General features: G+C 34.0%; 1 protein-coding gene and 1 long non-coding RNA gene across 3 annotated transcripts; both read left to right on the top strand.

Moving 5' to 3' along the window:
- Positions 1-29449: 29449 nt before the first annotated feature.
- Positions 29450-45072, top strand: LOC136031853 (uncharacterized). 2 transcript variants are annotated; one of them, XM_065711718.1, is made up of 4 exons: positions 29450-29557; positions 40679-41047; positions 43395-43560; positions 44851-45072. In XM_065711718.1, coding segments are annotated over exons 1-4 (669 nt in total). In that variant the 5' UTR covers positions 29450-29555; the 3' UTR covers positions 44983-45072. The 2 variants fall into 2 exon arrangements, with proteins under 2 accessions (XP_065567790.1, XP_065567789.1); XM_065711717.1 differs by lacking the exon at positions 29450-29557 and adding an exon at positions 32517-32539.
- An 8025-nt stretch (positions 45073-53097) lies between these two features.
- Positions 53098-54438, top strand: LOC136032390 (uncharacterized). Its single transcript, XR_010618719.1, has 2 exons — positions 53098-53433; positions 54164-54438. It is a non-coding gene; the product is annotated as an uncharacterized LOC136032390 (long non-coding RNA).
- Positions 54439-72089: the final 17651 nt, after the last annotated feature.

Raw genomic sequence — 72089 nt, 5'->3', positions numbered from 1 at the left:
ACGATTTTTGAAGAAGGAGGACCCTCCCCCCTAAACAAAGTTTACGAATCTTAACAAAAATGGTAAAATCAGATTTAACGTATCAGAAAACCCTACCGTAGAGGTTTCAAGATCCCATTTATAAAAATGTGGAATTGGCATTTTTGGCCAGAAGAAAGATCACGGATGCGTGTTTATTTGTGTTTTTTTGTTCTTTGTTCTTCCCAGGAGTGCTTCTATCGAACCAAGGGTCCCAGAATATTGGGAGAGGGCTCAACCTAATAAAAATCAAAAGTTCCAGTGCTCTTTTAAAGTAACCAAAAGAATGGAAAGCAACGGGCCCCCCTCCCACTCCCCTTTTTTTTAAAATCATCCGACCAAAAACTTCGAGACATCCATTTTTTCAGCATAGTTGAGAGGTTCAATAACTATGACTTTGGGGACGACTTGACCCCCCCCCCCCCACAGCCTCTGGAGAAAAAGCTATGTGTTAAGAAATTTGGCCATTATTTACCCACTGTATTTGTTATTGGGATTAATACGGACATTTTTCGGGGGAGGGGGGATTTGACACAGGAGGAAAACATATGGAGTAGTTTTTGTGGAGGGTGGGGTGGTTTCCCAGCTTTATTTGGAAAATGGTCAGAAATAAACTATTCTAAAAACAGTTTTTCACTGAAACTAAGGACCAATGTCGATGGTTAAAACGAACAGAAATTATTCCGTATATACAGAATAATTACATCCCACATATACAGAATAGTTTCTCTGCGTTTTGAACTTTTAATGTTGCTCCTTATTTTTAGTTTAAGAATTTTTTTTTTTCGTTATTTAATTGCTATGGGGCATTACCACTTAAATGATAATCATCACCAAAAAAGGATACAAAATGACCCAGCTAAGACATGGGTAGTAATTAAGTCAGTCGGTAGAAATGAATGAGAGCAGGCCATTATACTTAAGGGAAAACAGTATAGAAAACCTCATGGCTATCTCTTCCATGATAAATATTTTAAACATGTATGGCAACACTTGACGTATAAGGGCTTTGATTTTGGTTTGTACCTATCAAATACCTAGAACTTGGCCTAGTCAATTTTTATAAAAAGGCTTTGTGAAACATAGGAAAGAAACGTACTAAAAGAAGACTTGTTTTGGTTACCGTGCAAAAGCAAAGGGAAAAACTAAAGTAATAACGCAAAAAGCTTGGAAGACCACGAATTCGAAAACATTTACTCGACGTGAATGAGACGACTCTCCAATAAGACACTATAGCGGAACCAACAAGAATGAAAGTTGTAATTGTTGGTCAAGAATGAATTGTTGGTAACGAACTGTAAGTAAGGAGCGACCCAGCTCAACAGTAACCAAAACTCTATAAAATGGAATTTTGATACCAATAAATACATCAAAAGAATCAGATTTTTATACCGATTTCAAATATATAAGTTTCATCAAGTTTAATTTTGCGTATTAAAAGTTATGAGCTTAAAAAATTTGCCTTATTTTCAAAAAAAGGGGAAACCCCCTAAAGGAGATAGAATCTGAATGAAAGTTACACCATCAGATTCAAAGTATCAGAAAACCCTACAATAGTGGTTTCAAGCTCCCATTTAAAAGAATGTGTAATTTTGTATTTTTTGTCAGAAGAAAAATCACGGATGCGTGTTTATTTGTTTTTTTTTTCCAGAGGTGATCGCATCGATCCAGTGGTAATAGAACACCACGAGAGGGCTCATTCGAACGGACATTAAAAGTTATAGTACCCTTTTTTAAGTGACAAAAAAACTGGAGGATGACTAGGCTCCCTCCAACGCTCATTTTTTCCAAAGTCACGCAATCAAAATTTTGAGATATCCATTTTGTTCAACATAGTCGAAAATCTAGTAACTTTGCCTTTGAAGGTGACTTAATCCCCCACAGTCCTCGGGGGAAGGGCTGTTAGTTATGAAGTTAGCCCATTGTTTACAACAGTACTGATTACCTTGAGGTAAAGCCTACAGACGTTTTCAGGAGGGATTTGGTACTTGACTATTATGTAAAACATACTCAAGAAGTGAAGTTTGATTAATACTAACAAAAAAAAAATATGATGAAAATAGAATACTTTACTAGCAAAATTGTGAAAACTACAACTTGTGCCCAAAACGCAGTGTTACACTTCCAAAAATGTTGCTTCTCGTAAACTAAGTCATGGTGTGTCCATTGACGCAGTGTTTTGTTTTGGGCAACAACCCCTTATCCTGGAAAAATATAATTGACTGTTTTTCGGTCCTTGGCAAATCACAAATCTTAATTTGAACATCCACGGTAAGACACTATATTCTATCACTAGTCAAAGAAAACTTGCCGGTGTCCTCAAGAATCGCGTTAATAATGAATTAAAATGAATTAAGTTAAGAATCGCGTTCATAATGAACTTTTCTTTTTCTTTGAGATGGTCAGCCGACGCCAAAGCTCCCAATTCAATAATTCACAAATGACCTTCACAATTTTGCCAACAAAGTATTATATTTCCATCAGATTGTATTTTCACCAAACTATACTTCTCGAGTGTGTTTTATATAATAAACAGGTACCAGGGATTTTTTCTGGTAGGAGGGGGGTTACGTCTAAGGACCTTGCCATGGAGAATATTTTCCTGGGGGAAAGGATCTTTCTATGAAGAGGGTGCCTGATTTCCCAGTATTATTTAAAAAACGATCGGAAATTAAAAAAAAAAATATTTCAATTGAACGTAAGGATCGACATTAAAACAAACGAAATTATTACATATATGAGGGCGTTCACCCCTTAGTCAATACTTCGCTCTTTACGCTAAAGTTTTTTAGTACTTTCAAAAGAGCTATCTATTCTAATTAAATGTCCTTTGTGATTCAGGCGTCATTCTTAAAGAATTTAAGCAAAATTCGAACTTTAACGTAAAGAGCAAGTTATTGACTAGGGGGCAAACACCTTCATATACCTAATAATTTCTGTTAGTTTTAAGTTTTAATGTTGCTCCTTACTTTCACTTGAAAAAACTTGTTTTTTTTAATTTAATTTTCTAAAGAGCCAAAAGGATGTAGTAGTCAAATTTATTTAAATATCACTTAACTCATTTTTAGCATAAACCTTTCAAAGACCATAGACTTGGATCAAACAGTTCGTGGTAACGAACTGTAATAAGGAGCGATCCGGCTCAATAGTAACCAAAACTCTAAAAAATTGAATTTTAATATCAATAGCTACATCAAAAGAATCGCATTTTCATGCTAATTTTAAATATATAAGTTTCATCAAGTTTAGTCTTACCCATCAAAAGTTACGAGCCTGAGAAAATTTGCCTTATTTAGAAAAATAGGGGGAAACACCCCCTAAAAGTCGTAGGATCTAAACGAAAATGAGACCACCAGATTCAGCGTATCAGAGAACCCTACTATAGAAGTTTCAAGCTCCTATCTACAAAAATGTGGAATTTTGTATTTTTTGCCAGAAGACAAATCACGGGTGCGTGTTTATTTGTTTTTTTTTTTTCTTTTCCCCAGGGGTCATCGTATCGACCAAGTGGTCCTAGAATTTCGCAAGAGGGCTCATTCTAACGGAAATAAAGAGTTCTAGTGCCCTTTTTAAGTGACCAAAAAAAATGGACGGCATCTAGGCCCCCTCCCACGCTCATTTTTTTCCCAAAGTCAACGGATCAAAATTTTGAGATAGCCATTTTGTTCAACATAGTCGAAAATCATAATAACTATGTCTTTGGGGATGACTTACTCCCCCACAGTCCCTGGGGGAGGGGCTGCAAGTTACAAACTTTGACCAGTGTTTACATATAATAATGGTTATTGGGAAGTGTACAGACGTTTTCAGGGGGATTTTTTTGGTTTTGGGGGTAGGGTTGAGGGGAGGGGGCTATTTGGGAGGATCTTTCCTTGGAGAAATATGTCTAGGGGGAAGAAAAATTCAATGAAAAGGGCGCAGGGCGCAGGACGAATCTGGTCACATTAGAAAAAAAACGTCAAATTCAGAGCTTAATATACAATACTGGGTGTTCGGAGCCTCTCTATTATGGAGTATAATTTGAAAATAACACAACTATACGAGCGATAAAACATATATACCACAACCATAACTCAACTAACGAAAGAACTGCTAAGAGATAACACAACTATAAAGCGAAAACAGGTGAAAACTAATGGGAAAATAAACGAACTAAGAGGTGGAAGGGGCCCAGAGAAAAAATATAATCCTTTTCCAATTTTGAACCTAACTTCTGCAAAGGAGTAATAATGTCAGAAGCCCCGAAATACCGAATTATTTTCTTTTCAAACAGTTCGTGGTAACGAACTGTAGTAAGAAGCGACCCGGCTCAATAGTAAACGGAACTCTAAAAAACGGAATTTTGATGCTAAAAGATACATCAAAAGAATCGAATTTTCACGCTGATTCTAAATATATAAGTTTCAATTAATTTAGTCTTTGTCATCAAAAGTTAAGAGCCTGAGAAAATTTGCCTTATTTTGGAAAAAAGGGGGAAACATCCCTTAAAGGTCATAGAATCTTAACGAAAATCACACCATCGCATTCGGCATATCAGAGAACCCTATAGCGAAAATTTCAAGCTCCTATCTAAAAAAATGTGGAATTTCGTATTTTTTGCCAGAAGACAAATCACGGGTGCGTGTTTATTTGTTTTTTTTTCTTTCTTTTCCCCAGGGGTCATCGTATCGACCAAGTGGTCTTAGAGTGTCGCAAGAGGGCTCATTCTTACGGAAATGAAAAGTTCTAGTGCCCTTTTTAAGTGATCAAAAAAATTAGAGGGCACCTAGGCCCCCTCCCACGCTAATTTTTTTCCAAAAGTCAACGGATTAAAATTTTGAGATAGCCATTTTGTTCCGCATAGTCGAAAACCATAATAACTATGTCTTTGGGAATGACTTACTCCCCCAAAATCCCTGGGGGAGGGGCTGCAATTTACAAACTTCGACCAGTGTTTACATATAGTAATGGTTATCTGGAAGTGTACAGACGTTTTCAGGGAGATTTTTTGGTTTGGAGGGTCGGGTTGATGGGAGGGGGCTATGTGGGAGGATCTTTCCTTGGAGGAATATGTCAAGGGGGAAGAAAAATTCAATGAAAAGGGCGCAGGATTTTCTAGCATTACTATAAAAAACAATGAAAAAATAAACATGAAAACGTTTTTTCAATTGAAAGTAAGGAATAGCATTGAAGTTTAAAACGAACAGAGATTATTACGCATATGAGGGGTTCTAAAAATACTTTAGCATAAAGAGCGAGGTATTTAGGAGGAGATAAATACCTCGCTCTTTATGCTAAAATATTTTTAGTAATTTCAATTATTTATTCTCCGGCCTTTTTGATTCAGGGGTCATTCTTAAAGAATTGGGACAAAACTTACGATTTAGTATAAAGAGCGAGGTATTAACGAGGGTACAAACCTCCTCGTACACATAATAAAAATATAAGAATATAAAAGTTTGTTACGTAAGTTAATTTTTAAGTTACGTATATTTTTTACTAATAAAAACGTTCGTTAAAAATTAAAAGTTCTAGTAGCCTTTTTAAGTAACCGAAAAATTGGAGGGCAGCTAGGCCTCCTTCCCCACCCCTTATTTCTCAAAATCGTCTGATCAAAACTAAGAGAAAGCCATTTAGCCAAAAAAAAAAAAAAAAAAAAAATACTAATTTCATTTCAATAATTTATGTGCGGAGAGCCAAAATCAAACATACATTAACTCAAAAACGTTCAGAAATTAAATTTAAAAAAACTAATTTGTTTGAGATCCTATTGCCTTTATGTAGCCTGATTTCTGTCATTGTTTGTCATGCCTTAACACTCGCAGCTCATCTTTTCCTGATTGGTGCCACATTATTTGACCCCTTTCTTTGGTTAATATTTGCCATCCCACTGATATTTCTTTTTCTTTGTTTATGATTCCATTACCTTCAAGTGTACTATGGATAGTGTGTCATTTGTGAAGGTTTTATATGTCTGAGATAAATATGGGTGATTTCTCTTTCCTTATGAATTCTTCTATTCTTAATTCAGTTATATTTGATCAACCAAGTAGTGCTGGTAAACAAGAGGCACACACTTCTGACCCTCTCCTTGAATCTATGGTTAGTTCTAGCTGTAATTATCACACCACCATTGATTATTGTGATAATATTATGCCCTCACTCTCTTCAAACAGTTGCTTTAATGTTTTTTGTTTGAATGTGCGTGGGATAAGAGATAAGTGGGACACTCTTAAATCGTATCTGTGGTCTGATAATTCTTGCCCTTTTGATGTCATAGGCTTGACGGAAACATGGTTATCTGACAGTGATAATTTTACAGCTTATGACATGCATGGTTATATTGCTATTCATGTCCCTAGAATGGTAACAAAGTGTTCTGGGGGTATTTCTTTGTTCATAAAATCTAGTATTGAATTTTGTAGAAGATCTGATCTTGAATCCTTGTTTACATCGGTGGTGTCTAATAGTAGGACAGTTTATTCTCTTGTTATTGATCTGAAAAGCCAGGTTGCATGTGATACTGTTTGTTTGTTTTATAAGCCCCCTCCTTTTCCAACACATCTGTTCTGTGATTTGCTTGATCAGCTTTCTGGTGTGGGGACTTTCTCTAAAAAACGGATTTGTGTTTTGGGAGACTTTAATTGTAATATGTTAAATGTTGGATCAAATGATGAATGTGACCATCTTTTTGATGTATTTTCTTCTTCTGGGCTACTTCCTTCAATTTTTTTTTCCTTCACGCGTTGACCCTTCAAGAAATTCTGCCACTTTAATAGATAATATTTTCACTTCTCTTTCTCCTAATTTGAAGTTCTCGTCTGGTCTTGTTTTCACTGATCTTTCTGATCACTTCCCTATTTATCTATCACTATCTGTGCCTAAAACAGAGATTACTGTGGATGAGAAAGGCAAGTCTTCTTTTAGAACTTTTACAGATAGAGAAATTTCTAATTTAATACATAGTCTTCAGAGTAATGATTGGTCTAGTGTTCTTGAAGCTAATGATGCTGATTGTGCAACTAGATTATTTTTGTGTCGTATGGGCACTCTGTTGGATAAGCATTTTCCTCTTAGAAAGAGGCCAAGGAATTTTACACCTAAATGCCCATGGATGTCTAGAGGTCTGATCAATGCAACCCATATGAAGGCGTCTTTGTTCAAGGCTGCATGTAAAAGTAAGACACAGGAAGATCTTCTGAAGTATAAACATTACAAAAATGTGCTCACTTCTTCAGTTCGCTTAGCAAAAAAGCTGTATTTTTCGCGTCGAATTAATGAGTGTAAAGGGAATTTGCGCAAGGTTTGGACTGTAATTAATGAAGCTCTCTCCCGTAAGAAACTCAAACAATCTTCCCCATCTCTTTATAGGAAAGCTGATGGATCTGTTGTGGATAAAAAATCCTTAGCAAGTGCCTTCAATTCGTATTTCACCACACTTCCCTCAGTTCTCATTCCACCCCTGAGTAGAGTAAGTTGTTTTCCTATGACAGAGAAGTCTTTTTTCCTTTCCCCATGTAGTACTACTGAGATTTCTAGTATTATTTCTCAACTTCCAAGTAGTTGTTCAGTTGATAGTTTTGGTTTGAGTAATAATGTCCTTAAAAAAATCAGTCAGTTTGTTTCTCATCCCATCTCACACATAACTAACCTCTCTCTTTCTTCTGGTTTTTTTCCTCATTTATTTAAAGTTGCTACCGTTGTACCCTTGCATAAAAAAGGTGATTCTTCTCTAATTTCAAATTACAGACCTATTTCTCTTCTTCCCGTCATCTCAAAGGTTGTTGAAAAAGTAGTGTATCGTCGACTCTCTTCATTTGTATTTAGTACTAATTCGACTGCTGGGAATCCTCTCATCACTAACCATCAGTATGGTTTTCGTCCCTCATTCTCTACCTTGCACGCACTTTCTGATGCAACTGAGTTTGTGCGTGTTAATCTGGACAAGGGCTTGTGTGTTTTGGGTCTATTTCTCGACTTTTCTAAGGCCTTTGATATGGTTGACCACAATGTTCTTCTGTCTAAACTATCTTTATTTGGAGTGCATGGAGTCCCACTAGAATGGTTTAGGTCCTACCTCTCAGAGAGATCTCAGTATGTTTTGGTTAACTGTACTTCTTCCTCTACTTTGCCTGTATTGAAAGGTGTCCCACAAGGCTCTGTGCTTGGTCCACTTTTATTTCTAATTTACATCAATGATCTTGTTGATGGTCTTCATCCCCATGTTCACCCTGTTCTTTTTGCTGATGACAGTAACTTTTTCATTGCTGCGGTGGACCTGCCATCTGCCACTTCTATGGCTCAAGGTCTTCTTGATAAAGTAAAGGATTGGTGCTGGTCAAATGGTATGGCTCTTAACAGCCGAAAGAGTGCCATTGTCAACTTCAGGACCCCTTACCGTATGCGAGACGTACAGGAGCCAATCACCCTGACTTTTGGGAATGATATTATACCACAAGCTACTGTGGTGAAATTTCTTGGTGTGTATCTTGACTGTTTTCTTTCTTTCAAACCGCATATAACTCACACCCGTTCCTTAATCCTCCGCCAGTCTTCAATGTTGCACCGGATTAACTCATTTCTTCCTCCTGATATTATGGTTTCTCTTTATTATGCTTTTATTTATCCTTACCTTTCTTATTGCTGCTCTGTCTGGGGTAATACTAATAAATCTCTTCTCTGCTCACTTCAAAGAGCCCAAAATAGGGCAGTGAAGGCTACTTTTCTTCTCCCTCGGCTTTACCCTTCCTCTGATCTTTATAATGATACTGGAATAGCTCCGCTGGATCATATTATAGGTAAAAGTACCCTTTATTTTGCGCATTCTGCTTTTCTAGGTACTCTCCCACCGCCCCTACAGCAGTTTTTCTCACGGACAGGCTCAGGTAGGTACTTTTCTTCTTTACGTAATTCTTCTCGACGATTTATTTTACCAAAACGATCTTCTACAGCAAGCCAGAGGTCTCCAGTATATCAATCAATTCTATTATGGAACTCCATCCCTTCGGATGTCCCTCTTTTTCTTTCTGCAAAGGCATTATTTCGTCGGGTATTTCCAATTCAATAAATTTTCTCTCTTTATTAATCCTTTCCTAATTTGTATGTCTCTTCTCTTCTTTTAAAATCATTTTCAGCTATATGTTAATCTCCTTCTAAATCTTCTATCTGTTAAATATCCTATCTATTCAATGTCCTTGTCTTGTTCCAGTGTTTTTTTGTTTTTTTTTGTTTTTTTTGTATATATTTTATAATAGTGTTTTATTCTTGTTCTCTGTGGTCCATTACAAGCAAAGCTTCTTGGGCCTAGTAACCACTTTACTTTTGTAATAGTTTTTTCTTTTAGTATCAATAAATTGATTGATTGATTGATTGATTGATTGATTAACTGAAAGTAAGGAGTGACATTAAAACTTAAAACGAACAGAAATTACTCCGTATATGAAATGGGTTGTCCCCTCCGCAATCCCACGCTCTTTACGCTAAAGTTTGACTCTTTGCCACAATTCTACTTTTTAAAACAATTAAAAACTTTAGCGCAAAGAGCGAGGGATTGCGGAGGGGACAACCCATTTCATATACGGAGTAATTTCTGTTCGTTTTAAGTTTTATTGTCGCTCCTTACTTTCAGTTAAAAAAAACTAGTTTTTTTTTATTTAATTTATAGTCAGAGGCGTAACTCCAGCACTTTGGTTGGTGTGGAAAGAGGAGGTCCACATTTGGATATTCAATGGGCAAGGGCTATCCTTTATACCTACACTAAGCATTAAATACTATTATCTAAATATTATAGTGAGCAACTTACTGCCAACTGTGACCTCTACTTTATTTTAATAAAGAAAAAATGTCAAAACTACAAAATGATTTTAAAAATTAGATTATTTATTTCATATTTGCGCCCCTAAAGTTATGCGTTCAGGGCAAATGTCCCCTCAACTCTCTCCTCTAAAGTCACATGTGGGGAAAAACTTGTGAAAAATACTATCCTAAACGTGTTTTAAAGATGTCTTAGAATTCTCATGATTCTGTTTAAAACTTTCTCCCGTTAATCTAAGGGAAATTAAGTCTTTTTGTTGAAAGTGCTCATCAAACAGTTCGTGGTAACGAACTGTAGTAAGGAGCGACCCGGCTCAATAGTAACCAAAACTCTAAAGAATTGAATTTTGATATCAATAGCTACATCAAAAGAATCGCATTTTAATGTTGATTTTAAATATATAAGTTTCATCAAGTTTAATCCTACCCATCAAAAGTTACGAGCCTGAGAAAATTTCCCTTTTTATGAAAATAGGGGGAAACACCCCCTAAAAGTCGTAGGATCTTAACAAAAATGACACCATCAGATTCAGCGTATCAGAGAACTCTACTGTAGAAGTTTCAAGCTCCTATCTACAAAAATGTGGAATTTTGTATTTTTTGCCAGAAGACAAATCACGGGTGCGTCTTTATTTGTTTTTTTTTTTTTTTTTTTCCCAGGGGTCATCGTATGGACCAAGTGGTCCTAGAATGTCGCAAGAGGGCTCATTCTAACGGAAATGAAAAGTTCTAGTGCCCTTTTTAAGTGACCAAAAAATTTGGAGGGCATCTAGGCCCCCTCCCACGCTCATTTTTTTCCCAAAGTCAACGGATCAAAATTTTGAGATAGCAATTTTGTTCAGCATAGTCGAAAACCATAATAACTATGTCTTTGGGGATGACTTACTCCCCCACAATCCCTGGGGGAGGGGCTGCAAGTTACAAATTTTGACCAGTGTTTAAATATAGTAATGGTTATTGGGAAGTGTACAGACGTTTTCAGGGGGATTTTATTTTATTTGGGGGTGGGGCTGAGGAGAGGGGGCTATGTTGGAGGATCTTTCCTTGGAGGAATCTGTCATGGGGGAAGAAAAATTCAATGAAAAGGGCGCAGGATTCTCTAGCATTACTATAAGAAAACAATGAAAAATAAACATGAAAACGTTTTTTCAAATGAAAGGAAGAAGTAGCATTGAAACTTAAAACGAACAGAGATTATTACGCATATGAGGGGTTCTAAAAATACTTAAGAGCGAGGTATTTAGGAGGAGATAAATACCTTGCTCTTTATGCTAAAGTATTTTTAGTAATTTCAACTATTTATTCTACGGCCTTTCTGATTCAGGGGTCATTCTTAAAGAATTGGGACAAAACTTACGATTTAGTGTAAAGAGCGAGGTATTAACGAGGGTACAAACCCCCTCGTATACATAATAAAAATATAAGGTTATGAAAGTTTGTTACGTAAGTTAATTCTTAAGTTACGCATATTTTTTACTAATAAAAACGTTCGTTAAAATTAAAAGTTCTAGTTGCCTTTTTAAGTAACCGAAAAATTACAGGGCAACTAGGCCTCCTTCCTCACCCCTTATTTCTCAAAATCATCTGATCAAAACTAAGAGAAAGCCATTTAGCCAAAAAAGGAATTAATATACAAATTTCATTTTAATAATTTATGTGCGGAGAGCCAAAACCAAACATGCATTAATTCAAAAACGTTCAGAAATTAAATAAAAAAAACTAATTTTTTTAGCTGAAAGTAAGGAGCGACATTAAAACTTAAAACGAACAGAAATTACTCCGTATATGAAATGGGTTGTCCCCTCAACAATCCCTCGCTCTTTACGATAAAGTTTGACTTTTTGCTACAATTCTACTTTTTAAAACAATTAAAAGCTTTAGCGTAAAGAGCGAGGGATTGTGGAGGGGACAACCCATTTCATATACGGAGTAATTGTGTTGCGAGAGCAACACTTTGGTTTTGTCCCGTTTTTTTTTTTTTTTTTTTTTCCTATGCCGCCGATCTCAGCTTATTCCGGGAAACTGGTAAGGGTCTAACCTGTGCGGTTTTTACGGAAAGTGTGGACCTCAGGCCGGATTGATGAATATGACATTACATTTTGGAAAGCTCCGTAGAACTCTTGCCTGGGGCCAACAAGGATGGTTTTTGCTTGTCCTCGAGCCAGAGCCTATGGTGTGCGAAGTGAAGTGGAGTTATATAGCCTATGTCAGAGAGGAGTATCTGAAGTTGTGCAGCCAAGCTTTCGTTTCATCAAACCATGTTTCTGCTTTCGAGTGGAAAGCTCCGTTCTAGCAGGCAAGCAGGCAGGCACCAGTTTCAAATTGAAGATGGACTAAAATCTATAAGTGTTAAATATATGCGGTAGTTCCCCGGCCCCACAGCCAATATATCTTCTTTGAGTGATAAATAGAAAAATTTACAGAAACAAAAAAGTGCGATTTTCCTACGGGTCCGAAAGTGCTGCCATCTATTGTTTCTAGCCATTTCTGTTCGTGATTTCAGCTGACTTTACCATTCTTTTTTTTTCTACTTGGGATTGCAATAGAGAAATGGTATCAGATATACCTCTTAAACTTTAAAAGTTCTCTCATTGCTAAAGAAATTAGAGCTTATCCTTTGCTCCTTTCTAAGTGGTGGTGTTAGAAAGTTGGCCTCCGGCAAAAAAGTCAACTTTTGAACTAAGACAGATAGATTTTTTTTTTCAATGACAATCGATAGAACTTGATGAGCTGATCAAAGTATATGCCATCCATTTTTTGTTACAAAAATTCCTTCATGACATACACCAGTTTGAAAGTTTCAAGGGGTTGACAACTTCAGTGGTAAGGTACACACTTGAACCAAAAAAAGGCCGATACCAATTGTGAGATATGTAGGGAACTTCCAAGCAACAGTCGATTATTAGCTTATAATCATCTTTGGCAATGAGGGGTTTGCAACTTTTGCTGATTGGTGTACCTATTATCTGTTTCTGGTGTAATTGATGGTAAGAACAACTTGGTTCCCGATTGTAAGACATGTAGGGGAGTTGTAAGTAATAATCGGCTGTTAGGCTACAATGACTTCAGCGACAAGGGGTTTGCAACTTTTGCTAGTTGGTGTACCCATTATTTGTTTCCGATGAACTTGGATGTATATCACGGGAGAGGGACTTGTAAGTAAGAATCGGTTGCTAGAGGAGGTTCATCAGAGGCTAAAAATTTGTGCAAATTGGTGCACATCTATGGTATTTGATCCTGAAAAGTCACGAATAGCTTTATAATACCAACTAGATTATATAAGATAATGTTCCAAGTTTCCATCGGTCACGATGTCTACGATTGAAAAGGATAAAGTTCAACTGGCTGCAAACTCAATTTAGTCCCTTCTTCCGATATTCTTTTGCTGTTGTTTTTTCAACGCTGAAGAACTTGATCATGTGATTACTGATTGTGTTCTGCTTTGAATATGCCGTTTTGAATGCTTTGATAGTTTTGACAACTTCAGAATTTAACCGATAGCGAAGAAACAAAACCAAAGTGTTGCTCTCGCAACACTTTTATCAGCGAAGCTGGACAAAGGTTGCCGCAACACTTCACGTTGCCCAGGCAACGTAGGTCTAGTTTCTGTTCGTTTTAAGTTTTAATGTCGCTCCTTACTTTCAGCTAAAAAAATTAGTTTTTTTTTATTTAATCACAAACATGAGCCCAGGCTGAAACTGGACCATTAGTTGGATCACGTTTGTTAATTTATTTGGTCAAAGTTGAGCTGCTTTCACTATTAAGATTGTCTTAACTTTTCGTTATTGTGTTACTATAAGAAGACATAGGTGGGAATCACATCTCTTTTCAATAATTTCTTGTTATTGTTCTACTTTTCGTTTTGTTTTTTAAAAGTCGGTTCTCAGCCACAGAAAGAAAGTAAGGAGTTCTGCCCTTTCTTGGTGAATCTAGCTTGTTATAGTCAAGTAAAATTGATACGATTAAAATTTTTAAGAGTGTTATAAAACACATCAAAGTTGAGAGATGGACAAAGGTGGTTTTTAAATAACTAGTTGAGGAGCGCAAAATTTGGCGATCTTACATAATTGAGCCTACGGACGTGCTTACTCTGAATTAATAATTTACATAATATATAGCACAACGAGGAAAAGCTACTATTTAGACTAGAAGTTATTCAGTTAAATTAAAAAACACTACAAAATGCATTAATAAACAATGCACACGCATAAAAAAAATCTATTAATGGACTCAGCTTTTACGAAGGCTGTCAGCAATAAGTTGCCGCAGACAACAGTAATGTATAATATTAGTCAAGTGAAGCAGTTTTTAAATGTTTATAAAACTGAGCTCGTTCATATAATAAAATAATGAAAAGGTAACTTAACATTGCCTTATACAAAAGTGAAACACAAAATTAGAATAATTAACAAAGAAAGAAGAAAATATGAAATGATTCAAGAAAGATAAGAGTTGAAAAAAAGGGTCAAAAACCGATCTCATCACCGCTTCAATCCATTGTTTGTAAAAGTAGGGAGAGTCATTTAGAAATCACAAGAGAACTTGGTGGGTTAAAGGTAAAAACAAACATAAAATATGTCTTCTCGTAAATTGTAACAAAAATGACACAATTATACTAAAAAAAGACATCTGTTGACACATACGTTGGGAGTGAAGTCCATAACCATTTCATTAATACAGTACTTCTTGCAAAAACAAAAGGGATTCGGCGGTAGCGTAAACTAAGTTCAATGGGAACTAAAAACGAATTCAGGACTAAGTAAGATAATTAAAGCTCTAAGAAGAAACTTCCAATCGTTTTAAAGCAAATCAACATAAAAAAAAGCCAACAAGTTAATCAATCTTGTATCAAAGGCCCTTTCCTAGTATAAAGGCACGTAAAAACTTCAATCACTCTTGTTCAGAACGTAAACTATTATACCAAAAAGAACGTAAACTATTCATTAATATACTGAAGAAAAGAAAAAAGTTATGAGCAACAGCTCCACATACCAGGAGTACAGATACCGCCAACAGAATTCCTTCGAGGTGATCCAACATAAGCTAATCCCAATATTCCTCCATCAAATTTAATATCCGTCAATAAGTGAGCTAAGCAGTAGTCTTTGTGTCCGCACTCCCGACTAAATACCTTAAATGAAATAAAATATGTAAGCATTCCATATTAGCTATGAAATCGAGAGTCAGGATTAGTAAAACATGAAAGTCTGGCTACTTTAAACTTGAAGAATAGGAGACTCGGGAATACATAATGCAACAAAGTGCAAACGGACTATGCTTGAACGATTTTCAATACATAATATCAGATACTACGGATAGCATTATATTTTAACCCCTGTGTCTGAGAAAAATATTTATTAATGACTTGGATCCAATCATGTTCTGAATAACACCAAATAACTCACGACCACTAAGCCTAAAATCATTTTGTGAGCTCAAGATGCGAGGTTAGATATAAATTAATGTTATGAAGACTATTTATCTAAAAGTGGGAATTAATGAGAGTGAGCAGATGATGGTTCCATCGGAATTGACCAAGCAGGGAACTTCACTTACCTAGGTAGTATTTTTAATAAGGAAATTTGATCTCTTGAAGATTTGAGAAGTGAAATAACTAAGGCGCATGATGTGTCTGATCGATTTAATTTTTTTTTTTTTTTAGAAAAATAACAAGATGAGTTACAAGTAATTCTTGGTTACTAGATTAGCTTAATTGAGCCCACGGTAAATAGATCTGTTGGAAACCATTCAAAAACATGGGTACTACGAAGAGCCGAGGAAGACATGCTAGATCTTTTACAGAGAACAATCATAGTTTATAGACAAAATCGGCCTGAGCAGAAAATATAGTCGATTCCGCTCCCTATATCTACTATGAAAAAAGGTTTTAAGACTATTGGTCATATTTAACAAATGAACGCTGATGTTTGTCGAAAGCTGTGTTTTATACTAAAAAAACAGTTAATAGGAGAAGCAGGAATATAGAAATTTTTCCGAAGAAGTAGGAGGAGGGGGTAATAATGAAAAAAACACCAGAAAGGTGTCAGATTTTTCATGAATACTGCAAGATCCTGTGCCTTCTTTATTTTTTTGTCTTCGGGGTGGGGTGGGGGGGTGGGGCTTAGCGGCTATTAAGAGTTCGTTTGAAAAGTGTCACCAAATGCATGCATGAAGTAGACCGCAGAATATCAACACAAACTTGCTCAACCACGTAATGGCTGGAACGATTTAGAATTAATATGCAAGGTAATAGCAATGGTACTTAGCAAAGAATGAATTGTACTACTAACCACTAGCAGGTAAAGTTCTTTAGCGATATTAAAAACGCAGAAATAAATTAATTATGCCTTAACTGTTAGACTACTAGTATTACTATCACAAATAACTCATTATAGCACCAGACCATCTAAAGTCAATATGAAGCGCATGCTCCTGGTCTTTCCATTTATTCCGGCCATGCTCCCTCCCCTGAACTGCCCAGTTTCTTCACATATAATTTTCTGACATGCACCAACGTTTTTATCGCTAAAACTCAGTACAGCACCAAACCACCTAAGGTCAATACCAAAGCACATGTTCCTCGTCTAAACAACTACTTTGATCTTCGCTCTCTACTCCCTCCCTTGAAGTGCCTCGCCCCCACCAACTAGGTGCTGGGGTGGCACGAAGCGCCACCCCAACAGCTACAGTCTTCCTTTTCTCCTTCTGTCTTTTTTTATGTGTTTGTGCTGTTGCACTGGTGATTTCTCTTCTCGTTATATATATATATATATATATATATATATATATATATATATATATATATATATATATATATATATATATATATATATATATATATATATATATACTAGCTGTTGGTGTGGCGCGAACCGCCACACTAAATCCTAGTTGGTGGGGAGCGCTTCACGCCTACCCCAAGCCGCCACCCCCCCCCCCCCCCGCATACATAAGTCGTTACGCGTCATATTAGTTGCGCGCCATTGTAGTTGTGTCCCTGTGTCCCACCTGTGAATATAGATAGACATATATATGTTTTTAACTACGTAAAACTTTCGAGTATACAACATTCTTTGCTGTCCCATTGTCTGTGCATATAAATAGATTGTCAGGTCTACCGACTCTTGAACATACAACATACAATTGTCCATGGGAAAAACAATCCGTATTCAGATCTATACCGCATTTTTTATTTATTTATTTATTTATTATTTCGAATAGCGGTAAACATCAATGCTTGTCGCAAAAACACAAAAACACAAAATCATAATACTAATCTAACGTAAATTGGCAACGGCAAGCTAAACAGCAAAAACTTCTAAATTACACGAAACTACACAACAAAAGCGTCTAAATAAAAAGGCGTATTTACTAATGCAATCTTAAAAATTCGAACACTCTCTGCCTCGACAACCTCCAAAGGCAAACCATTCCATGGTCCGGCAACTCTACTAACGAAAGATAATTGACCAATTTTTTTCAGTGGTTTTGGGGGATATAATTTATAATCATGCTGACGAGTAGAGTGATAATGGCTAAATTTAAAAAATAAATTTGGATCAACTTCATCCACTCCTTTAATTATACAAAACACATTTACAAGGCCATTGCGACGTCTACGAAACTTCAACGACGGGAGCTGAAGCCTAGAAAGTCTCTGCGGATAGGAAAGGCGCTGAAGGTGTGGGACCAATCTAGTGGCCCTTCTCTGAACCTTTTCTATCCTATGGTCATCCGTTAGACTTAATGGAAACCAAACAGAAGTATTATACTCAAGAAGAGGGCGGACCATTGATTTGTATAGTAGTAAGAAATTCGAAGGTTAAACCTACTAAAGCTTTCTGATGTTTAATAAAAAACGTTGAGATTCTGACGTAGTTCCAGTAAGCAAAGTCTTCAATGGCTCTGGTGGTGCAGACAGTTGAGGAAGTTTAACTTTTCCTGAGGCGCAACACATTCCCATTGTTTCACCATTAAATTTCAAGGCCTTGCAATAGGGACAAATTTTAGGATTTGAACACATCTACTCAAGCTATAATCATCGAGTGGTCTGTACCTGAATGCCAGGCGATAATTTTCACGTTGCTCTTGCGCTTTCTTTTGGCATTATCTCTTTGAGCCGCAAGCCTGTTTTCACGTTGTTCCTGTGATTCCTCGGCATGATTTTTTTCGGTACTTTCTCTTTGAGCCGCAGCCCTGTTTTCACGTTGCTTTTGTGATTCCTCGGCACGCTTTCTTTTGGTAATTTCTCTTTGAGCTACAAGCCTGTTTTCACGTTGCTCTTGTGATTCATCGCCACGATTTTTTTTGTAATCTCTCTTTGAGCCGCAAGCCTGTTTTCACGTTGTTATTATGACTCCTCGGCAGGCTTTCTTTTCTCACTTTCTCTTTTAGCCGCAAGCGTTTTGGCATTATCTCTTTGAGCCGCTTCCTCGGCTGTTTCTTCTGCCATTGTAGGATTTATACTAAAATTTCTCTTTGAATTAACTCTTTGAGCAGCTTCCTCGGCTGTTTCTTCTGCCGTTGTAGGATTTATAGTAAAATTTAATAAATTTTTAGTAAAATTTTATAGTAAAATAAAATATACATATAATGATGTCATATACAAAGCCTTATATACTTATAATGACGTCATATGCGTACAAACAACAAACATACAACTTATATATATATATATATATATATATATATATATATATATATATATATATATATATATATATATATATATATATATATATATATATATATATATATATATATATATATGTATGTATATATATATATATATTTATATATATATTTATATATATATATATATATATATATATATATATATATATATATATATATATATATATATATATATATATATATATATATATATATATATATATATATATATACCCGAATATAGGTGCGTGAATGTACACAGTTCTAAATTTCATTCTGCATATGCCTCTAAAACGGTTTTAAATCTATTTTCCTTATGTCTTCACTTTTAATCGACATAATTGCTTAACTATTTAGTCTATCCTAATTATTGTTGATAGAAGGTAGTTTTTTTTTATTGGTTTTAGCCTGGAAAATTTTCTCTCTCCAGAAGCAACGCTCACTAGAATTGTTAAGAACATTTCACAATTTAAAAATCAATCGGTCATTTTGATGGCAGCACGGGGCCCCTTCAAACACGGGTCCCGATTGGCCCCAATCACTCCAATTGCCTTTTATCTGGCCCTGAGTAGGATCATATATTTCTTGGATGTATTTTAAACTATTTTGTGTTCTTAAAAATTTAGCCGTTTCTATTCTTACAAACCATAATAGTAACGTAAAGCAAGAGACAGTAAAAAACAATATATATATTTTACCAGTTTTGGATATTTTAAACTTGTTAAGCTATTTTTATGTTTGGAGTAACAATAAGTAATGTAAGGAGCAACATTAAAACTTTCATTAAAATTCTGCCCTTTTAAGGTATTTTTCCCTTTTTGTGAAACTGTAAAATATTTTATTGCTAATAAGTCTTTAGCATGTATATCTAAGCTTAATGAGTGTCACATATTTCGAGTAAAAAAATAAACATTTCCAATACAATACCTAATATGGTAAAACTCTAACGTGTGCTTGTAAACTGCTACTTTTCAAGATTTTGCCAAAGCGTCAAAGCTAACTAATGGCGTAAATTCCCGAAAATTTAGGCCGGGGGCGAAAAGCATTTTTCAATATCTAGGGGTTTTGTCGCTTTTCAACTTTTTCCAAACAAAATATAAAAGAAAGCCATTTTCCAATGAAAATAAACAAAAAAACATTAATTTTTTGAATCGTAGGGGCAAATGCCCCCATAGACCGGTTAAATTTTAGAAGTTACCGTTTTTCTTCTTTTTTTTTTACAAGGGGTCACTTCATCCCGAGATGCATGCTGATTGGAACGCTTACCTATTCTGAACAAAAAGACAATTTGAAATTTCGGCCAAATGTATTGGGGAATAATGGGGGATGGGTAGTAAAAAAGGTCTTGAAAAGCTGTTTGCGCTTCAATAGCTTTCAACTCTTAAAAATGCGTGGCAATCTTTAATTTCTAATCGAACTAGCCCCTTCTCAAGTTTCTAAGACCAGCTCTTTCAAGCAAAGAACAGGTGGAACGCAAATTGACTAGATAAAACATGAAAGGCATATTGCTCTTTCCTATAGGTAACGCTTCAGCGTTTGCTTGATGATTGTCAGTTTTTAAGACAAAGATTTTACGTTCGCAAATTTGCTTGCGATTCGACGAGCTCATTTGATTTTGCAAAAGTTGCAAATAAGGTTCCTTTACCTTAATACGTAATCTATTTTTTTGTCTGTCACATTACATAGCAGTTTTTACCGAACCGCTACAACACCTTTAATAATAACAGATCAAACCCTATATTGCGGACTCCTATTTTTGAACATTTTCATTTCAGCGAATATTATTATATGAAAAGTTAAAATCAAATTAATATTGGGCATTCCAACACGGCGGTCCTGTGTTTGACTGTTCTTATCCTCCAAGATAATAACTAGGGCGGGCAGTTCCTGACGAGTTCCTCTTCTTACTAAATGTCTCCAAGCACTAAAATTTCATTCTATTTTCAATTCCATTTTACCATCTATTGGATGGCTATTTACATCTTAATTGCTTAAGAATAAATAATCATGTCCTTCTCTCTTTTTTTTATTCCTAAACTCGCAGTGTCAAGTATAATTAAGTATTTGAATTTGCTGCTAGTCTTTTATAGAGGTTTTAGATGACTGTTGAAACTTTTGTTGAAAGAGTCAACAGAACAAATTTTAGGAATAACTTCCCCAGGAAGATTATTCCAGATCGAAGTGCAACGTCGAATGAAACTATTCTTCAAATATTCTGTTGTCGGCTTGCCGACATCAAAATAATGGAACCGAGCTGTATGCCTTTATCTCTATCTTATCGTTTGGACGATGGGGGCTTAACACAAAAAGGCTCTAGGAAAGGAGGTGAGGTGTATGTTCCTGTAGAAAATAGCCATTGACATTACATCAAACCTCTCGCTAGCAAAATGGAGAGAGTTTTAGGGAAAGACTAGACCTGTTCTATAAGCCCCCTTCTGGATCTTTGGATTTATGCCAGCAACATTTTGGAGCTTCAGTATACAGCGGGCATCCATGCTCGGCAATGGGTCTGATGCAAGACTTGTAAAGTGGGATGATCGAGCTGAGCGGTAGAAAGTTTTTGCATCGAAGGGCGATGCCCAGCTTTCTCGCGCAAGAGGTTCTCACATAATTGAGCTGGGTTTTCAAGAGTAGTGGATTCCGAGGAACAAAACTCGTCCACTCGGAATCCATTTTTCCAGAGGTCTCTCTTGGAAATTAGGAATATCCAATTTACTTGTTGTAGAACGATTGTGATTTAGTGGTTTAAGTTGTCATTTTAAAAGAGAAGGAATTTGATTATTTTGGTGTCTTCATGCCCCCCCCCCCTAGAAATTTGCTCAGGGATGTTTCCACGGAAATCCTCCACGGAACATTCCGTATTCCCCAGAAAATTTCCCTATGAATCCTGTCAGAAAAGCGCTGCAGGCAATTACGCCCCGGGAAATCCTCCCCACACAAAAAACTATGCAGCCAAAGGGCAAGTAAGACAAAAAAAAATAACTAAAAAGGGATTCTGGATCGTTCTACCTATATTCCAGTATACATTTAGAATGTAGGATGTAGAATATAGTACAGGATATTCCTTCTGCTTTCATTTCTATTAATTCTTTTTTTTCGTGTTTTAAGGGCTTGGGTTGAGTTATCATAGCAGAAAGGGATAAGGTTAAAGAAAATAACTTACTTTCTTATTTGAAATAAGGAGTCCAGAACATTTTAAAGTTGTTTAAATCTACCTTTTAGTTTTACTCCATGTTTAAACTAAAATAAGGAAAAAATATGGCTTAAAGGTACTTCAGACGAGAAAAACACGGGAGGGGGAATTTTACGTGGGGAATTATCCACAGGAAGAAATGTCCTGGGGAAGAAGGCAATTTATCTGGAAAATTTTACAGGAGGGGAGGAGGAATTGGCCTAAGAACATCTATTTTATATGCTTCTTCTTGTCCAATTTAATTTGTTTGAAGCATATAAAAAAGCAACTCATAACCATGAGATAGATCCTGTTAAAAGAAGTAATTTTATTTTTGTTGTCAAGTTTAAAAAAAAATTAAAAAACTGATACACCACGTAGAATAATCAATGAACATATTTAATTTTCAAACAGTTCGTAATAGGAGCAATTGTGTCTATAGTAGCCGAAACTCCAAAAATCAAATCTTGATAAAAATAAATATATAAGAATAGTTTCCTTACTACGGTGATTCCAAACATATAAAACTAAATTAAATTAAAAATCTATATATATAAAAATAAGTTGTTTGTCTGTTGACTGATGTCATGTTTTTGTGTCGACTGACGTCATGTTTGTCGACTGACGTCATTATAAGGATTGAGATGTATGTCGTCATGAAGTTGTTTGTCGACTCACGTCATGTTTGTCGACTGACGAAATTACAGACCGAGACACCGGGACACAAATGACGACCGGGACACCGGGACACAGGGAATATAAATGACGACCGGGACACTCAAAAAGAAATTACAGACTGGGACACCGGGACACAAGTAACGACCGGGACACAGGGAATATAAATGACGACCTGGACACAGGGACACAACTGCAACGGGGACGCCGGGGGGCACAGGGGGATATATAAATGACGACCGGGACACAGAGAATGTTCGATTAGCAATCACCACCAACAAAGCTTAAGGGCAGTCTATCTATCTATATATATAAAAATAAGTTGTTTGTCTGTTGACTGACGTCATGTTTGTACGAAGGATTGAGCTGTATGTCGTCATGAAGTTGTTTGTCGACTCACGTCATGTTTGTCGACTGACGAAATTACAGACCGGGACACCGGGACACAGGGAATATAGATGACGACCGGGACACTCAAAGAGAAATTACAGACTGGGGCACCGGGACACAAATAACGACCGAGACACAGAGAATATAAATGACAACCGGGACACAGGGACACAACTACAACGGGGACGCCGGTGGCACAGGGAGATATATAAATGACGACCGGGACACAGGGAATGTTTGATTAGCAATCACCATCAAGAAAGCTCAAGGGCAATCATTAGAATAATGAGGTATAGATCTAATGACGACCAGGACACTCAAAAGAGAAATTACAGACCGGGACACCGGAACACAAATGAAGACCGGGACAAAAATGACGACCGGGACACAGGGAATATAAATGACGACCGCGACACTCAAAGAGAAATTACAGACTGGGACACCGGGACACAAATGACAACCGGGACAAAGGGAAACAACAACAACGGGGACGCTGGGAGGCACAGGGGGATATATAAATGACGACGGGGACACAGGGAATGTTCGATTAGCAATCACCATCAACAAAGCGCAAGGGCAATCATTAGAATAATGAGGTATAGATCTGAATACATATTGTTTTTCCCATGGACAATTTTATGTTGCATGTTCAAGAGTCGGTAAACCTGACAATCTATTTATATGCACAGACAATGGGACCGCCAAGAATGTTGTATATTCGCAAGTTTTACGTAGTTAAAAATATATATATATATCTATCTATATTCACAGGTGGGACACAGGAACAAAACTACAATGGCGCGTAACCAATATGGCGCGTAATGACTTACGCACGCGGGGGGCTTGGGGGGGGGGCGCGAAGCGCCCCCACTAACTAGGTGTTGGGGTGGCGCGAAGCGCCACCCCAACAGCTAGTTATATATAAAAATAAGTTGTCTGTCTGTCTGTCTGTCTGTCTGTCGAGTGACGTCATTATATGACGTCTGAATTATTTCATCATATCAAACAGTTCGTGGTAACGAACTGTAGTAAGGAGCGACCCGGCTCAATAGTAACCAAAACTCTAGAAAATTTAATTTTGATATCAATAGCTACATCAAAAAAATTGCATTTTAATGCTGATTTTAAATATATAAGTTTCATCAAGTTTAATTTTACCCATCAAAAGTTACAAGCCTGAGAAAATTTGCCTTATTTAGGAAAATAGGGGGAAACACCTTCTAAAAGTCGTAGGATCTTAACGAAAATGACACCATCAGATTCAGCGTATCAGAGAACCATACTGTAGAAGTTTCAAGCTCCTATCTACAAAAATGTGGAATTTTGTATTTTTTGCCAGAAGACAAATCACGGGTGCGTGTTTATTTGTTTTTGTTTTTTTTTTTTTTTTCTTTTCCCCAGGGGTCATCGTATCGACCAAGTGGTCCTAGAATGTCGCAAGATAGCTCATTCTAACGGAAATGAAAAGTTCTAGTGCCCTTTTTAAGTGACCAAAAAAATTGGAGGGCATCTAGGCCTCCTCCCACGCTCATTTTTTTCCCAAAGTCAACGGATCAAAATTTTGAGATAGCCATTATGTTCAGCATAGTCGAAAACCATAATAACTATGTCTTTGGGGATGATTTACTCCCCCGCAATCCCTGGGGGAGGGGCTTCAAGTTACAAACTTTGACCATTGTTTACATATAGTAATGGTTATTGGGAAGTGTACAGACGTTTTCAGGGGGATTTTATTTTGTTTGGGGGTGGGGCTGAGGAGAGCGGGCTATGTTGGAGGATCTTTCCTTGGAGGAATCTGTCATGGGGGAAGAAAAATTCAATGACAAGGGCGCAGGATTCTCTAGCATTACTATAAGAAAACAATGAAAAATAAACATGAAAACGTTTTTTTCAAATGAAAGGAAGAAGTAGCATTGAAACTTAAAACGAACAGAGATTATTACGCATATGAGGGGTTCTAAAAATACTTTAGCATAAAGAGCGAGGTATTTAGGAGGAGATAAATACCTTGCTCTTTATGCTAAAGTATTTTTTAGTAATTTCAACTATTTATTCTACGGCCTTTCTGATTCAGGGGTCATTCTTAAAGAATTGGGACAAAACTTACGATTTAGTGTAAAGAGTGAGGTATTAACGAGGGTACAAATCCCCTCGTATACATAATAAAAATATAAGGTTATGAAAGTTTGTTACGTAAGTTAATTCTTAAGCTACGTATATTTTTTACTAATAAAAATGTTCGTTAAAAATTAAAAGTTCTAGTTGCCTTTTTAAGTAACCGAAAAATTGGAGGGCAACTAAGTCTCCTTCTCCACCCCTTATTTCTCAAAATCGTCTGATCAAAACTAATAGAAAGCCATTTAGCCAAAAAAAGAATTAATATACAAATTTCATTTTAATAATTTATGTGCGGAGAGCCAAAACTTTTCATGCATTAATTCAAAAACGTTCAGAAATTAAATAAAAAAAACTAATTTTTTTAGCTGAAAGTAAGGAGCGACATTAAAACTTAAAACGAACAGAAATTACTCCGTATATGAAATGAGTTGTCCCCTCCGCAATCCCTCGCTCTTTACGCTAAAGTTTGACTCTTTGCCACAATTCTACTTTTTAAAACAATTTAAAGCTTTAGCGTAAAGAGCGAGGGATTGCGGAGGGGACAACTCATTTCATATACGGAGTAATTTCTGTTCGTTTTAAGTTTTAATGTCGCTCCTTACTTTCAGCTAAAAAAATTAGTTTTTTTTATTTAATACCAATTCAAAAACGAATGTATTCAAGCCGAAGTAGCTGAGTTGGTAAAGCGTTATGTTCCAGGTTCCAGGTCCGAGAGGTTCCAGGTTCAAACCTTGGCTTTAGCATTAATACAAAAGAAGGAAAAAACTAAAAAAGGTAAAAACTACAAAAAAAAACTAAAAAGAAAATACTAAAAAAACTAAAAAAGCTAAAAAAGCTAATATATATATATATATATATATATATATATATATATATATATATATATATATATATATATATATATATATATATATATATATATATATATATATATATATATATATATGTATATACTAGCTTTTTAGTTTTTTTTTTTAGTTTTTTTTTTTAGTGATCTGCCGTCTGGCAAAAATACAAAATTCCACACTTTTGTAGATAGGAGCTTGAAACTTCTACAGTAGGGTTCTCTGATACGCTGAATCTGATGGTGTCATTTTCGTTAAGATCCTACGACTTTTATGGGGTGTTTCCCCCTATTTTCTTAAATAAGGCAAATTTTCTCAGGCTCGTAACTTTTGATGGGTAAGACTAAACTTGATGAAACTTATATATTTAAAATCAGCATTAAAATGCAATTCTTTTGATGTAGCTATTGGTATCAAAATTCCATTTTTTGGAAACTTCTAAACTTCTACATGGATTTCGTAGAAAATTCTACTTTGCATAGTTTTCCCTTGCTACACTATTTCTGGTTCCATTTTGTTGACAATATTTTGTATGTTTGGGAACATGGGCGTGATTAATTAAACGATTTTTCGCTACGCTTGAACGCTTTTGTATCAAAAATCTTCAATTTACATTAGAGCTGGAAGATTCAAGAAAGCTTCCTTTCTTAGATGTTTTAATTCTAAAAAATACTTCTAAACTTAAATGTTATATCTATAGGAAACCCACCCAAAATAATTGTTGTCTGTATTTCCTGTCAAACCACCCTCGTTCTGTGAAAAGATGGGGTGGTAATTTCTTTAGTCGACTTAGTTCGAAAAATCTTCTCACACAATCATGAAGCATCTGAATTAGACTATGTTAAAAATGTTTTACTCTGTGATGGTTACCCCAAAATCAAAACATGCATTGATTCAAAAACGTTCAGAAATTAAATAAAAAAAACAAGTTTTTTTAACTGAAAGTAAGGAGCGACGTTAAAACTTAAAACGAACAGAAATTACTTCGTATATGAAAGGGGCTGCTTCCTAATCAACGCCCCGCTCTTTACGCTAAAGTTTTTTACTGTTTTAAAAAGAAGAGTTGAGAGAAAGAGTCAAACTTTAGCGTAAAGAGCGGGGCGTTGATGAGGAAGCAGCCCCTTGCATATACGAAGTAATTTCTGTTCGTTTTAAGTTTTAATGTCGCTCCTTACTTTCAGTTAAAAGAACTTGTTTTTTTTTTATTTAATAGAGAGAAAAAACGGTTCCCATCGGTAAATCAATAATTTAAAGAAATATTTGTCGCTGAACCAAAATGCAAGGCACACTTATTGCAAAGACAGACACAGGTAATAATTGTGCTGATCACTAAAAAATTATCATCTGACCAAGCCCAATTTTTCTCCAATTTTCTTTCTAAGGCCTGTTCACATTTATGGATATTACGAGAAGCGTACATGGAAACTACATCGAAACTGGCTAAGATAGTATTCGCTGTTGTACTTTGATTTTTAACTTTTCAACCTGGTAAAAGAAGTTTTAATGTATGATTTACGCATACTTAAGAGAGGTTAAGAGAGGACACGTGTAGCCGGGGACCTATAGCATGGTAGGATATGAAGCAACGGGATATCTTTCCTCTGGATTTTTGAAGACCGTAGAATTCGGGAAAAGAGTAACTGCTGGGGTAGAATTTTCTATATATTTGAGGGATTATTAGTCTGTTATCTTTCAAGGTTTCTAGTTTTCTTCTCATTTGCATGTGTGTATTTACCTTTGGTTTCAGGTTTTATTTCTTTGTAAGTAGTTTTAAGCATCAAAAGAACATTAGCTTGTTATCATAAATTCTGCGATGTCCATAATATATATATATATATATATATATATATATATATATATATATATATATATATATATATATATATATATATATATATATATATATATGTATATGTATATGTATATATATATATATATATATATATATATATATATATATATATATGTGTGTGTGTGTGTGTGTGTGTGTGTGTGTGTGTGTAATTTCCTTAAAAAATCCAAATATCGTCCTTTTGCACACAGGAATTTAAAATATCTACAATAAAGCTTTTGGAGATGCGGTGGTACCCCTCCCCCTCCTTTCTCAAATAAAGCGGATTATTTTGGACTCGTAGCTTGTTATAGGTAATTTTGTATTTAATTTAGTTTTATATGTTTGGAATCACCGTAGTAAGGAAACTATTCTTATATATTTATTTTTATCAAGATTTGATTTTTGGAGTTTCGGCTACTATAGACACAATTGCTCCTATTACGAACTGTTTGAAAATTAAATATGTTCATTGATTATTCTACGTGTTGTATCAGTTTTTTTTATTATTTTTTTTAAACTTGACAACAAAAATAAAATTACTTCTTTTAACAGGATCTATCTCATGGTTACGAGTTGCTTTTTTATACGCTTCAAACAAATTAAATTGGACAAGAAGAAACATATAAAATAGATGTTCTTAGGCCAATTCCTCCTCCCCTCCTGTAAAATTTTTCAGATAAATTGCCTTCTTTCCCAGGACATTTCTTCCCGTGTATAATTCCCCACGTAAAATTCCACCTCCCGTGGAAAAAACTACCGAGACAATATTCGCGCAAAAAAATCTTACCGCAAACAATATCCACTGAAAAATTCCCCAACAACCCCCCCCCCTTTCAGGGAAAATTATACTCACATATAAAATTGAACAGCCCAAAGGAAAATTTGACACATTAAAATGAATATAGGAAGGGACTTTGGAATGTTCTGCTTATATTCAAAATATGGGTAGAATATATGGCACAGAATATATTTTAGTATTTATTTTTATATTTTATTTCTATCAGTTTACTTTTCGTGTTTTGCGGGTTGAAATAAAGGTAAGATAAAGGTTAAAGAACATAATTTGAAATCATGAAATTAGATTCAACCGTAGAAGGGTTGCCCTGTGTTTTCTTTTTTTTAAGATCATCCTGGTCCGAAAGGGGCTAGAGTTTGAACAGTTTTGGAAAAGTTATTTATAAGAAGCTAAGCATTTGCATAAAGTATATGCTATTGACAATACCAAAACATAGGCTTCTTTATGAAGTGTATGTATCGTTGAGGGAATTATAAGAAAATTATATTCAATTTTTCCCCCTGTACAATTTCTCCCGAGGTACCATTTCTGAGGGCAGGCTTGACACTGCTCATCATAGATGGGTAGAGGTGCCTAGCTCCGCTAAGGATAAGATTAGTAAGATGTTCACCAAAAGGGACAGTTCTCGCCACGGGTGAAGATAGGGTTCTCGCCAACCATAGCTCTCCCCCTTCCCGCAAAAGTAACAGATTTATTCCCCTCTCCCGGAAAATGAAGAAAAGTTGAAACGTCCTCCATGAATTGCTCAAATTATACTACTCTTTCTACCTTTCCGTTTTTGATGTCTAAGTAATTGTGGTTCTGTAGATTCAAGCTTATTCCTCTGGTATAGGCCTATAATGCCTAGGTCTACTAGTGGCCGACACTGTTTTGAATATTTTACTTAACTTTGAAGGTTTGATTCGACTTATCGCTTGCTTCATAGGTTTCTGTGTGGCTCTGAGGAAAACCCTAGAATTATGTGTTCTATTTATTAGCATCATTTGCTTAGATATGCCTTAACGGGTAATGACCACCAAATTTACAGGTTTATTCTAATTAAAGAGTGTCAAGTCAAGGCATTACTGACTAGGGAAAAAGCTCCTCACGATTTTACCATAAGATGCATCTCTCCTTTATTTGTTAATTTCTCGCAAGTAATTGTGTCTGGGCGGAGTTAAGTAAAATAACTCAGGGCCTATATATAAAAGGTCCCGGACGTAAATTTGTAATCAAAAGTGGAATTGCGGTTGAAGAGTTAAAATGTAAGTAGCTTTGGTTTGTTATATAACTCCTGTTTCTGAAACAAAGTATTTTGCAACAAAAGTAATTTATACGAATCTGTTTGTTAGTTTGAATGGTAAAAAAGACACTTTTAACAGCATTTTAGACCATTAATGCTATCTGCCTTAATCTAAGGGTATATAGGTACACCAACTTATGCATAGACTCAGAATTATGTTACCTCCATAATTTGAGCAAAATTAAAAATAAAATATACCTTACTTTACACAGACTGTTAATGGATTTCAGTCTTCTTGTTATTAAATACTAAAAAACAAGTTTTCTTTAATTGAAAGTAAGGAACAACATTCAAACTCGAAACAAAACAAAAATTCAGTATATGGAGGGTTTCCCCCTTCTCAATACCTTGCTATTTACGTTAAAGCTTTTAGCACTATTGAAAAAGCTTCCTATTCTAATTAAACGGCCCTTGCTTTTCAGTTGCCGCTTTTTAAAAATTGGGACAAAAAATCAAACTTTAGCTTAAGGAGAAAGGTATTGAGGAGGGGAAACTCTTCATACACGGAATAATTTCTATTCTTTTTGAATTTTTAATGTTGCTCCTTACTTTCAATTAAAAAAAAAAATCCTTTTTTGTTTAATCCCTGATCTTTTTCAAATTATGCCGTAAAATCTGTTTCAATTTCCATGAAATAGCCCTCTCTCAAGGGAAACTCCTTCGTGGAGATTCCATCCCAAATAAAGTAAAAATTCCCTCAGAACAGTTCCACCCTCGCTGAAAATCCCCCCTTAAACTTTCTTGCGGACGATTAAACCTGAAAAATTCTCTGTAGGATACTTTCATTTGAAAAAGACTCTAATTTCTAATCGGTTTCTTGATCGCTCTGCAAATGCCCCCTTCCGTAGAAATTTTGTTCGGAAATCATAACACGCGGAAAATAGCCCCTGAATAATTCCTCAAGAAAATCTCCACATACAAAATTGAGCTAGCAAGGAGAGTGTAAGACAATTAAAAAGAATTTCGTATAGGAGTTTTATCAAATCTCCCAGAATTAAATCTCCGCTGGAAAATCTGTCCCCCGGATATTTCCCTCCCAAAGTAAAATTCTCCCTATGGAAACTCACCTCAAGCACAAAATCTCCCCCTCCCTTGAAAAATGCTTGTATACAACCAAATAATAAATACTACACATAAACAATGGGCAAATTACGTAACTTAAAGGATTCTCCGGGCGGGCTGTGGGGGATCGTTTTACCCCTAAAGACATAGTTATTGGATCTTCCACCTATACTGGAAATAGTGGCTATATCTAAATTTTAATCAGATAATTTTTGGGGGGAAAGGGGCGTGGGAGGGGGACAAGTTTCCCTCTAATATATTTCTTTATTTTTTTAAGGGCACTAAAACTTTTTATTTCCTGTCGAACGAACACTCTCCCGATCTTCTAGAATTTTTGTTTGGGGTAGATTTTCGGTGGGGGGGATGCTTCACAAAAAAAACTTTATAACGCACCATCAAAATGTTTTTTATGCACTTTTGTTGCGTTTCTACAAGTCGATCAAACATTTTTGAGGGGCTAAGACCCCTAGCCCCTTCCCTCAATCCGTCGTTGCTTGGTGCCCTTTGGATAATTAAATAGAATTAAGGACAAAAAAACAACCCAAATTTTCATAAGCTATACGACTATGATGTTACGGTTTATGTAAAGTGTAATAAACAATAAGCATGATAAGATAGAGATATTATCTGCAAAAGTTGTTTCTCATAAATGCTTTATTAGAATATCATAATCAATATATGGTGAGGTATAAATAAAAAGGTTTTAAATTGTAAACCTTAGACTTACGCCATCAAAAGGTAGTTAATTCAGTTACAATATAATTCCAATATTACTTGCACAGAAGAAAGTATAAAAGGAGATCCTCTGCATATAAGAGAGGATATAAGTATAAGAAGTGGATCCCTGCTTAGTTTTACCTGCAAGATCCGTAGAAAAAATCGGGAATAAAGAATTTTACACTTAAAAGGCAAACTTTATTTTCCTTAATGGAATACAAATTACACTAAAAAGCTGTAATCTAGTAAGTTGATTACCAGAGATAACATTATACTTTTGGCAGCTAAGTTCAATTATATCTAATTGATAGCATCATTCTGCCTTTTAAAAATTGGACGGGACACAATGTTTCTGCTGCATTGCATTATAAAACCATTTATCTTGTCTTTTACATGTATATTTTCTAAAAGGTAGCTTAAACACCAATTCTAGTAAATAAAGGAAAGATTATGCCACGAAACTGTTAATTCTTTATTTAATACATTGCCAAAAAATCTCGTTTTCCTTTTCCTTGATTTACTACTATTTTCCTAAATGTGCAAGGCTTTCAAAATCCCTGGGGTAAGAAAATGGTGTAAAACATGATTTCAAGAGGCTGTCCCCCCCTCCCCGTTATTATTATAGCACTATGTTAACTATTATAGCACTTTGGAGTGTATTTGTTGCGTGATGCGTAACACATGTTAAAATTACTTTGAAGGTCGTTCTTTTCTTGTCTGGCAGTGTATTTTCAAACAGCTCGTGGTAACGAACTGTAGTAAGGAGCGACCCAGCTCAATAGTAACCGAAACTCTAACAAATAGAATTTTGATACTAGCAGTTACATCAAATGAATTGAATTTTTTTGCTGATTTTAAATATGTAAGTTTCATCAAGTTTAATCTTACCCATCAAAAGTTACGAGCCTGAGAAAATTTGAGAAACAGTCAAACTTTAGCGTAAAGAGTGGGACGTTGACGAAGGGATAAACCCTTTCATATACGGAATAATTTCTGTTCGTCTTAAGTTTTAATGTCGCTCCTTACTTGCAGTTAAAAATAATTGTTTTTTATTTATTTAATCGCTTCTAGAATAGAGACTCTCACTTTACAGAACTGAAAACCTGGATGGAAAGCTAAAATATGGCAATGCCAAGGCATGTCAATTTGAAATAGGTATGCCAAGGTATGTCAATTTGATTTAGGTATGTCAGCTGAAACTTACTCTACTTGAAATTTTAAGTCTAGCTTTTGAACTGTGGTGTCTGAATCACCGCTGCGGAGCCACCCAAGCCGGTTAAAAACTCTTTAAAGCCTTTGGGTCGATCCAATTTGGATATTTATTTTACTGATTCAAATGTTTGTCCGTTAAAGTAGTTACTACATCAAAGAGTTAATTGGGGATTATTTAGGCATTATTTAACTATTTGCAATATCAATTTCAAAGATTGTTTTTTTTAATCAGTTTTTCATTTACGCTGTCAATTTTTGTTTATGTTTAAAGCCAAATTCTGCAGACATTTGTTTTAAAACTAAAACAAAATTTCTGCCGTCCTAGATTTTAGATATTACAATTTTTTACCACCATTTTAAAAAGATAAAAACGAAAGTCCTTGCCCTCTCCTTTACATTTTCAAGAACCCCCTCCCCTAATGTAAGTTTCAAATATATCATTTTCAAATACTGTCGTAATTTCCAAGATTCCACTGTACTTTAACTAGACATCTTCAAAAATGTCAGCAAATGTTGCATTTCGTGTATCGCATGCATTGCCAGAAGCTCTAGCAGTCTTCAGTAAACAATATTCTACGAAGAATTTTTGCTTTTTTAGAATGCTCTTTATGACTTTTACACTCGATCTGTTTGTGTTACTGTCTTTGCAGAAGAAACACAAGGTAGCACAGAATTTGGAAATAGAAAAACAGATCTTCTTCGTATCCACATCACAAAATAATTGTAACCCTCCTGAGGGTAACAACATCCGAAGCTTGTTTTGACGGTAGATTCAAGCGAATTTTCAATGCTAGATTTTCTTTTTAAGTCGGGTTTTAAGCTGAAAATGTAAAGAAATATATTGGGTCAGAAAGAAAATTTCAATTTCTTTACCTAAGAGCTCTGAAGATGTTGAAAATTCCCGTTTTTATTGATATAAAAGTAGGTTTTCCCTATACTGATATTTGCTTTCTCTAAAAGTTATACGGTACTTTTTCGAAATGCATTGTCAAGATGCAGGTGACTCACCCAGCATTTCCATAATATGAAATATTTGTGTTAAACTTATAAGAATACATTCATAAAGTTTCATCAAAGCTTTTCATGTTCTTAAATTATTTTTGTATCGGAGCCTCGTAGGATTCTGCGTGTTCTCCAATCATTTTTTTTCCTTTTTAAATGTTATTCCATATTTTTGCTGCACATTTCTTCTTTTAAACTCGAATCTTCTCATGCTTTCTTTCCACTATGCGGCAGTGTTTATTAAATCTCTTTAACATCTCTTTTTACCACTGTCCTGTCTTTCACAGTTACTTTTTAGTTCGTGTTGTACCGCTTTGAAAATTTTGTGCAATTGGAAAATTTAAATCCTAAAAAAGGATTCCTCAAATCGTTCATGGTAAAGGAAAGTAATTAACAAGTGGTCTTCGTCAAATTAAACTGAAATCCATATTTTGATAGCAACCTAGGTAAATTTTATTGATTATTAAATTGCCAATCACTATTTACTAGTAAGACAAAGTTTAATTAATTCTAGAAAAAGAAAGAAACACCCGAAAAAAGGTTTGATCCTGATGAAATTTACATGATCAAATTCAGTATTTATAAGGACTGTACGGTGCAATTTGTAAAAACATGGATTTTCTTAATTTTCCGGCGAAGCAGGGTCACAGATGCTTGTCTTTTCTCTCTTTTTTTCCCGCGAATGGTTGGTGCTCATAGAATATCGAGGGAATCCAAATTCCTAGTGTCTTTTTAATTTTCAATAGAGTGGAAGACACTAAAATTAAGCATATTTCTGCCATGTGGAGCTGGAAACAGCAACATTGTCGTGAATACGGTCAAAGTGGTGTTGAGTAAAAGTTCTCATTTAGTCAATCTATTTAGATGTATCGAGAAACTATTTGTATTATTTAAAGTATTCAGAAACCGCACCCACCCCACCCCCCTGTTGTGTGACATTTGTCCCTGAAAATGTATGCTGTCTAACCAAAATAAACCGCTATTATAAATCATTCATAAAGTATTACTAAACATTTTCTGACAAGTATTACTAAACATTTTCTGACATTATATACTCTCGTATCCGGTATTGAAGGGAGGGCTGGAGAGCATAACTATGGCGGAGCTAATACCGTAAAAGGTGAATTCACAGGAACAATTTGTTAAAATGTCAATGAATATGAGGGTTTCTTCATGTAGATCTGGACGGATAGCCATAGCCCGCAACCCATATTGATTTGGAGGAACATATTTGGACTGGGCTTGCAGATGAAAAACAACATATGATAAACAAAAGATTAAACAATATGATTAAATATCCTAGAAAACGAGTGTAATATCAGCCATAGGAGAAAAAAGAGGCAAAAAGTACAAAAGTAAATAATTCGGCAAGGACCTCTGGCAAGTCGTTTTTAGTGCTCAAAAAAAGGAGAAGAAACTAGCCTTTTGAAGTAAGCTCAAACACAGCAATAGAAAAACTTAATCAAACAAACCAAAAAACCAAGCCAGAACAAATGAAAGACCATTCGTCAATTACAAGTGGGCAAGAAATCTCTGCTTAGTGATTGACTTAGCTTGCCCACTGACCCAAATTTTATTAAAAGTGCGGTAGGATGATCTTAATTTAAACTGAGGAATATTTTAATTTTAATATTTTATTATTAAGCTATTGTAAATTGGTTTTATGGGAATATCTCCAGTATCTCTGTTTAAAGCAAGATTTCTATTTATGTGTTTGTTTGTTTTGTTTTTTTAATTGACCCCTAAAAATCGTGGTATGCATTTGCTGTGGATATTAAAGTTGCCTCATCAAAAAGAACTAAACATCCTGGATTATCAGAAATGTTTAGGTTCAAAACAGAATCATTATCATTATTGTATTTTTACATCTCAGAAATTTATTTATTGAAATTTGGAGTTCGTGTAGTCGTTTCACAAGAACACGAGACTCTCGAGACACCACTAGCCAGCATATAGAGAGTTTAACCTTTCCAGAGTTGGAGAAACGTTCAACCTTCTGTTCATTTTTGAAAGAAACAGAGAAATTAAATTTCTTTAAAATTTTTCCAAGGTTATGGCTGAGTCTTGAGAATTATGGTAAAGTGGTAAAGGTTTTGCTTTCAATTGTCATAATAACGGAAGAAAGGGGATGGGCTTATTATTTTCTTGTTTTACCTTTTTTAATCTTCTATCTGTGATATTCTCAATAGGTTGAACAGGATAACCATTACGGAATAAAATATCTTTAGCATAATTTGATTACGACACGAGGCAGCATGATTGTTTGAACAGATTTTTAGAATTCACTCGACTAAAGAGATTACCACACATCTTTTCAAAGAAGGAGGGTGGTTTGGTAAAATTCAGAAATGTAGTTTTTTTCGGAGAAAGTAGAGAGCAAAGCCAAAATTTAAAACGAAAGGAAATTATCGAGTATTTTATCTTGATGCTTCAAGAATTAATGCTCTTACTCGAGGGTAATGGAATATAACGTTTATATTTGCTTCATAATGTTTCTAAAATGAAAGAGCTAATTTATTTGCATTTGATTAAAATAAATACAGTTCTCAGATCAAATGCTTTGAAAGGCAATCGGTATATAACCACCATAGATTATGAACTGGATGTGCTTGTTTAATTCCAAAATTTTACAGAAAACCATTAGTTAAATCTCTGGAGGAATTGATTAGGCAGCACTTCTCCAGTATATAGTATATTTTTTCTTAATTAATGTTTTAGGGTTGCACTTTTTCATTTGAAAGTAAAAGCTATATTTTCTGTATTTGTGCAAGACTTGATATATATTGAGAATAACCTCACAACAAAGCTATAGCAAAATGGGCAAATCTTGTCAAAAACGAAAACAAAATTAGACACGTGCACCAAAATAATCCGCAAAATACCTTCAGAGACTGGCAGAATGATATTTACACTGAAAAAGTAGTTTACGAAGAGAATACCTAAAAACAATAATGCTCATAAGAAACTAAACATTAAAAAAAAACATGTTTTTTCCAAGAAAATTAAAGAGCAACATTAAAATTCAACATAAACTGAAATTATCTCGTATATGAGGATGGCTTCGACCCTAACGCCCCACTCTTTACGCAAAAGTTTGACCATTACTTAATTGAAAACATTTTAGAGTACAAATAACGTAGCCATTGGTGACTGTAAGTGTCTCAGTCACCAATTGCGTTTCAAAATATTTAAACTAAAATTTTCATTGTCTTAAGCATGCAAGTAAGTAGACTCTGATGTAATATGAAGAACATTTGTCGAATTACTCTTCTATTAGGGCATTCGTTCTTCGTGCGCTGGGTTGAAAAAACTCAAAATTTCGCGTTAGCAGTGACAGGTTGAGGAGACGGCAGTCCTCCCTGTATACTGAATAATTTCTGTTCGCTTTTCAGAAAACATGTTTTTCATTTAATTACTGTTCAACATAATATTAAATAAAAAAAACGAGTATTTTTAACTGAAAGTAAGGAGCGACATTGAAACTTAAAACGCACAGAAATTACTTCGTATATGAAAGAGGCTGCTTCCTCATCAACGCCCCGCTCTTTACGCTAAAGTTTGACTCTTTCTCTCAATTCTTCTTTCTAAAACAGTAAAAAACTTTAGCGTAAAGAGCGGGGCGTTGATGAGGAAGCAGCCTCTTTCATATACGAAGTAATTTCTGTGCGTTTTAAGTTTTAATGTCGCTCCTTACTTTCAGTTAAAAAAACTCGTTTTTTTTATTTAATTTCTGAACGTTTTTGAATCAATGCATGTTTTGATTTTGGCTCTCCGTAGAGGAATAATCAAAACGAAATTTGCATATTTTTTTTGGGGGGGCTAAATGGCTTTCTCATAATGTTGATCGAATGATTTTGAGAAAAAAAGAGGGGGGCGAAGCCTAGTTGCCCTCCGATTTTTTGGTTAATTAAAAAGGCAACTAGAACTTTTAATTTTTTACGAATCTTTTTATTGGTAAAAGATTTACGTAACTTATAAATTAGCTTACGTAAAGAACTTTTGTATTCTCATGTTTTTATTACATATATGAGGGGATTCGCCCCATCGTCAGTACCTCGCTCTTTACACTAAAGCTTAAATTTTATCCCAATTCATTAAGAATGACCCCCTGAATCACAAAAGCCGTAGAATAAGTAGTTGAAATTACCGAAAATACTTTAGCGTAAAGAGCGAGGTATTAGAAGGAGGTGAGCCCCTCATATGGGTAATAATTTCTGTTTGTTTTAAGTTTTATTGCTGTTCCTTACTTCCAGCTGAAAAAGCTTTTTCACTTTTATTTTTTAATTGTTTTTTTTTTTTAAATAATGCTAGTAAATCCTGCTCTCCCTTCATGGAAATTTTCTTCTCCCATTACAAATTCTCGAAGGAAAGTTCCCCCAGCATATCCCCCTCTTCTCAACCCCTCCCCCAAACCAAAAAAATCCTCCTGAAAACGCCTGTATACTTCCCAATAACCATTACTATATGTAAGCACAGGTCAAAGTTTGTAACTTGTTGCCCCTCCCACGGGGACTGTGGGGGAGTAAGTCGTCCCCAAAGACATAGTTATAAGGTTTTTCGACTACGTTGAATAAAATGGCTATCTCAGAATTTTGATCCGTTGACTTTGGGAAAATAATTAGCGTGGGAGGGGGCCTAGGTGCCCTCCATTTTTTTTGGTCACTTAAAAAGGGCACTAGAACTTTTCATTTCCGTTAGAATGAGCCCTCTTGCAACATTCTAGGACAACTGGGTCGATACGATCACCCCTGGGAAAAAAAAAAAAAAAAAAAAAAAAAAAAAACAAATAAACACGCATCCGTGATCTGCCTTCTGGCAAAAAATGCAAAATTCCACATTTTTGTAGATAGGAGCTCGAAACTTCTACAAGAGGGTTCTCTGATACGCTGAATCTGATGGCGTGATTTTCGTTAAGATTCTATGACTTTTAGGGGGCGTTTCCCCCTATTTTTTAAAATAACGCAAATTTTCTCAGGCTCGTAACTTTTGATGGGTAGGACTAAACTTGATGAAACTTATATATTTAAAACCAGCATTGAAATGCGATTCTTTTGATATAGCTATTGGTATCAAAATTCCATTTTTTAGAGTTTTGGTTACTATTGAGCCGGGTCGCTCCTTACTACAGTTCGTTACCACGAACTGTTTGATAAGATTTTTTGTATTGAAAATTTGAGTGAAGCTCCATCCCCAAATGCCCCAGGCCTTTATACTAAAGTTTAACAGGCTATAAAAATAGAATTGCCCCTAAAAAGCATGTTTCATTCAATTTTATAAGATCTCCCTGAATTGCCAAAATTTTCTTTCAGGGACTGATGTTAATAATTTTAGAAAAGTATTCATTAGAAAATTGTTGTTCCAGGGAAATGCGCCCCTTTTTTTCAAGCTTTGTGCAGGCAAGCATATGATGTGGTTTCTATAGAAAAGCCAGCCACCGAACTATAGAAGCAAGCAAAGCAATAATAAATAATGAATGAATGAACATGTTATCAACAAAAAATAGATTTACATAATAACTGGCAACCATTCCCTTTAATTTTCAAAGTGCTCCGTACTTATCTTTAGGAGTCTCATGAGCAGCCTATTAGTAACATACTTTACACTATCAATAATCCTGGAAAAATAGGGAAGCTGATCTCCCCCTTTTGAATCCAAATTTAAAGCTTAATCCAAGCATACTATTCCAAATGAGGAGATGCAGGAGGTTAAACCCCCTTCTTATATGGATTGGAAGGACCTCTTATGGAAAGCTGAAAAATTTGGCCGTAACAATTTACTTTGCGAAAGTTTAGCAGTCAGGTACTCAGGGTACTAGGGGCACGGGCCTCTAAATTCTATGTCTTCATAAATTTTGGGCACCTACTTAGCTTGGGCTGCCAATCCCCTCCCCCTCGGCACACAAAAGGCCCACTGACATTTGAATCTACTGAACAACTATATAACTGATAGTAGTGCTTTATATACATTTTTATATAATGGCCCTTCGTTTTGTTTTAAACTATGCAAGAGTTCAGGGCCAAATATGACTATGCGGCAATATTACTTTTGAAACTGGAAGGATATTTACATATCCTTTCTATAGTTCAAAGCCGATGGATTCTCTCAGAATTTTCACGTGATAACATTTTGGCCCAGTTCTGTCCGAAATTTAGGTTTTGGGCCACAAATGGCAGAAATCAGTACTTTGTAGTAGTAATGTCTAAGACTTGTAAGGTATATATGTGTAGGCAATATCAGAATTTTACACACGACAATATTATGGCCTTGTTCGGGCCAGGATATTTTATTTGCAGCGCAAACGACGGACATTAGTGCTTATTTGGAAATGTAAAGTACTGAATTCCCTCCGAATGAGCCCTCTCCCGATCGTCTATGATGACTACTTCTTTATCATCACCCATGGTGAAAGAAACAAACCAACAAACAACCATGCAATCCATATCGAATTTATTAGAAAAGTACAAAATTTCGTTTATTACGCGTTGAACTTGTCGGTAAATTTGATTTTCGTAGACTTTTGTACATTTGAAATCATCCCAAAAAGGAGATCTCTTGTTATATTTACAGTTATTAATTTTTTTTTCTTCGAGTTTCAGTTTTCTTAAAAACATGTTGATCTTTATTCACATTTTTTACCACGAACTGTTTGAAAGCCAGAATGGGACTGGGGCAAGGAGCCCAAGAACAAAAGTTCTAGAAGGCTGTTTTTCTCACTTAGTAAATATCAAAAATGACACAGAGTAATTATTGGTCCGACTTCAAGTCATTGTAAAAACTCTAATGAGCGCCAGATACATGCAAAAGTGGTCAAAATTTTCTATCCCGCCCTCAATCCTCCCCCTTTGTAGTTTTAAATAGCAAAAGTGTTGTTGCCCATAAAAAGTCAAATTAGGACAGCTTTGTTCAGTTCGAATATTCAAAATTGGTATTTAAATGTAGCCTACTCTTCTCTCTCTCTCTCTCTCTCTCTCTCTCTCTCTCTCTCTCTCTCTCTCTCTCTCTCTTTCTCATGCCTCTCCCCACCTCCCACGTGTGCCCTCATTTAATAGTTGAGTGAATTTCACAGTTGAGTAATTATTACCCTTTTCAGGTTACGTTCTGCCTATGTTTTCTTTCCACTTTTATTGCTTGTCATAACCGAAGGGTATTTCCCAGTGAAGCAGCCGCGATTCCTACTACATAAACTGTTCAACTTTGGAATAGGGCATGTACAGGTTCCTGTGCCTGTAGGTGAATTAAAGAGATACACGAAAATTCTTCTCTCCTCTCTGACTGCATATACTACTACAACAGTGCATCCTACCTGTTTTCAGCTTTTGTCATCCTCGCTGCCAGTTTGCCACAGAAAGAAGAGACAATATTTCTGGGATGACATCCCACAAGCGAGAAATTCTCCATTTATGGCAGAGCCAGCAGAGCTCCACGCCATGCCTCAACCATATGCAGTTCAATATTTCAGGTTTGTACCAAATATTATCAAATGTTAAAGCCCCATTTTATTTGGTGTAGAGGTTATCAGCAAGAAACTACCATTAAAGAATAAATGAAACACAAAACCAACAAAAATTAATAAATAATCACATAAAACATGAAAATGACGGATACTGATAAAGATGAATTAACAAATCCTAAAACCAGTAAAAATTCAAATGAATAATCAAGTCAAAGTTAAAACGGACAGAATTACTACAAACAAGACTTTGGCTACTGCCCCCCCTCGATCCTTAAGCCTTCTAAAGGCTATTATATTACTTTTGCTTTATTGAAAACGCAATTTCTTAAGCTTTTTTTATAATTATCAAATTGAAAACTAAATATATCCTTTTCAATAAAATGTTGGATTGTCGAGAATCCCATAAGTTAACGTTATCATATATTAAATGTTTAGTTTACTCAATTCTTGGCCATTCCAATTCAATATTTCTTGAACAAGTTTGATCATTGTGGTGATTTTTATTTACTTTATATTTTCCGCTGGTGTTTTGAAAAACTAAACTACTCCATCCAAAACAGATAGGTTTTCAAAAAACCTCAAATGATGGGATAGACTTTAGATGGTTTACGGATGGAGGGGGATTATCCCCAAATACGCCAACAAAAAAGATCATTTTGTTTGAACAGAGAAACTCAGATAGGTATAGAGCTGAATGATGGCAAAAAGTTGATAACATTTTGAATAAAGCTCTATAATCATATCTATCTCTATTCCTAACAGTTATCGAGTTACCAACCTCAAACTTTCCCTTGGAATCAGAAATGAGAAAAGACCAAAACAAAAATCGTAAACAATCGTAAATTACTGGAAACACTGATGCACAACCGCCTAAATAGTGTAAAAGAGGGGATAGAAAGCGATTTCCATACCATGCAAAGTGAAGGGGGTGAATACCAGAAAAAAAGTACTTGCGCTTATCTATTTGAATAAACACCAGTCCGAAAAATGTTTCAAAAATGCAACTGCAAACTAAGAAATCTTTACTTATCCCGATAACATAAAGGTTATCTGCATATGCTACATACGAAGCATTACATAACCCAGAGAAATAAGTTGGAGGTACATTATTAAATGCTCAGAGAAATGCATGATTAAAAAAGAATAAGGTATTCAATTAACAGATGCAGCGGCACCAAATTTCATATAACTTCACCTAACGGTAAAAGGTAAATATGGTTGATTTTCAACCATAGACGTATTAATATACAAAACTGTTTGCCTTAGATGTATGTTTAACATAGTATATATATATGTTCTCAATCAACTTGGTGTATTCTTTGTCTTCGATTTTCATAAACAAATCAAATCTGATGACAAGGTATTTAAAAAGAAAACGAGAAATATTGTAAAAGAATCTAGGCTATAACTATTTTTTATGACTTTTCTTCTCTGGTACAAAACCCCCTGAGCAAGGTGCAATTGTTTGCATTTGGTGCAAGGAGATGCATTTGTTTAAAGTACCCTATTACAAATGCGTATGTGGAAAAAAGTTTACTTGCAATTCAATACAAAGCCCCAAAGTGTCCCCTTTAGGTACAGAAAATGTTAATGTAATAGATTTAAACAGATGTACATAGTCATCAATAAAATTCGTAATTTGGCTAATTTGAGTCACTTCGTTTTTCTTGACTCCAAGAAAGTCTGCATTTCCAAACTGAAAAGTAATCATTTTCAAATAATTAAAATTCTAATTCTTTACCAGGTTTTGTAATAACTCTGAACCTTATAAAGGTCTAGATTCCACCATCCTTTCCCAAATAGCTTTCTTGAACAAGTATTAATTTCATAAATTAACTCTTACATCTACTAAAGAACAATCGAACAAACTATCCTTGTGTCACAGTTCTAATAGTATTCTATGCATTAAATGTGCACAGGCAAATTTTCACCTAATGTTTCTCGTAGAATTCTCATCAATATATGCTTGTTAATTACACTAAATTACCAATGCTTCTGTGAGAAAAAAATTACTTACGACTTATCATTAAAAAGTATTATCTCATCCAGGAATAAGAAAACATCAATTAGCTAGATTTAAAAAACTTTTTTCTAAAAATGTATATGTCTATCCTTTAAATTTGTAATTTTTCTTATTTAAATCAGTTCTCTTTTTTTTTACTTATTCATCACACATTCCTATTATTTTCAACATCAAATATTTTTCTCTCTCTTATAATCTACACATTTCTGTATCATTAGCACATTTTTAAATCTTTTGCGATATTAATAATTTAAGGCTGTCAAGAAACCACTCTCAATTTTATAAATGAATTAAATATTTCAGACATTTGATTTAAAAATAACTTTATAGGCCCGTTGAACTTTTCACAAATCAGCCAGCTTACAATCAGTACGGTGCACTAGGATACCGAGATTACGAAGAGAGTGAACCAATTCAACCTAGTATCAAGGCTCCTGCACCGGCAGAGGGAAGATTCCTCCTACAAAGAACAATCGTTTCAACTCATATAACTACCGTAAGTATATATTAATTAAGAAAATTAGTTGTGAAATAAATAGATTTGCTACAAAAAAAGGCAATCGATAGGAGCCGAACCCAGAACCTCCTTCAAACCCGGGACAATTTATTGCCAACTGGGCTAAAATGGCCCAACAATATGTTCGTCATGGCAAGCTTTTGTTTTTTAAATGGCTTTTCACTAAAAGTAGTAATTGAGTTTAATTTAACGTCCAAGAAATTTCAGTGATAAAGATAAAAAATATGCGTAAAATTATCACAGAGAAATTTATTTGTAACAAATCTATTTATTATCGAAAATGTCAAGGATCAACGGAATACCTAACAGATTAAGCAAATGAGTATTAAGCGATAAATAGCCGAATAGAATACAAATTTTGCAGAGTTCAGCTTCCTTTGTGTCATCTACAAAGCAAACCTGCCGTCGGACTGTTTTGCTGCAAACTTGATTCTCCTTCACATGCTAATACAGCCGTTAGTTCAGGCAACGATGCCATCTAGAATCAAACGCTTTTTCTGCAACGCATTTGTGTGTACTAGTCGTTTTTGATAATTGCCCTTAGGTTCGGTGAAAAAGCTAAACAACCAGCAACATTTTCTCTTTCTAAAGGGAAACCTGAAGTTTCATCTATGCATCTTTTTACCACACCATGATTTCTTGATAGTCAGCAAGTAGTCAAATATTTTGTTATAACTTAAACCTGGGTGGAAATTCAAGAAGGCTCTCTAACTTCATAAAAATGAGAATCTTGTTGAGATAAATTACACTTACGTTGCTCATATTTAAAGTCTATTTTTTTATAAAAAAAAACTATTGGTCTGAAACATCAAGCCTAATAAGCTAAGAGCGAGGCATATGCATCCGTAAAGAAAATCTGTCATGATCAATGTATTTATGTATCAAGGACATTTTTAACCTCTGGGCCCACCTTAGGTCTACTCATACGTAAAATCTACGATTTTCTAAGATAATTCTTTCATAGTTTCAAAATCACGAGGTCTTCGGGACAGTACTACATTTTTGTCAGTTTCGCCACGTTGAGCAGTGAAAATAGATAAGCCTAACATATTAGAGATTCTTTCCCATTATTGATATGTCTTTTTTTCTTTGGAGAGTTATTATATATTTTTAGGTTATTTTCTTGGTTGATATTTTCACTGTCAAAGAAAGTCCCCCCTGTCTTACTAAAATTATGCTTCAGTAGCTATTTTCTTAACGTTTATTTACTTTAACAGACAGCCCTTCTATTATCGGTTGTTATTAAAGTTATTAACCCTATATTTTCAGACTACACAGACTCATACGGCGGGAAGAACAGTGACAAATATTCTCCCATGTATACCCTTGTCAGGGGTCAGCGGGTGTTTGTGCAACCCATCTGTTTACCCTGCAGCTTCCAGTACAGGCTCTGCAGCATAGTGATTCTTTAGACAGTGACAAACAAAACTTTAATTTATTTTATTTATTAATGCTCATACTTTTTAATTTTAGTAAATTTCTTAAAAGCTATTACTATCTGTAGTGTTTTATAGCTTATACGTGTGACTAGGTTAAAGTCTGTGCAAGACAAAAGTAAATGCTTGAACTATGGCTGCTATGAAAATGGATTTTTGTCCATATTTACGTATCTCTTTATGAAAGATATACATAATGACTGCTATGAAGATGGATTTTTTCAAGACCTGTATACACAGAAACGCTCAAAAAAAGTATAATAAGCTGTCGAATAAAACTCTTTTTAAATTCATTTTTTTATTTGTTTTTATCTTTGTTAGTTTAACAATGGAGTTTTTTATTATTTACCCTAGGGACACAGCTGTACACTTTGTCAGTAAACATTTGTAGATATATAGCATAATATTTTATTTCTAAGAGTCTGTGGTTCGCTCTTAAAGCTGTCGGGCCATAAGAAAAAAAAACAGAACATAAACATAACAAAAACAATAAGAAAAAAATAAATTAAAAAAAACGTGCTTATATATGAATCTTAACGAAATTATTTTTAAAGAGATACATCTTTCACGATTTATCAGCCCTTCTTCAACATAATTAGCCAGATTCCTAAATGTCATTTCAACTCGTGATCTTACAGTCCCTTCCACCCACCTTCTATCTGTCAATCCTTAGGAAAAACACTAATTTCTCAGATCCGCCAATTCCTTACAATTCCCCCCAAAAATGAAATATATCTTCATCATCTTCCCCACACATCGGACAAGGGACTGGGTTAGCACTATAACCCCTAAATTTCCTCTCTCTTTCACCAATATCAATCGATCCTCCATTTAAATTCAAAATCCATTTACTTCTTTCCCTTTCAACCCCAAGTTAGAATAAACTTCTTCCACCCACCTGTCCTTCACCATACTATATAGACTCAAAGACGCTGAGGCCTCCTTCCGAGCCTGCCACTGTTGTATTCCTTGCTCCTGCAACCATTCTTTTACCTTATCAACGACTGTATCCGAACTCAATCCCTTATCCTCATTCCAAAAATACGAATATCCTACTTCATTTAAAATTATCTTAATTTCCTGCGGCCACCCTCCACTCTATCCCTCCACTCTAAGCGTTCTCCAAGAGTTTAGATTTCCCCCTCCAACTCCCCCCAATGTCACCGGATCCCATCGGGACTTAGACTAAAAGCTCTGAGACACAATATCCTTCTTAATATCAAATTTCATTAAGATCCGATCAACCGTTTGCAAGTTAAAAATACCTCATTTTTTCTAATTTTTTCGAATTAACCGTCCCCCCACTCTCCCCCAGATGGTCGAATCGTGAAAATGACTATTTAAAATCTAATCTGTTCTAGTCCCTTATATGCCTGCCAAATTTCATCGTCCTAACTTATCTTGAAGTGCCTAAACTAGCAAAACCGGGACAGACAGACCGACAGACAGACCAACCGACAGACAGGCAGGATTTGCAATCGCTATATATTACTTGGTTAATACTAAATGCCATAAAAACTCCTCAAAATAATAGAAACAACAAAGAACAACAAAAAAAATGTTAAGAGCCAATCAACATGAAGTATGTCATTTATTTCATGTCATATGTTAATGCTGAAAACAATGAAAAAAAAAACGAAGTAACAGTATTTATTATTCTCCAAAATCCAATTTAAAGTCCATCCGGACTCTTGGTTGCAGTTGTCATCCGGCGAGAATAACTCTAATGGGTGTTTATGATGGGTGTAAAAACTAAGGTTCCTTGACCTTCAAGCTATAAATCGGAACACACATGCAAGCACGTACTCGGGCTTTTTTGGGTACAGAAAACAACAAAAAATGTCGAAAGAGGGAATGACAAAATGAAAAAAAATTGTGTAATAAATTGATTGAGAGATGCACAGAAATAAAAAACAGGGTTTCTGCGGGAGCCAATCCCCGAGGTGCCTCTGGTTATGTCCCAACAAAAATGTCCAAAGCTAGTCTTCGGTCCACCAGATAGACAGGAATAAGGAAGTGTGTCTTAGTTTTTAGTGATAACAGAAAGGGATAGAAAGCATATGGTAACAGTTGCACGGATTTCTGAATCAAATTTTGCCGTTCCATTGAGCGTTTTTGAGTGTTTAATACAAATTGACATTGCATATTCCTCGTGGGGAGGGGGCAAATTTTTAGTTGAAACTTTTATTGTAGCTTATTCATCCAATTCCATAAAATGGTTTTGGATTTAAGATTGGCTTTTTCCATGCGTGTGAGTTTAAACTGAAATTGGTTAGCATCTGCCTGGTCGAAGGATTAAACTAAGTCAAATTAATCAAATTTATTGTGGCCAGAGCTTGAATCTGACACTTACGCAGGGTGAACATTGCCCCTTACCCCAAAATCTTAATTTGTTAAAATTTCTGGATACTTCTTATTCAAATTACCAAATTCAAAATTTTGTTATCCCCCACCCCCCGAAAAAATCTTCCGCACAGTACTAGTCAAACGGGATAATCCCTAATTGATAATTCAAATTCTAAACGATGTCAGCAAGATTTGTTTTTTCTTTACAATTTTTGTTGCAAAACTTTTATTCTGCTTCTTCTGAAAAGCAATTGCATTGTTTGTAGAAAAATAATATTTTACTAGGATTCAAGCCTACCTGTCGTAAGGCGCTCAACGAGCGACTGTCTTGACGGTAAATGTGCTGCTGTGTCTGCCTTATGCGGCTTTGTAGTGTGATTTAATTGAGAAAAAAACAAGTTTTTCAGCTGAAAGTAAGGGGTAGCATTAAAACACGAAATGAAGAGAAATTATTCCTGAAACTTGTTGTATGTTGATATTTTTTTTTTAATTGAAACTTAATTTATCATGATTTTTTTTCTTCGTTAAACTTGTTGCATGTTGATTTTCTCTTTGTGAAAGATTATGCATGTTGTTCGTGAAACTTGTTGCATGGGGATTATTTCTTTAAGAAGCCTAATGTATCTTGAATTATGTCCTTGAAAATCTTATTACATTTTTATTTCTTCTTCGTAAAATTAGTTGCATGTTGATTTGTCTCTTCCTAAAACTTGTGCATTGATTTTTCTCCTTGTGACGCAAGCTTTGTTCCTGAAAGCTAATTTATTATCATATTTTTTTTGTGAAACTTGTTGCCGGTGGATTATTTCTTTAAGAAGCTTATTGTATCCTGATTCATGTCTTCAAGAAATCTGATATATATTTTTATTTCTTCTTCACAAAATAGGCTACATATTGATTTTCCTCTTCGTGAAAATTGTTGATTGATTTTCCTCCCCGTGAAACCGATTTTGTTCGTGGAGCTTGTTGCGTGCAGATTTTTGTTCGTGAAGCTTAATTTTCCCCCTTGTGAAACAGGTTTTATTCGTCGAACAAATGCCACGAACAAAAAATCAGCATGGACCATGTTTCATGAAGAAAAAACCAACATGCAACAAGTTTCATGATGAAAAATATCATGATAAATTAAGTTTTATGAAAGAATAAAAGAACATGCAACAACTTTCACGAAGAGAAATATAAAGATAAATTAAGTTTAGAACAAAAATCAACACGCAAAAAGTTCCTTGAACAAAACCGGTTACACGGGGAGAAAAATCAATGTACAAGTTTTACTAGGAGAAAAATCAACATGCAACAAGTCTCATGGAGGAGAAATAAAAACATGACAAGTTTCTCAAAGGCATAAATGAAGATATATTAAGTTTTTTGAAGAAATAGTCCACATGCAACAAGTTTCATGAACAAAAATCAGCGTGCATCATGTTTCCCAAAGAAAAACCAAATGCATCATTTTCCACGAAGAAAAAAAAATCGAGATAAAGCAAGTTTCACGAAAGAATAAATCACCACACAAGAAGTTTCACGAAGAAAAACATCAAGATAAATTAAGCTTCACAAACAAAAATCAGCATGCAGCAGGCTCCCCGAGCCAAAACGTAATAAGTTTCACGAAAAAAAGGATCATGATAAATTAACTTCCACGAATGAATAAATCAACATACAAGAACTATCACGAGGAAAAATACCAAGATAAATTAAGCTTCACGAACCAAAATCAGCACACAACAAGTTCCGCGAAAGGAGTCTGTTTCATGAGGAGGAAGATCAAAGTACAAGTCTCACAAAGAGGAAAATCAACAGCAAACAAGTTTCATGAAGAAGAAATTAAAATATAACAAGTTTCTCAAAGACATGAATCAGGATACGTAAAGTTTTGAAGAAATAACCCGAAAGCAGCAGGGTTCACGAACAATAATCAGTTTGCATCATGTTTTCATACGAAAAAGCCAACATGCAACAGGTTCCATTTAGAAAAATATCATGGTAAATTAAGTTTCACTACAGAATAGACAAGTATAAAAACTTTCAGGAAGAAAAATATCAAGATAAATTAAGTTCCACGAACAAAACCAGTTTCGCGTGGAGAAAACTCAATGTTTCAAATAGTTTCCCAAAGAGAAAATCATCATGCAACAAGTTTCACGATGAAAAAAAAATATAAAAAGTTTCTCGATGGTATAACTCAAGATACAAGTTTCTTGAAGGAATGATCTGCGTGTAATAAAGTTTAACGAACAAAAATAAACATGCAATAAGTTTCACGACGAAAATATATCATGATGAATTAATTTTCATGAAAGAATACAACAACATACAACAACTTTCACGAACAAAAATATAAAAATAAATCAAGTTTCAGGAACAGAAATCAGCACGCAACAAGCTCCTTAAACAAAAACGGTTTCCCAACAAGAAAAATCAATGTACAAGTTTCACGAAAAGAAAATCAACATGCAATAAGTCTCATGAAGAAGAAATAAAAATATAACAAGTCTCTTAAAGGCGAAAATCAAGATATATTAAGTTTCTTGAAGAAATAATCCAAACGCAACAAGTTTCACAAACAAAATCAGCATGCATCATGTTTCTGGAAAAAAACATATCGGCATCATTTTCCACGAAGAAAAAAATCCGAATAAAGCAAGTTTAATGAAAGAATAAATTAACATACAAGAAGTTTCATGAAGAAAAATATCAAGACAAATGAAGCTTCACAAAGAAAAATCAGCACGCAACAAGCTCCACGAACATAATCGGTTTCACGGCGAGAAAAATCAATTTACAAGTTTCACGAAGAGAAAAAGCAGCATGCAACAAGTTTTGTGAAAAATAAATATATCAAGATCCTTGAAGACATAAATCAAGATACATTAAGTTTCTTGAAGAAATAATCGACATACAGCGCGTTTAACGAACAAAAATCAACATACATCATGTTTTACCAAGAAAAAACTAAATACAATAAGTTTCACAAAGAAAAGTATCATGATAAATTAAGTTTCACGGAAGAATAAATCGAAATACAAGAAGTTCCACGAGGAAAAAAAATCAGCAAAGATTAAGCTTCACGAACTAAAATCAACACGCAACCTTTTCCTTGAACAAAAACTGGTTCACGAGGAGACAAATTTAAGTACAAGTTTCACGAGGAGAAAAATCAACATGCAACAAGTCTCATGAAGAAGAAATAAAATCATAACAAGTTTCTCGAAGGGATAAATCAAAATGTATTAAGTTTCACCGAGAAATAGTCCACATGCAATAAGTTTCACGAAAAAAATCAGCATGTATCAAATGTTTCCCGAAGGAAAACCAGCAGGCATCATTTTCCATGAAGAAAAATTCCTGACACAATAAGTTTCACGAAATTATAAACCAACATAAGACAAGTTTCACGAAGAAAAATATCAAGTTAAATTAAATTTCAGGAACAAAAATAAGCACGCAACAAGTTTCACGAACAAAACCGGTTTCCCGAGGAAAAAATGAATGTACAAGTTTCACGAAGAGATAAATCAACATTTAACAGATTTCATGAATAAGAAATAAAAATATAGTTTCTATATTCTAAAAAAATTAGATTTCTTGAAGATATAATCCACACGCAACACGTCAACAAAAATCAACATGCATCATGTTTCACACGGAAAAAACAACAAGCAACAAGTTTCGTGAAGAAACATATCACTATATATTAATTTTCAAGAAAAATAAATCAACATACAACAAGTTTCACGAAGCAAAATATCAAAATAAATTATATTTCTAAAATAAACTTGCACGCAACAAGATCCTTGAGCAAAACCGGTTTCACTAGGAGAAAAATCAATGTACATGTTTAACAAGTGACGCCAATTTCTAGAAGTCATCAGAAGACACGCTATTGGGAATTTTGCTATTAGTTGAAATTATCGTTTCTAGTGTAAACGGTTATTTTGTAGGAAAATGTCTGAAAGTGCTCTAGGTGTGATAATGCACAGTGGATGTTGTCATATGCTAGCCTTTATGTGCGAAAGATTGGGGTTTGACAAAGAATATTGCAATCTAACAATGAAATGGCAAGTTTCAACTGTTCATAATACAAACAAGGGTTATTTTTATCGGAAAATGTGTGAAATTGTTTTAGGTGTAATAATGTACACCAGAGGGTGGTATAGTGTGGCAGAGTGACGTGAATTGGCATGATCTTTCATGTTGAGGGTACTTTCCAAAATACAGTCCGATGGATTTGAAACTTATCGTTAGCAAGAAAGTATCTAGAAAATGTTTTAGGAATGATGAGGGGAGGGGTTGCCAGAGGAAGATTAATAGTGTTGTGTGGTGGTGTGATTTGACATGGTGTGTCACGGAGGTTTGGCTTGCGATGACATGAAAAATTGGATGTGATGCATGGTTTTTAACAAGGAAATATCTGGAAAATGTTTTAGGAATGCTGATGGGGTGCTAGAGGGTGCCATAGGTCTTAGTGTGGCACGTATGCGCAATTCGAGAGGGTGTCTCATGCTTAGGGCTTGCGAAAACACTTATCAAAGGGTCTAAAGCATAATTTTTAACAAGGAAATATCTGAAAAGGTCTTAAAAATGATGAGGGGGTACCAGAGGGCCAATGATAGTACAAAACTATGGTGTGAATTGACGTAGTATATCATGGTGGATGACATGCATGATCCAATGGATTTAATGCATATTTTTAACAGGAAAATATCTGAAAAGTGTCTTAGGAATGATGAAGGGTCCTAAAAGGTGCCAAAGGGCCAGTCATAGTATGGCACGATGGCGTGAATTAGAATGGTGTATCAAGTTGGGGGGGTGGCTTGCAAAAACATGAATAAATAGATTTAATACATGATTTTTCACTGGGAAATATTCGACAAATGTCTTAGGAATGATGAGGGGGTGCTAAAGGGTGCCAGAAGTGCAGTCAAAGTGTGACGCGGTGGTTGAATTGACTTGGTGTCTCTCGTACGGAGTGGCTTGCAAAAACATGAAATACTGAATGTAATGCATGATTTTTAACAAGAAAATATCTGGAATATGTTTTAGGAATGATGAGGGGGTGCTAGAGGGAGCCAAAAGGGCATTCATGGTGTGGCATGGTGGCATGAACTGATATGATTTATCAAGGAGGGTTGGGTTACGAAAGCATGACGCATTGAATTTAAATCTGATTTTTATCATGAAAATGTTGGAAACTATACGATGCCAGAGGGCCAGTCATAGTGCTATAGAGTGGCAAGCAAACACAAAGTAGAAACAATAGGGAATAATATTTTCAAGACAGTGGGAATCAATTCAGTAGATATTTCGGCCCTATGTCCATAATAATGTTAGAAAAAATCATTAGTTTTTATACTCATATTTTAATGTAAGTTTACCTATATATATATATATATATATATATATATATATATATATATATATATATATATATATATATATATATATATATATATATATATATATATATATATATATATATATATATATATATATATATATATATATATATATATATATATATATATATATATATATATATATATATATATATATATATATATATATATATATATATATATATATATATATATATATATATATATATATATATATATATATATATATATATATATATATATATATATATATATATATATATATATATATATATATATATATATATATATATATATATATATATATATATATATATATATATAGTTGTCTGTGTGTGGATCTGTGGATCTGTGGATCAGGTGACGTCACCTGAAAAAACTGGATCAGGTGACGTCAAAACTGAAAAAACTAAAAAAAGGCAAAAACTACAAAAAAAACTAAAAACTAATAAAAAAAATAAAAAAGCTAAAAAACTAAAAAAACTAAAAAAAAGGCAAAAACTACAAAAAAAACTAAAAAATAATAAAAAAGCTAAAAAACTAAAAAAACTAAAAAAAGGCAAAAACTACAAAAAAACTAAAAAAAGGCAAAAACTACAAAAAAAACTAAAAACTAATAAAAAAAATAAAAAAGCTAAAAAACTAAAAAAACTAAAAAAACTAAAAAAAAGGTAAAAAACTAAAAAAAATAAAAAATAAAAAAAAATAAAAAAAAGGAAAAAACTGAAAAATAAGCTGAAATAAAGGTAAAAACCAATAAAAAACTAAAAAGAAAAAAAGGAAAAAACTAAAAAAAATTTTCATCTAAAAAACTAAAAAAAAACTAAAAAAGGTAAAAACTAAAAGAACTAAAAAAGAAAAAAATAAATGACGACACTCAAAGAGAAAGCGACCAGGACAAAAGGAATGTTCGATTAGCAATCAACAAAGCACCGGGACACAGGGAGTATAAATGACGACCAGGACATAAGTAAAAAAAAAAACTAACAAAACTAAAAAGAAGGTAAAAACTACAAAAAAACTAAAAAGAAAAAAACTAAAAAAAGGCAAAAACTACAAAAAAACTAAAAACTAATAAAAAAGCTAAAAAACTAAAAAAACTAAAAAAAGGCAAAAACTACAAAAAAAACTAAAAACTAATAAAAAAAATAAAAAAGCTAAAAAACTAAAAAAACTTAAAAACTAAAAAAAGGTAAAAAACTAAAAAAACTAAAAAAAACTAAAAAAAACTAAAAAAAAGGAAAAAACTGAAAAATAAGCTAAAATAAAGGTAAAAACCAATAAAAAACTAAAAAAAAAACTGAAAAAACTAAAAAAAGGCAAAAACTACAAAAAAAACTAAAAACTAATAAAAAAAGTAAAAAAGCTAAAAAACTAAAAAAATAAAAAAAATAAAAAAAGGTAAAAAACTAAAAAAAATAAAAAATAAAAAAAAAACTAAAAAAAAGGAAAAAACTGAAAAATAAGCTAAAATAAAGGTAAAAACCAATAAAAAACTAAAAAGGAAAAAACTAAAAAAAATTTTCATCTAAAAAACTAAAAAAAACTAAAAAAGGTAAAAACTAAAAGAACTAAAAAAGAAAAAAATAAATGACGACACTCAAAGAGAAAGCGACCAGGACAAAAGGAATGTTCGATTAGCAATCAACAAAGCACCGGGACACAGGGAGTATAAATGACGACCAGGACATAAGTAAAAAAAAAAACTAACAAAACTAAAAAGAAGGTAAAAACTACAAAAAAACTAAAAAGAAAAAAAAACTAAAAACTAATAAAAAAACTAAAAAATCGAAAAATCTAAATAAACTAAAAAAGAAAAAAAAAGGAAAAAAATAAAGGAGAAAAACAAAACTAAAAAACGAATGTATATACAGACCGGGACACCAGGATACAAATGACGACCGGGACACAGGGAATATAAATGACGACCGGGACACATGGACACAACTACAACGGGGACACCGGGGGAAACAGGGGGATATAAATGACGACCGGGACACCGGGACAGGGAATGGTCGATTAGCAATCACCATCAACAAAGCTCAAGGGCAATCATTAGAATCATGAGGTATAGATCTGAATACAGATTGTTTTCCCATGGACCATTATATGTTGCATGTTCAAGAGTCGGTAAACCTGACAATCTATTTATATGCAAAGACAATGGGACAGCAAAGAATGTTGTATATTCGCAAGTTTTACGTAGTTAAAACCATATATATATATATATATATATATATATATATATATATATATATATATATATATATATATATATATATATATATATATATATATCTATATTCACAGGTGGGACATAGGGACACAACTACAATGGCGCGTAACTATTATGGCGCGTAACGACTTACGCGCGCGGGGGGGCTTGGGGGGGGGCGAAGCGCCCCCACCAACTAGGTGTTGGGGTGGCGCGAAGCGCCACCCCAACAGCTAGTATATATATATATATATATATATATATACATATATATATATATATATATATATATATATATATATATATATATATATATATATATATATATATATATATATATATATATATATATATATATCTATCTATATAAAAATAAGTTGTCTGTCTGTCTGTGGATGGATGGATCAGGTGACGTCACCTGAAAAAACTGGATCAGGTGACGTCAAAACTGAAAAAACTAAAAAAAGGCAAAAACTACAAAAAAAACTAAAAACTAATAAAAAAAATAAAAAAGCTAAAAAACTAAAAAAACTAAAAAAAGGCAAAAACTACAAAAAAAACTAAAAACTAATAAAAAAGCTAAAAAACTAAAAAAACTAAAAAAAGGCAAAAACTACAAAAAAAAATAAAAACTAATAAAAAAAATAAAAAAGCTAAAAAACTAAAAAAACTAAAAAAAATAAAAAAAGGTAAAAAACTAAAAAAACTAAAAACTAAAAAAAACTAAAAAAAAGGAAAAAACTGAAAAATAAGCTAAAATAAAGGTAAAAACCAATAAAAAACTAAAAAAAAACTGAAAAAACTAAAAAAAGGCAAAAACTACAAAAAAAACTAAAAACTAATAAAAAAAGTAAAAAAGCTAATAAACTAAAAAAACTAAAAAAACTAAAAAAAAGGTAAAAAACTAAAAAAAATAAAAAATAAAAAAAAAACTAAAAAAAAGGAAAAAACTGAAAAATAAGCTAAAATAAAGGTAAAAACCAATAAAAAACTAAAAAGAAAAAAGGAAAAAACTAAAAAAAAAATTCATCTAAAAAACTAAAAAAAACTAAAAAAGGTAAAAACTAAAACTAAAAAAGAAAAAAATAAATGACGAAACTCAAAGAGAAAGCGACCAGGACAAAAGCAATGTTCGATTAGCAATCAACAAAGCACCGGGACACAGGGAGTATAAATGACGACCAGGACATAAGTAAAAAAAAAAAACTATCTATATATATAAAAATAAGTTGTCTGTGGATCTGTGGATCGTGGATCAGGTGACGTCACCTGAAAAAACTGGATCAGGTGACGTCAAAACTGAAAAAACTAAAAAAAGGCAAAAACTACAAAAAAAACTAAAAACTAATAAAAAAAATAAAAAAGCTAAAAAACTAAAAAAACTAAAAAAAGGCAAAAACTACAAAAAAAACTAAAAACTAATAAAAAAGCTAAAAAACTAAAAAAAACTAAAAAAAAGGCAAAAACTACAAAAAAACTAAAAACTAATAAAAAAAATAAAAAAGCTAAAAAACTTAAAAAAACTAAAAAAACTAAAAAAAAGGTAAAAAACTAAAAAAACTAAAAACTAAAAAAAACTAAAAAAAAGGAAAAAACTGAAAAATAAGCTAAAATAAAGGTAAAAACCAATAAAAAACTAAAAAAAAACTGAAAAAACTAAAAAAAGGCAAAAACTACAAAAAAACTAAAAACTAATAAAAAAAGTAAAAAAGCTAAAAAACTAAAAAAACTAAAAAAACTAAAAAAAACTAAAAAAGGTAAAAAACTAAAAAAAATAAAAAATAAAAAAAAAATAAAAAAAAGGAAAAAACTGAAAAATAAGCTAACATAAAGGTAAAAACCAATAAAAAACTAAAAAGAAAAAAAGGAAAAAACTAAAAAAAATTTTCATCTAAAAAACTAAAAAAAACTAAAAAAGGTAAAAACTAAAAGAACTAAAAAAGAAAAAAATAAATGACGACACTCAAAGAGAAAGCGACCAGGACAAAAGGAATGTTCGATTAGCAATCAACAAAGCACCGGGACACAGGGAGTATAAATGACGACCAGGACATAAGTAAAAAAAAAAATTAACAAAACTAAAAAGAAGGTAAAAACTACAAAAAAACTAAAAAAAAAAAAAAACTAAAAACTAATAAAAAAAATAAAAAATCTAAAAATCTAAATAAACTAAAAAAGAAAAAAAAGGAAAAAAATAAAGGAGAAAAACAAAACTAAAAAACGAATGTATATACAGACCGGTACACCGGGATACAAATGACGACCGGGACACAGGGAATATAAATGACGACCGGGACACAGGGACACAACTACAACGGGGACACCGGGGGAAACAGGGGGATATAAATGACGACCGGGACAAAAAAACTAAAAAGAAAAAAAAACTAAAAACTAATAAAAAAACTAAAAAATCTAAAAATCTAAATAAGCTAAAAAAGAAAAAAAAAGGAAAAAAATAAAGGAGAAAAACAAAACTAAAAAACGAATGTATATACAGACCGGGACACCGGGATACAAATGACGACCGGGACACAGGGAATATAAATGACGACCGGGACACAGGGACACAACTACAACGGGGACACCGGGGGAAACAGGGGGATGTAAATGACGACCGGGACACTGGGACAGGGAATGGTCGATTAGCAATCACCATCAACAAAGCTCAAGGGCAATCATTAGAATCATGAGGTATAGATCTGAATACAGATTGTTTTCCCATGGACCATTATATGTTGCATGTTCAAGAGTCGGTAAACCTGACAATCTATTTATATGCAAAGACAATGGGACAGCAAAGAATGTTGTATATTCGCAAGTTTTACGTAGTTAAAACCATATATATATATATATATATATATATATATATATATATATATATATATATATATATCTATCTATATTCACAGGTGGGACATAGGGACACAACTACAATGGCGCGTAACTATTATGGCGCGTAACGACTTACGCGCGCGGGGGGGCTTGGGGGGGCGCGAAGCGCCCCCACCAACTAGGTGTTGGGGTGGCGCGAAGCGCCACCCCAACAGCTAGTATATATATATAAATAAGTTGTCTGTGTGTGTGTGTGTGTGTGTGTGTGTCGAGTGACGTCATGTTTGTGTGTCGACTGACGTCATTTTTGTCGACTGACGAAATTAAAGACCGGGACATCGGGACCAAAATGACGACCGGGACACCGGGACATCGGGACCAAAATGACGACCGGGACACCGGGACATAGGGAATATAAATGACGACCAGGACACAAGGAATGTTCTATTAGCAATCACCATCGACAAAGCACCGGGAGAGAAATGACGACCGGGACACAGGGAATATAAATGACGACCAGGACACTCAAAGAGACATTAAAGTCTGGGACACCGGGACACAAATGACGACCGGACACAGGGAAACAACAACAAAGGGGACACCGGGGGCACAGGGAGATATATAAATGACGACGGGGACACAGGGAATGTTCGATTAGCAATCACCATCAACAAAGCTCAAGGGCAATCATTAGAATAATGAGGTATAGATCTGAATACAGATTGTTTTACCCATGGAAAATTATATGTTGCATGTTCAAGAGTCGGTAAACCTGACAATCTATTTATATGCACAGGCAATGGGACAGCCAAGAATGTTGTATATTCGCAAGTTTTACGTAGTTAGATATATATGTATATATATATATATATATATATATATATATATATATATATATATATATATATATATATATATATATATATATATATATATATATATATATATATATATATATATATATATATATATATATATATATATATATATATATATATATATATATATATATATATATATATATATATAGTTGTCTGTGTGTGGATCTGTGGATGGATCAGGTGACGTCACCTGAAAAAACTGGATCAGGTGACGTCAAAACTGAAAAAACTAAAAAAAAGGCAAAAACTACAAAAAAAACTAAAAACTAATAAAAAAAAATAAAAAAGCTAAAAAACTAAAAAAACTAAAAAAGGCAAAAACTACAAAAAAAACGAAAAACTAATAAAAAAGCTAAAAAACTAAAAAAACTAAAAAAAAGGCAAAAACTACAAAAAAAACTAAAAACTAATAAAAAAAATAAAAAAGCTAAAAAACTAAAAAAACTAAAAAAACTAAAAAAAGGTAAAAAACTAAAAAAAACTAAAAACTAAAAAAAACTAAAAAAAAGGAAAAAACTGAGAAATAAGCTAAAATAAAGGTAAAAACCAATAAAAAACTAAAAAAAACTGAAAAAACTAAAAAAAGGCAAAAACTACAAAAAAAACTAAAAACTAATAAAAAAAGTAAAAAAGCTAAAAAACTAAAAAAACTAAAAAAACTAAAAAAAGGTAAAAAACTAAAAAAAAATAAAAAATAAAAAAAAACTAAAAAAAAGGAAAAAACTGAAAAATAAGCTAAAATAAAGGTAAAAACCAATAAAAAACTAAAAAGAAAAAAAGGAAAAAACTAAAAAAAATTTTCATCTAAAAAACTAAAAAAAACTAAAAAAGGTAAAAACTAAAAGAACTAAAAAAGAAAAAAATAAATGACGACACTCAAAGAGAAAGCGACCAGGACAAAAGGAATGTTCGATTAGCAATCAACAAAGCACCGGGACACAGGGAGTATAAATGACGACCAGGACATAAGTAAAAAAAAAAACTAACAAAACTAAAAAGAAGGTAAAAACTACAAAAAACTAAAAAGAAAAAAAAACTAAAAACTAATAAAAGAACTAAAAAATCTAAAAATCTAAATAAACTAAAAAAGAAAAAAAAAGGAAAAAAATAAAGGAGAAAAACAAAACTTAAAAAAAGGCAAAAACTACAAAAAAAACTAAAAACTAATAAAAAAAGTAAAAAAGCTAAAAAACTAAAAAAACTAAAAAAACTAAAAAAAGGTAAAAAACGAAAAAAAATAAAAAATAAAAAAAAACTAAAAAAAAGGGAAAAACTGAAAAATAAGCTAAAATAAAGGTAAAAACCAATACAAAACTAAAAAGAAAAAAAGGACAAAAGGAATGTTCGATTAGCAATCAACAAAGCACCGGGACACAGGGAGTATAAATGACGACCAGGACATAAGTAAAAAAAAAACTAACAAAACTAAAAAGAAGGTAAAAACTACAAAAAAACTAAAAAGAAAAAAAAACTAAAAACAAATAAAAAAAACTAAAAAATCTAAAAATCTAAATAAACTAAAAAAGAAAAAAAAAGGAAAAAAATAAAGGAGAAAAACAAAACTAAAAAACGAATGTATATACAGACCGGGACACCGGGATACAAATGACGACCGGGACACAGGGAATATAAATGACGACTGGGACACAGGGACACAACTACAACGGGGACACCGGGGGAAACAGGGGGATATAAATGACGACCGAGACACCGGGACAGGGAATGGTCGATTAGTAATCACCAGCAACAAAGCTCAAGGGCAATCATTAGAATCATGAGGTATAGATCTGAATACAGATTGTTTTCCCATGGACCATTATATGTTGCATGTTCAAGAGTCGGTAAACCTGACAATCTATTTATATGCAAAGACAATGGGACAGCAAAGAATGTTGTATATTCGCAAGTTTTACGTAGTTAAAACCATATATATATATATATATATATATATATATATATATATATATATATATATATATATATATATATATATATATATATATATCTATCTATATTCACAGGTGGGACATAGGGACACAACTACAATGGCGCGTAACTATTATGGCGCGTAACGACTTACGCGCGCGGGGGGGCTTGGGGGGGGGCGCGAAGCGCCCCCACCAACTAGGTGTTGGGGTGGCGCGAAGCGCCACCCCAACAGCTAGTATATATATATATATATATGTATATATATCTATATATATAAAAATAAGTTTTCTGTGGATGTGTCTGTCAGGTGACGTCATGTTTGTGTGTTGACTGACGTCATATAGTTAGTTGTCGTCATTTTTGTTATGACGGTGACGTCATTAAAGATATTTAAGACATGCGTTCACGTAGAAATCTATTAATGTTTAATTTTAAAATGACTGATGAACTTACAATGGCAAAAGCCGAGGAAGATGCTCAAAGAGTTTATGCCAAAAAACTCGCTGCTGATAGAGACAGTCAGAAAAGAAAGCGTGCCGAGGAATCAAAAGAACAGCAAGGAAACAGGCTTGAGGCTGATAGAGAAAGAAAGAACAGAAAGCATGCCGAGGAACTACCAGAGCAACATGAAACCAGACTTGCTGCTAAAAGAGAAAGTGAAAACAGAAGGCCTGCCGAGGAATATATATATATATATATATATATATATATATATATATATATATATATATATATATATATATATATATATATATATATATATATATATATATATATATATATATATATATATGTATACTAGCTGTTGGTGGGGCGCTTCGCGCCCCCCAAACCCCCGCGCCCCCCAAACCCCCCTGCGCGCGTAAGTCGTTACGCGCCATATTAGTTACACGCCATTGTAGTTGTGTCCCTGTGTCCCACTTGTGAATATAGATAGATTTATATATGTGTTTCAAACTACGTAAAAATTGCGAATATACAACATTCTTGGCTTTCCCATTGTCTGTGCATATACAAAGCCGTATGTACTAATAATGACGTCATATGCAAACGCCCTCTTTACAAACAAACAAACATGCATACACACAACTCGTTTTTATATAGATAGATAGATAGATAGATACAATACAAATTAACTGCGTAAAACCTGCGAATATACAACATTCTTCGCTGTCCAATTGTCGCTGCATATAAATAGATTGTCAGGTTTACCGACCCTCGAACATGCAACGTACAATTGTCCATGGGAAAAACAATCAGTATTAAGATCTATACCACATTTTTCTAATGATTGACCTTGAGCTTTGTTAATGGTGATTGCAAATACTAATCGAATTGGGAATTGCAATCTTTTATATTGAAAAGGCAGATCCGTTGGAATCATGGGAATGCGAGGAACAAGAACAGCCTCACCCTCAAAAGGCCCTGTCAAGATTGTGGCCTCTATTAGGTTTTCCATTGTTTTTTTTTTACGGCAAGTCGCGTGCCATCGCAAAGCTTTCGTGGGTTGATATTTCTTAAAAGTATTAATGGTACACCTATTTTTAGTTGTAGCACGTGTGGTGGAAACCCAGAAAGATCTATGAAATTTAAAAATTCAGATGGATAATTAACCGCTTCATTTGGTTCCAAAACTGTGTCGACTGACTTGTAAAGGACTGCCTGGTCTCGGATCTTGGTCAAGACAATATTGTTGATTTCGTGGTCGTCTATATTTTTGGGTGCGAGAATCACTCTTTCACTTAGCCATTTATTATTTTTATAATTTTTTAGAATATTCGGAAATACTTTCTCAATCAATTCATTTTTGGACGTCACTAAATTACAGAAATCAGCAGGTAGTTGTATACGTCCTGAAATTGAGTCTACTGGGAGCTTTCCGTTTCCAATTGCCAGCAATTGATTTGAAAAAATGTTTGACCAGAGTCATCGTTTTGCAATCGGACACGCATATTTGTAGTTAATTTTAATGTTTTTACGTGTGCCCATAAATTAGAATTTTTAAGGCAAGCATTCATTTCGTCTGCAGGAATTGATCTAGGTATTATAGGTAATGTTTGCCTGAAATCTCCCGCAAGCAATATTAATGTCCTGCCAAAGGGTTTCGACTTCCCTCGCAAATCTTTCAAGCATTGATCCAGAGTCTCGAGCGATTTTTTGTGTGCCATTGTGCACTCATCCCAAATAATAAGTTTGCATTACTGCAATACTTTACCCATCCCAGATGATTTGGAAATATTGCACGTGGTAGTTTCTGTAGAATGCAAATTCAGAGGCAATTTCAAAGCGGAATGAGCCGTTCTTCCACCAGGCAGCAATGTTGCGGCTATTCCGGACGACGCAATTGCCAACGCTCAGGCGGATATATAGCAAACGTTCTGATTCAATTTTAGCATACATATCAACGACGAATTGGTGAAACAATTGACGGCATTTTAAAATATAATTTTCTTCATCCTGCCGAATCATTAGTCCATAGGAATAATAATGCATTGCACTGCATTTCTTATTCATTTCTTTGTTAGTGGCTGGATTCATCAATTTAATATTAAAGTGACAGCCGTCGGCTCAATCCCAAAAAATGATAGGATATTGTAGGGCATCGTAGCATCGATGAGTTTCAGCAATTCTTAACAACTGAGCGTTTCGCTTATGAAGAATAATATATCGAGGTAAAAACTGATCACCGACCATAACGATTGCAACTTCGTCGATAGTTGGAGTATTGTATCTACGCATATGTTGGCCACGAGGCGTTTTGTCAGCGGAAATAACATTTTATGCGTATCAGTAGGCATCAAATCGATGGCTGTTTTGAACAGATGCATTAAATTATTATTTTCGTGGAAAAGATGTTGCAATTGGGAAACGATTGTCCTTTCAACGTTGGGAGAAATTCCGCAACGTGCATTCAATTCAGAATTTCTATCACTGATGAAGTACAATTGTAAAAATTTATGATTCTCGCCTGAGAATGGTAGAAAGGACCCTGCTCTATGATAAATTTGCCCTTTTACTTTGAAAGTAGACATAAATTGATCAGTTTTCGATTTGGGCTCCAAACGACGTCATTTGGAAACATGAGTTATATTTTCTGATTTGTGACATAAAACGCTTAGATTCTGACGTAGTTCCAGTAAGGAAAGTCTTCAATGGCTCTGGTGGTGTAGCCAATAGAGAAAGTTTAACTTTTCCTGAGGCAAAACACATTCCCATTGTTTCACCATTGAATTTCAAGGCCTTGCAATAGAGACAAATTTTAGACATAGTCCCGATTTGAACACATCTACTCAAGCTATAATCATCGACTGGGCTGTACCTGAATGCCAGGCGATAACATTCAGGTTGCTCTGATTCCTCAGCACGCTTTCTTTTCTTACTTTCTCTATCAGCAGCAAGCCTGATTTCTTGCTGTTCTTGTGATTCCTCGGCAGGCCTTCTTTTTTCACTTTCTCTTTTAGCAGCAAGTCTGGTTTCATGTTGCTCTGGTAGTTCCTCGGCATGCTTTCTGTTCTTTCTTTCTCTATCAGCCTCAAGCCTGTTTCCTTGCTGTTCTTTTGATTCCTCGGCACGCTTTCTTTTCTGACTGTCTCTATCAGCAGCAAGTTTTTTGGCATAAACTCTTTGAGCATCTTCCTCGGCTGTTGCAATTGTAAGTTCATCAGTCATTTTAAAATTAAACATTAATAGATTTCTACGTGAACGCATGTCTTAAATATCTTTAATGACGTCACCGTCATAACAAAAATGACGACAACTAACTTCATGACGTCAGTCAACACACAAACATGACGTCACCTGACAGACACATCCACAGAAAACTTATTTTTATATATATAGATATATATATATATATATATATATATATATATATATATATATATATATATATATATATTTTTAACTACGTAAAACTTGCGAATATACAACATTCTTGGCTGTCCCATTGCCTGTGCATATAAATAGATTGTCAGGTTTACCGACTCTTGAACATGCAACATATAATTTTCCATGGGTAAAACAATCTGTATTCAGATCTATACCTCATTATTATAATGACTGCCCTTGAGCTTTGTTGATGGTGATTGCTAATCGAACATTCCCTGTGTCCCCGTCGTCATTTATGTATCTCCCTGTGCCCCCGGCGTCCCCTTTGTTGTTGTTTCCCTGTGTCCGGTCGTCATTTGTGTCCCGGTGTCCCAGACTGTAATTTCTCTTTGAGTGTCCTGGTCGTCATTTATATTCCCTGTGTCCCGGTCGTCATTTGTGTCCCGGTGCTTTGTCGATGGTGATTGCTAATCGAACATTCCTTGTGTCCTGGTCGCTTTCTCTTTGAGTGTCCCGGTCGTCATTTATATTCCCTATGTCCCGGTGTCCCGGTCGTCATTTTGGTCCCGATGTTCCCGTCTTTAATTTTGTCAGTCGACAAAAATGATGTCAGTCGACACACAAACATGACGTCACTCGACACACACACACACACACACACACACACACACACAGACAACTTATTTATATATATATATATGTATATATATATATATATATATATATATATATATATATATATATATATATATATATATATATATGTAAACTTACATTAAAATATGAGTATAAAAACTAATGATTTTTTCTAACATTATTATGGACATAGGGCCGAAATATCTACAAAATTGATTCCCACTGTCTTGAAAATATTATTCCCTATTGTTTCTACTTTGTGTTTGCTTGCCACTCTATAGCACTATGACTGGCCCTCTGGCACCGTATAGTTTCCAACATTTTCATGATAAAAATCAGATTTAAATTCAATGCGTCATGCTTTCGCAACCCAACCCTCCTTGATAAATCATATCAGTTCATGCCACCATGCCACACCATGAATGCCCTTTTGGCTCCCTCTAGCACCCCCTCATCATTCCTAAAACATATTCCAGATATTTTCTTGTTAAAAATCATGCATTACATTCAGTGTTTCATGTTTTTGCAAGCCACTCCGTACGAGAGACACCAAGTCAATTCACACCACCGCGTCACACTTTGACTGCACTTCTGGCACCCTTTAGCACCCCCTCATCATTCCTAAGACATTTGTCGAATATTTCCCAGTGAAAAATCATGTATTAAATCTATTTATTCATGTTTTTGCAAGCCAACCCCCCCAACTTGATACACCATTCTAATTCACGCCATCGTGCCATACTATGACTGGCCCTTTGGCACCTTTTAGGACCCTTCATCATTCCTAAGACACTTTTCAGATATTTTCCTGTTAAAAATATGCATTAAATCCATTGGATCATGCATGTCATCCACCATGATATACTACGTCAATTCACACCATAGTTTTGTACTATCATTGGCCCTCTGGTACCCCCTCATCATTTTTAAGACCTTTTCAGATATTTTCTTGTTAAAAATTAAGCTTTAGACCCTTTGATAAGTGTTTTCGCAAGCCCTAAGCATGACACACCCTCTCGAATTGCGCATACGTGCCAAACTAAGACCTATGGCACCCTCTAGCACCCCATCAGCATTCCTAAAACATTTTCCAGATATTTCCTTGTTAAAAACCATGCATCACATCCAATTTTTCATGTCATCGCAAGCCAAACCTCCGTGACACACCATGTCAAATCACACCACCACACTACACTATTAATCTTCCTCTGGCAATTCCTCCCCTCATCATTCCTAAAACATTTTCTAGATACTTTCTTGCTAACGATAAGTTTCAAATCCATCGGACTGTATTTTGGAAAGTACCCTCAACATGAAAGATCATGCCAATTCACGTCACTCTGCCACACTATACCACCCTCTGGTGTACATTATTACACCTAAAACAATTTCACACATTTTCCGATAAAAATAACCCTTGTTTGTATTATGAACAGTTGAAACTTGCCATTTCATTGTTAGATTGCAATATTCCTTGTCAAACCCCAATCTGTCGCACATAAAGGCTAGCATATGACAACATCCACTGTGCATTATCACACCTAGAGCACTTTCAGACATTTTCCTACAAAATAACCGTTTACACTAGAAACGATAATTTCAACTAATAGCAAAATTCCCAATAGCGTGTCTTCTGATGACTTCTAGAAATTGGCGTCACTTGTTAAACATGTACATTGATTTTTCTCCTCGTGAAACCGGTTTTGCTCAAGGATCTTGTTGCGTGCAAGTTTATTTTAGAAATATAATTTATTTTGATATTTTGCTTCGTGAAACTTGTTGTATGTTGATTTATTTTTCTTGAAAATTAATATATAGTGATATTGCTTGTTGTTTTTTCCGTGTGAAACATGATGCATTTTGATTTTTGTTGACGTGTTGCGTGTGGATTATATCTTCAAGAAATCTAATTTTTTTAGAATATAGAAACTATATTTTTATTTCTTATTCATGAAATCTGTTACATGTTGATTTATCTCTTCGTGAAACTTGTACATTCATTTTTTCCTCGGGAAACCGGTTTTGTTCGTGAAACTTGTTGCGTGCTTATTTTTGTTCCTGAAATTTAATTTAACTTGATATTTTTCTTCGTGAAACTTGTCTTATGTTGGTTTATAATTTCGTGAAACTTATTGTGTCAGGAATTTTTCTTCATGGAAAATGATGCCTGCTGGTTTTCCTTCGGGAAACATTTGATACATGCTGATTTTTTTCGTGAAACTTATTGCATGTGGACTATTTCTCGGTGAAACTTAATACATTTTGATTTATCCCTTCGAGAAACTTGTTATGATTTTATTTCTTCTTCATGAGACTTGTTGCATGTTGATTTTTCTCCTCGTGAAACTTGTACTTAAATTTGTCTCCTCGTGAACCAGTTTTTGTTCAAGGAAAAGGTTGCGTGTTGATTTTAGTTCGTGAAGCTTAATCTTTGCTGATTTTTTTTCTCGTGGAACTTCTTGTATTTCGATTTATTCTTCCGTGAAACTTAATTTATCATGATACTTTTCTTTGTGAAACTTATTGTATTTAGTTTTTTCTTGGTAAAACATGATGTATGTTGATTTTTGTTCGTTAAACGCGCTGTATGTCGATTATTTCTTCAAGAAACTTAATGTATCTTGATTTATGTCTTCAAGGAACTTGATATATTTATTTTTTACAAAACTTGTTGCATGCTGCTTTTTCTCTTCGTAAAACTTGTAAATTGATTTTTCTCGCCGTGAAACAGATTATGTTCGTGGAGCTTGTTGCGTGCTGATTTTTCTTTGTGAAGCTTCATCTGTCTTGATATTTTTCTTCATGAAACTTCTTGTATGTTAATTTATTCTTTCATTAAACTTGCTTTATTCGGATTTTTTTTCGTGGAAAATGATGCCGATATGTTTTTTTCCAGAAACATGATGCATGCTGATTTTGTTTGTGAAACTTGTTGCGTTTGGATTATTTCTTCAAGAAACTTAATATATCTGGATTTTCGCCTTTAAGAGACTTGTTATATTTTTATTTCTTCTTCATGAGACTTATTGCATGTTGATTTTCTTTTCGTGAAACTTGTACATTGATTTTTCTTGTTGGGAAACCGTTTTTGTTTAAGGAGCTTGTTGCGTGCTGATTTCTGTTCCTGAAACTTGATTTATTTTTATATTTTTGTTCGTGAAAGTTGTTGTATGTTGTTGTATTCTTTCATGAAATTTAATTCATCATGATATATTTTCGTCGTGAAACTTATTGCATGTTTATTTTTGTTCGTTAAACTTTATTACACGCAGATCATTCCTTCAAGAAACTTGTATCTTGAGTTATACCATCGAGAAACTTTTTATATTTTTTTTTCATCGTGGAACTTGTTGCATGATGATTTTCTCTTTGGGAAACTATTTGAAACATTGAGTTTTCTCCACACGAAACTGGTTTTGTTCGTGGAACTTAATTTATCTTGAGGTTTTTCTTCCTGAAAGTTTTTATACTTGTCTATTCTGTAGTGAAACTTAATTTACCATGATATTTTTCTAAATGGAACCTGTTGCATGTTGGCTTTTTCGTATGAAAACATGATGCAAACTGATTATTGTTCGTGAACCCTGCTGCTTTCGGGTTATTTCTTCAAAACTTGATGTATCCTGATTCATGTCTTTGAGAAACTTGTTATATTTTAATTTCTTCTTCATGAAACTTGTTTGCTGTTGATTTTCCTCTTTGTGAGACTTGTACTTTGATCTTCCTCCTCATGAAACAGACTCCTTTCGCGGAACTTGTTGTGGGCTGATTTTGGTTCGTGAAGCTTAATTTATCTTGGTATTTTTCCTCGTGATAGTTCTTGTATGTTGATTTATTCATTCGTGGAAGTTAATTTATCATGATCCTTTTTTTCGTGAAACTTATTACGTTTTGGCTCGGGGAGCCTGCTGCATGCTGATTTTTGTTTGTGAAGCTTAATTTATCTTGATATTTTTCTTCGTGAAACTTCTTGTGTGGTGATTTATTCTTTCGTGAAACTTGCTTTATCTGGATTTTTTTTTCTTCGTGGAAAATGATGCATTTGGTTTTTCTTTGGGAAACATGATGCACGCTGATTTTTGTTCATGAAACTTGTTGCATGTGGACTATTTCTTCAAGAAACTTAATATATCTTCATTTATGCCTTTGAGAAACTTGTCATGTTTTTATTTCTCCTCCATGAGACTTGTTGCATGTTGATTTTTCTCCTAGTAAAACTTGTACATTGATTTTTCTCCCCGTGTAACCGGTTTTGTTCAAGGAACTTTTTGCGTGTTGATTTTTGTTCTAAACTTAATTTATCTTTCTATTTCTCTTCGTGAAAGTTGTTGCATGTTCTTTTATTCTTTCATAAAACTTAATTTATCATGATATTTTTCATCATGAAACTTGTTGCATGTTGGTTTTTTCTTCATGAAACATGGTCCATGCTGATTTTTTGTTCTTGGCATTTGTTCGACGAATAAAACCTGTTTCACAAGGGGGAAAATTAAACTTCACGAACAAAAATCTGCACGCAACAAGCTCCACGAACAAAATCGGTTTCACGGGGAGGAAAATCAATTAACAATTTTCACGAAGAGGAAAATCAATTGACAATTTTCACGAAGAGGAAAATCAATATGTAGCCTATTTTGTGAAGAAGAAATAAAAATATATCAGATTTCTTGAAGACATGAATCATGATACAATAAGCTTCTTAAAGAAATAATCCACCGGCAACAAGTTTCACAAAAAAAAATATGATAATAAATTAGCTTTCAGGAACAAAGCTTGCGTCACAAGGAGAAAAATCAATGCACAAGTTTTAGGAAGAGACAAATCAACATGCAACTAATTTTACGAAGAAGAAATAAAAATGTAATAAGATTTTCAAGGACATAATTCAAGATACATTAGGCTTCTTAAAGGAATAATCCCCATGCAACAAGTTTCACAAACAACATGCATAATCTTTCACAAAGAGAAAATCAACATGCAACAAGTTTAACGAAGAAAAAAAATCATGATAAATTAAGTTTCAATTAAAAAAAATATCAACATACAACAAGTTTCACGAAGAAAAAAATCAAGATAAACTAAGCCTCCAAAAAAAAAAATTCAAAAATTCCGAAAAATTCAGAAAAATCAACATGCAATAACTTTCGTGAAGAAAATTTAAAATATAACAAATTTTTCGAAGACATAAATCAAGATGCATTAAGTTTCTTGAAGAAATAATCCACATCCAGCGACTTTCCCGATCAAAAATCAGCAGGCGTCATGTTTCACGAAGAAAAAACCAAAATGCAACAAGTTTCAGTAAGAAAACGATCATGGTAAATTAAGTTTAACGAAAGAATAAACCAACACTCAACGAGGTTTATGATGAAAAATAAAAGTATAACAAGTTTTTCGAAGGAATAAATCTAGATACAATAAGTTTGTTGAAGATATAATTCACATACAACAAGTTTCACGTAAGTAAATCAACATGCATCATGTTTTACGAAGAAAAAACATCATGATAAAATAAGTTTCACGATAGAATAAAACAACATACAAAAAGTTCCATGAAGAAAAATATCAAGATAAATTAAGTTTCACAAACAAAAAACAGCACGCATCAAGTTATATGAACAAACCGGTTTCGCAAGGAAAAAAAATCAATATACAAGTATCTCGAAGAGAAAAATCAACATGCAACAACTTTCACGAAGAAAAATAACATAATAAAGTCAACATACAACAAGTTTCTTGAAGAAGAAATGAAAATTTAAAAAGTATTCCGAAGACATAAATCACTATATATTAAGTTTCTTGAAGAAATGATCGACATACTAACACAAACCAACATGCATCATGTTTCACGGGGAAAATAGATAACATGCAACCAGTTTCGCGATGAAAAATATCATGGAAAATTGAGTTTCTTGAACAAAATCAGCACGTAACGAGTTCCATGAACAAAACTGGTTTTAGGAGGATAAAAATAAATGTATATATTTCAAGACGGACGTTAATTTCAAGGAGTCACCATAAGAAATGCTCTTGGGAATTTTACTTTAAGTAAAAATAAAGGGTTTTTAAAGCTGAAGACGGGCAGGCATGAAGACCTTTAATCATTCCAAATTAAAACAGCCCAAAATTACTATCAAAGAATAAATAAAATCCAAAAAAGGACAGAAATTAATACCCATAATCAAATCCATAAAGATAACAGATACTGACACAGATGATCAAATAAGTCCTGAAAGGGTTAGAAATTTTAACGAATACTCCTGTCAGACTGAAGCTAGAAGAAATTTCTAGACGGGAAACAATAGGGAGTTGACTACTGACCCCCCCCCCCCCCCGCCATCCAAAAACATTCTAGAAGCTATTACGTCATCTGCACTGTACTCTAAACTAAACATATCTTAAACATTTTCTTGTAATTACAACATTGAAACACAGAAAACTTCTGTTAAATAGACTCTGGAATTTTGAATTCCTGAGAATTATGGGAGTATTATTCCTATTAAATCAGAAGTTAAGCAGGCTATTTTTTCAATTCCCGCTTATATGGATCATTTTGATGGCCTTTTTTCTTAGGAGTACAGAAAAGGCAATGGGAGAAACACGAGATCAAACGGGGAAGGTAAACTCTCCTGGACGTAGACTATTAAGTTGATTTAATCATCCTAGTTGTAAATTTTGGCAAAATGAATGAACTTTTAGAGGTTTTGCAAGTTCAAAGCACAAGAATAGGTTTGAAAATTAATGTTAAGTAGACTAAGTCGCTAGGACTAGGAATATTTGAAGGTGAAAAGTTGATTTGGGATAATGAGATGGTTAATCAAGTGGAAAGCTTTAAAAACCTTGGGAGCATTATTAGTAAAGACGGTGGGTGAAGTGAAGATGTTAAAAGTAGAATATCCAAGACTCATGGGTTTTTTCAAATTTGAAGAAAGTTTGGAAGAATAGGAAAAAAAGTCTTCAAAGCAAGACTGGAATATTGGAAGCTAAGGTAATGACACTGGTCAAG

This window comes from Artemia franciscana, chromosome 10, assembly GCF_032884065.1.
Source record: "Artemia franciscana chromosome 10, ASM3288406v1, whole genome shotgun sequence".
Lineage (NCBI taxonomy): Eukaryota > Metazoa > Arthropoda > Branchiopoda > Anostraca > Artemiidae > Artemia > Artemia franciscana.
This window is presented reverse-complemented; position numbering and strand designations above follow the sequence as displayed.

Bases quoted from the DNA above. Each gene is read 5' to 3' on its own strand.
- LOC136031853 (XM_065711717.1), top strand. The intron at 41,048-43,394 runs GTTTGTACCAAA...ATAACTTTATAG, and splicing joins TATGCAGTTCAATATTTCAG to GCCCGTTGAACTTTTCACAA. The intron at 43,561-44,850 runs GTAAGTATATAT...CTATATTTTCAG, and splicing joins TTTCAACTCATATAACTACC to ACTACACAGACTCATACGGC.